The sequence below is a fragment of the Passer domesticus genome, chromosome Z (assembly GCF_036417665.1).
Source record: "Passer domesticus isolate bPasDom1 chromosome Z, bPasDom1.hap1, whole genome shotgun sequence".
NCBI lineage: Eukaryota > Metazoa > Chordata > Aves > Passeriformes > Passeridae > Passer > Passer domesticus.
In genome coordinates this window covers 41,709,088-41,781,176 of record NC_087512.1, presented here as the reverse complement: position 1 = coordinate 41,781,176, position 72,089 = coordinate 41,709,088, and the positions used below count along the sequence as shown (strand labels likewise).

Here is a 72,089-nt window from a genome sequence, read left to right as displayed (position 1 = left end):
TGTATACAGGTTCTTTAGAGACTTGAAAGGAGGGTAGGAAGGTAGGAAGTTGCCTTTGATGTGAGAGAAGTGGGAAAACATGAAGCTTTGCCTTGGAATTCATGATGAGTTAACTCGGAGTTTATCAGTCAGGATTAGCAGGCTGATCAACAGGAATAATTTTTGTGTGTCTGCTAAAGACTGCTCCTGATCAGGGAGAGCAAGTAGATAAGACCATTTTCAGACTACTAGAGTTAGCTTCACATTCATAGGACTTGCATCTTGTGGAAAACTTCAAGGACCACAATATCTGCTAGAAGCACAACACAGAAGGACAGATCACAAAGGGTTTTGGAATGCATTTAAAAAAAAGCTTCCAGACGTGGGACTGAGAATCTGATTAACAATGACTTTCTGCTGGACCTGTTTTTGACAAATAAAGAAAAATCTCTTTGCAGATTTTCAGGGGAAGCCTTAGCTGTAGTGACCATGAGATTCTGGTGTTCCAGAGAGCAATAAACAAAGCAGAATCATAACCCTGAACTTCAGGGGAGCAAACTTCAGCCTGAATATTTTTCAAATAAACTCAGGGAATGTATATATCTGGAGAGAAGAGAGCTCTAGAAGAATTTGTTGACTTTAAAGAATCACCTTTCAAACTCCAGAGGAGTTGAACCCAGTGAACACAAAATGAAGCAAAAAGATAAACAAGAAGACAGTGACAAAACTCAGATGCAAAAATTAAGTGTACAAGAGGTGGAAAAGGAGAAAAATGTTCAGGGAAGAACACAGACAGGCAGTTTGAACATACTGAGACATGGTTAGGAAAGCAAAACTCACCTGGAAATAAATCTGCCAAGAGATGTGAAGGGAAACAAGAAAAGTTTTCAAAAGTTTATCAGCAACAAAAAGAAGACTATGGAAAATGTTGGTCTGTTGCTGAATAGGGCAGGGGATCTCATGATAAATAACTCAGAAAAAACTGAAGAAATTAATGCCCACTTGCCCTCTCTTCTGTCAAGAGCAGCAATTAGGAATCCAAGACAGCCTTGGTACAGGTGGGATTATTTAAATAAACAAAATTTTAGGGAATATTTAAATAAACAAAATATGCATAAGACCATGGAACCTGACAGGGTGTGCTGATGAGAGTCACTCCTAACTTTAAGTGGGATCCAGGGAACTACAGACCAGTCAGACTCGCCTTGATCCCTTGGAGCGTAATGGTGGAAGCCCTCCTGGAAAGCATTTCAAAACACAAGAAAGACAAGAAATTGATCAGAAGTAGTCATCGTGGGTTTATGTTTAACCAAAATGATAACCTTCTATTTGAAGATAATTGACTTGATGGATGAGGGGAGCACAGTGGATGATGGTTATACTGAGTTCAACAAGGTTCTCAACACTGTCTGCCATACCTTCATTGACAGACTGAGAAGTACAGGCCATAACCGCATAGGGAGCTGAATTAAAAAACAGCTGAATTTCTGGGCTGAAAGAGTTGTGGTCAGTGGTATGAACTGAGAACTAGTTACTAGTGGTGTATTCCAGGGTTCAACATCAGGGCCAATGCAGTTTAAAATCTTAATTAATGACCTGGATTCTGGTACAGAGGGCATTCAGCAAGTTTAGAGATGATATGAAGCAGGGAAGAGTGTTTTTCGTGCCAGATGGGTGTGCTCCTAGTCAGAGGGACTTTGACAGTCTGGACAAATCAGTAGATAGGAATCTCATGAAATTCATGTAGGTAAAGAAAAGATCATGGGAATAAGAAGACCATGAAACAGTACATGCTGGGGGACAACAAGATGGAAAACAGGCTGCAGAAAACAGCATGGAAAACCTGCTGAACCAATTGGTGCTGAGGAATGTATCAGAAAGAGACTAAAAACTTCCTCAGATGAGTTAGGAAAAATATCACCAGCGGGTTGAAGAGTAGTGACACTTACTCTCAGCGCTTGTGAGAACACATCTGGCTGCTGCTTCCAGATTTGGGTCCTACAGTACAAGAGATTTGTGGCTTTGGTGGAGTGAGTCCAGTTAAGCTTGCAGGTACTGGAACACTGCTATAAAAAAGAACAATGAAAGAGCTGGGCTATTTAGCCTGAAGAAGAGAAGTGAGATCACTTACGGGTTATCTTATCAGTGTGTACAAATATCACATGGCAGAGGATATGAAAGAGAAAGCCATACTCTCAGGAGTTAGCCTGGGACAGGATAAAATGAAAAATTCCACAATAAGTCTGACTATGCAGTGGAACAGGTTTCCCAGTGATTTTGGATAGTTTGCTCTCAAAGAGGTTAAAAATCAACTGGAGAAAGTCCTGAATATCCTTTCACAACTGCAAAGTTAACCCCTGTTATGATGAGGTGTTGACCACTGACATGTCTCTCTCAGCTTCCATTAGACTGTAACTCTGTAGTCACTCAAATCAGCGGGGACTGTCTCAGTCTTCTCACATTAAAAAGTCAGTTCTCCATAAGAAGGGCTGAATGCTGGAAATAGCAAGACCAAACTAAAAGTACCAGAAATTCTTCATGCATTTGAAACCTGATTCCTCCTGGATACATCAGAAATGTGTTGAAATAGATAGACTGCTTATATGTTGATGTAAAGTGTATATGTAGGTGGATAAGTGGATATGTGAAAAAAAAAGGTAAAAATAATAAATTCTGAGCCCATCACTTTATCTGTATATTGTATTCCACTCTTTTTGTGTCTTTTCTTTGGACAAAATTTGTCTGTCTGTTTTTAAAGCCTGAATCCTGAATGGACCTTTTGTGATCCACTTGCCTGTGATTCACTCTTAGCAAAAAGTGAGACTGCATAAAGTGCCTTAACCAGCACAGTTCTTGAGTCTGTAAACCTTCAGAGCCTGAGCCTCTGAGGTACTCTTGGAGACACTGCCAAAACACATGCTATCCCTCATGTTTAGGAAAAAAAAAACTATGATAGGATTTAAGTAGTTACCACCTTTTAATTCCTCCTTAAATCACAATAAATCCAAAGTATATGAAAATAACCAGACTTTTGCTGACCCAAGACTTCTGTCTGCCATATATTTTAGTGTTGCCTTTTTTATTGTTTTAGTACAGTAGTAAGGACAGTACAGCCAGGTTAAAAAATTTTAACAGCGAACCTCAGAAAAACCCCAACTGCTTTAGCAAGAAAATTTGCTAGTATTTAGGTCATTTGTACAATGGGTGGTCGGTTTTATGTCTATGATTATGTTTTTATCTCAGATTTTAATCTGTTTTCCATGCACCCCTACTGAAAAACATGGCACCTGAAAGATGTGACAACTTGTGGTCACCTTAGCATCTCTGTCAGACTTTGAGAGACTTCAGTCATCCAGTACTTGTCGATTTCTGAGAAAGAAATATTATTTTCAGCCAGCTTTATAATTTTTTTGTATCTGCAAGGCAGTGCAGATAGGTTAAGGTCACAAGCATTCAGGCCCTGGTGTTGTCTTTCTTCATATTTCTGAAACTAGTGTGAGGTTGCTAACAGTGAGGAATGACATAAAAGGAGTCTCAAAGCTGCACAGAAAAGAAGCTGATTAGGGAAACGAAGGCAGCAATTAAGGCCAGGAGGAAATATAAGTGACAGACAGAAGACAGGGGGCAAAAAAGAGTGATCTTTAAAGAGAACTGAGAACAAAGACAGGTCAGAGAAAATAAGAAAAAAACTGGACAATTACTGAGGAACAGAATTACAGAAAAGAGCATTTTCAGGTAGGTTTAAAACCTAGGATTTGAAATGTATTTTTAGGAATATAAGAAAATAGATGTTTTAGAAGTTGTGACAGAAACCCGTCTCAAAGAGTCTGAATTCTTAGGAATTATTAATTAGAGAGGTTATTACTAAAAAGAAATTCTGGTTCCCACTATTACTATACTTATCAGAAGAGCCAGTGCAGTTTTAAATATATATCCACATTTGGTTGTATAGCAACTGTTGTACACAAAGTGTACAGCTGTATGTCACATGTGGGAGAGGATCTTTGTCAAACACCCAGGACTATGACAATGTGCCCATGGCTCATAGCAATTCCTTACAATTTTGCTAATTGTACTCTTCTTGTCTGTACTTTGAGGCTGAGATGCTCCACAAAATTAGTACTTTCTTGTTTCTTGTAACATATCATAAGGAATTTGACATTTGGTGTTGGGACAAAATTTTCATCTTTAAAATCCTTAAAATCACCTAAGCTTCTGAGACCTTTATAATCTGGTCAGTCTGAACTATGAAAGACAGTACTCACTTGGAGAAAATTAAGTTATCTCTTAATTACTCATGAGTCAAAAACTGCACACTCTAGTATATTTTTTCTTTTTTCAGAGGCATGGGGTGCTATGAAAAGAAGAGAAAATTTGGGAATTGGTTACCTAATGGAGGGGGAGCAGGAGCATGTTGAGTGTGGCAAAAACTCATAAGTTTAAGAGGCTGAGTGGTGCTGTATGGCAGATGATGCTGATCTGTCTAAGCTGCTTTGCTGAGAGCGTGTAGATAATTTTTCTTTTTCTGATATCACTGTGCAAGGATAATTAGACTTCATTGCTTCAGACTGTCATGGGTTTTCTGAATTTGAGAGGTTATAACCTGTGAGCATGTAAATCTGAAGTACTAGTGAGTTTCTGATGTATGTCTATGCATATGAAGTACAAGTGAGTTTCTGATGTATGTCTATGCATATGAAGAACAGGTAGTATTATACTTTGCTCGTTGTAGTATATGCATTAATTGAAAAAAAACAAGATTGAAATGTAAAGAGGAATGATGTACACTAAATCAAAGATGTGTTATATACAATAATCAGATTCATTTGCTGTATTTACCTTTTTTTTTTGTTTGTTTCCTAATGCTTCCTTTTACTCTTATATTTTTTATAATACCTTGATATCATACACATTCAAACCAAGCAGCATAATGATACTGGACAATTTTCTTTTTTATTCCTGCAATACTTCAAGCAGAGAAAAATAAAATCAATAAACCTTCACTTGGTTGTACTAGTCAAACAAGCACTGGTTCCTTGAAAATCAGTAAACTTGATGTATGGAAACATAGCTCTCCTGTGGAGAAGGGAAGACATTAGTTCTGCATGGTACTCTTCAGCAGGACCAATAGCAATGAAGTGTCTATGACATAATTCTGACATAGGCAGTAGACTCATAAAACTAAAGTATGATTACATCAAGCAGTGAAAGGAAGCTGCTGCAAGGACAGTTATGGAGAGAGACAGGCAGCTAAAGAGCAGTAACAAACCCCTACACTCAAGGGTTTCGCTGGCATCATTCTACCAGCTGAGTGTAAAACACCTGCATCCAGCTCTGCTGTTTGCTCATCCCTTCTTCCTTTTTTCCATCCTGCTGCTACATGCTTTTTTGACTGTTGTCTGCAAACTTTAGGCAAACAGCTGGTGTGCCTGATACTTCTCTTGCCAAGAAAGGTCTTGGATAACCTAAGATGAAATATTTGAGGTTTCTCATGGTACAATGTATGAATTCAGATATTAAGTGACATCATCCTTGAAGAAAAATACTGCAGCTGACTGCTCAGGGTTATTTGTAACATTTGGTTTAGATTAGTTTTACTGCTAAATTCCTTTTCCTTTTTATGTGTGTCTTTTTTTTTTTTTTTTTTTTTTTTTTTTTTTTTTTTTTTTGCTTTTGTTTTGTTTTCAAATTGACTGGCTAGGCACCAATTCAGAATGGTCTGAGTGTTAAGATAATTTCTGCTTGCTTAGAGAAGCCTTTAAAAGCTCTTCATGACAAGAGTGAAGTTTGTAATCCACCACTACATGTACTACTCTTTGTAACTGCACGTTGCATTTATACAGACTAGAAAACTTGTCACACTGCTTGATGCAATAAATCAGTAGCTATTGAAAAAAGCTGCCAAGTTCATGGCAGGAAGTGTAAATTATTCATGTCTCTTCAACAGCAGTTTAAAATGAGAATGTCCAGATAACCAAGAGATCAATCACCATGCTAAAAACTGCCTTGGTCTGCCAAAGGAAATTAGGTGAAAGAAAGTCCTATAGCTCTGTCAAAATCAGTTTGTCATAGGTAACACCAGAAAAGAGTGTATTCATGAAGATAACAACCCCAAACAACACATGCAGGGTGCCTTTTTAATGGAACCTATCACTTTATCACTTTGTCTTTCTATACGCAACATAGAAAATTAGGTCAAAGTAACATTAGTGTTTAGATGTTGGCTGCAATAATTTTTGTTCAATGCCAAGTGAATGTCAGGAGGTGCTATCATTCAGAAAGGTACTACCTGTGTCAGTTACAGCTTCAAAACATCTCGCACCAGTTCCATTTCTTGCAGTGTTCACGACATGGAAAATGTATTACTTTCAACTATAGGGAAAATACTGTGAAAGAGTCTTAAATTTTCTTCCCCTCAAGAAAAACATCTTTTAATTGGAGGGGTTTTATACTTTTAGAAAGAAAATAGGACAAACAAGAGAGGAAAAAAATGAATGACAAGCTCACTGAATCCTTCACATTTTCTTAATGAATTGAATATACTTGATACTCAGATATTCTTCCAACATTTCAACAGCAGATGATAGAATGCAAATGAGCCCCACTTGTTATAGCAGACTGTTATATCTAAGGCCTTGAAAAACATCAAAAAGAGCAGGATAAGATCAGTTAGAGTACAATCAGCTATAACCTTTCACTGAGACTTGAATTTCTTACAGAAGTTTTAAATGTCACTCAGAAATTAACTCCTCAGAAATTAATGGGCAAACATTTTGATCAATTACAAATTCCAGACTAGGACAGAAGTATCCAAGATAGCTTCTGCTCTGTCTTGTAAAGGAATATTTGACTAACTGATGAGAATACAAACACTTCCAGTAGGTATGGTCTATATGGTAGATTTTGTGCAACAATTTTCAATGACATTATAGTTCGTATTGAATGCTTTATGAATTTCCTTCACACAATAAAATCACCTGGGCAAAGCCTGGTCTTGGAAATATAATTTTTCTGTGGAGTAAAATTGGAAAGTGTACAGTGACTAATTAGCTTTTAAAATTTATTAGCAATATAACAGTCTTCTTTTCATATGTAAGTTAAGGGGCAAAGTTACAGAAAAGAGGAGAAATAGTATGATAACTTGAAGTTATATAGGTGTATATCTGAAGGTTCTGTTATATATTAATGAGAAAATTCCATGCACGTTGCATGTTATGATGTTTTATTCCATCACACCAAGAAAAGCCAGTGAGGAAAGATGGCTGTGTGAAACAGAGAACATAATTTGACAAGTAAAAATGCCATCATGTGGGGAAGAGATCATCCATTCAGTTATGTGTCAAACATCTTTGTACATTGATTTATATCAAAGATGCATAGTACTGAATGCAGCTGGTGTAAACTCACACGTCAAGAGTGCAAAGCAGTTGTGATGTGGAAAAGCAGTTAAGGATCATGTTACAAACTCTGAGAAAGGACAACCTGAGCAGGTGACACAGTCAGAGGCAAGTGCAAGATTGTTATGAATGATGCTTCTGAGGTCTGCCAAAATGCCAGATGTACTTTCTGAATCTTACAGATCTTGGCATCCACATGACTATCTGATCAACCATAGAAATGATGGAAGAGAAAGGGCCACAAATGTTTCCACAAGTGATGGAAGAGAAAGGGCCGTATGTTCAGTACAAACAGTATGTTATGTCTCCTTAAAGCTTTCCATCTGATCAAAGAAACCCGTTTTGAATTTATGAACCCTATGAATTAAGACTTGATGTGTTTTATGGAGCAGAAAGGGAAAAAATAGGAAGGCAAAGCAGAGGCAAAGTACAAGAGCTGACAAGCTGACATGGAGATAACTGAATGATTCTTGTATTGCTCAGCATCTCTATACAAGATTATTCTTCAGGATGACCAAATAAGAGAGTTACATTTCCAAATTCTAAGAATCAAACTTAATAATTTAGCCAAGGTCTTAAGCTGGGCTGTGTCATATGTATTAATTTAATGGTTGTTATGTATTTTGAAGCTATAGAGGAAAAAAAGTTGTTCATTTTCTTTATGACTAGGCATTTAGCATTACCTTATATTCAGTTTAAAGAGATGTACATTGGATTGTTTGCCTTAGGAAGGTGTTGTAACTATAATATTTGATTTAAAATAAAGTGATGAGCTCAAGAGAAAAAATAATTGCCATCCATTTCTTGTTAAACTTCCAATAATTAGACTTTTAGAAATGTAATGTCCAATCTAGGGCTTTAATTTTCTTAATGACTTTAATTTTGGGATGAAGATGTAGACTTGGAGATTATATCCAAGTTAATACACTTGTATTTGTCGTCTGGTTGCATTAGTAGTCCTTGAAGGCAAGGAAGCCAGATGCCCAAAGTTAATATTTTAGAGGTCCATTTATAAGTAAGGATTGAAAGTCAGTTGGGAAAAAATGATTACACACAGATTATACAAAATCCCTATTAATACTGAAAATGTATTTCTTCTAAAAAAGCCACAGGCTTGCAGCACAGAGTAAGGAAGACAGAGGAACATAGCAATTCTGAAAATTGTGAATTGAATATTAATAACTTAGCAAAGAACATGAACTTCCTAAAAATGTTACAGGCAAAATAAAACTCACCAGGTGTCTAATACTCTGTTAAGATTGATTTTACTTCCTTCAGTAATTTACATGCAGGCAGTGTAAAACATGTTATTAATCATATATCACATGCCCCTGAGTGAGCCACAAAGAATTTCAGCCGCCTGTCAAATCATTCTTATTTTCTGAGATATGCATAAGAAAAGTATAATTATGAACATAGATCAAAAAGTGTTGGAAATAAGAAGAGATGACTGTGAAGGGAAACAGTTCATTCATAGACAGGAAAAGCTTTAGAAAAAATTTAAGTACAGGAAAAGCTTTGAGTAACAGGAACACAACTCATTCTAATGTATCTGAAAGAAATATCATGTTTGCATGGAGTGTTTAGTAGAAGTCAGAGCTAAAGTAACAGACACGCATGAAAATAGCACAATATTATGTGTATCCAGGAGGAAATTTGCCATATCTTTTCTTGTAACTTCCTGTACAATATTTGTGACAGGTAAAAGGAAAACATTTGCAGATGCAAGTCCAGTGTCAAGGGTGGTAAGCCACAGGAGCAGCCAGATGTAAAGATCTCATGTGAACTTTATCTTCAGAAACATAGATCATCTAGATGGCCATCGGGAGAAGGGAAACTGTGTTCTAGACGTAGGTAACCATGGGGAGGCTCAGTGAAAGCTATAGTTAGCTAACCTTCCCGGGTGAGTTAGCTATAGTTGTCTATATATCTAACTATCTATATCTATAAGGGTATATCTATATATAATGCATATCTATGTATAGATATATAGATATATGTATCTATAAATACTAACTGCAACTGTAACTAGAAAATAGGAAAGAAACATCTAGGAAGGCAAAGGAGATTAATGACGCTTAGAAATGAGACAGGATGAGCTAGGATTTTTCAGATTTGTCCCTTCCTTATTCTCTGTTACAGAGAGAATAACAAAAATGCATCTCTGATCCAGGCTTGCATCAAGTAGGATGGCATCTCTTTTTTTGGGCTTGTTAGCACTGCTGTCCTCTTGGAATAATTTATTCCTAAGAAAGTTGTTTAAATGATATTTTCTTCTTTCATCCTATGTGTCTATGAGCTTTTGTTTATTGTTCTGTGCATGAACATGCATCCAGTCCTGATTAGAGTTCCAAGTTTTGACAGATGTCTTTATTACCCAGTGGCAGAGGACTTTTCCCTCAGGCGTTGCTTTCTGGATGACTTTATTTGACATAACTGGTGTGTATTGTTGAATTCCTTTTGAAAAGTTCTCTTGTGGGATTCCATGCTGTCATGCATCAAGAATTGTATAGTCCTTTTATTTAAAAATCAATAAAATAAAAGTTTAAACAAAGAGAAGCTACTGATAACAAACAGTTTAATCAAAAGAAATGTTAGGTTCATTTACCTTGCAACATACAGAAGTATTGTATGTAAGGAAGGGCCCTGAGGTTTTCATTAAAACAAAGTAAAGTTTTTGATTCCACATGTCAGGGTTCTTTATTAAGGACTTTTTTAAACATTGCAAATATTGCTCACAGGAAACTTTTAAAGAAAGATTGACAATTTAAAGGAAAATAGTTTTTTGGTGAAGCTTTTGTGATTCTTCTCGATATGGTCAAAACCAGTTTGGTTCCTCAAACATATTCTGTTTTGTTCTGGTAGATATTGTATTATTCACACTATCAAAAAATTATCCTCAAATCTATTGTTGATCAAAATCAGAGAGGATGTAACATGTTAGAATAGAAACTATTTTGAAGTAGAGACATTAGAGACTTAACAAGAAAAATCCATCGAAGAAATAAAAAAAATCCTCAGTTGTTGTAAGGCATCTGTAATATATATATATATATTTATATATATTTATATAAGTGTATAAGTGTCCTGAAGCATTTCTCAACCAATTGAAACAGAATTTAGAGAATATATCATAATTTACTTATGTATGGAAATCAAAGTTCCATATTTAGTGACACTGCATTATATTAATGAACTGTGGAAAAATGAAAACTTTGTACATTGGATGATGTTGATCTTTCTGGGAAGTCAAAGCTGGTAAGATGGATTCCCCTCAATAAATGAAGATCTATAAGATTTTAGGTGATGGCAACAATTTTTATTTCCCATCTAGGCATTCTGTAGAAGGTGATTACACGAAACTAGTCATCAGTCTGTAGCAGCTGGATCCTCCTTCCTGCAAATGGCCTAGATGGGGTGGATGTGAAGGCTTTGACTTGCATTTATGAATTCCTTTTGTGATGGTGATTTTCATGGTCAGTGGACTTCAAATTTGAAATAAGATATTCTGTGACATCTGAATCCATGTGGTATTTCTTCCTCTGAGACAATAAAGTACATCAGCATCACCCTTCAAGTAAAAATCCTTGAATGTAAAGTCCATGCTCATAACAATCAACGTAATTAATAGCTACTTTCCTACTGTGTTGTTGTTTAATACAGCATGGTGATTACCATGTGAAAACACACCAGGATTGGTCTTTCAATCCCTCAGCATGTTTTGATATGATTAAGCACTACTGTTCCTGATTTTGATTTCTGGTTCAAGCCTGGCATGTTCTGTAAGATGAATACGTGCTGAGGAAGAGTTAAGTCTAAAACAAGCTACTACCCCTGAGTCTCAGGTTTTCCATAAAAAACAACAAGAACAACAAAAAAACCCTCTTCAAACAACCCCCAACCTCTTTTTTCCCCACTGATGTTGTCTGATTTTTAATATTGGTATCTTTGTTTTTGAAAGCTGCTGTAAAGCATGGTTCAGTTGTACTTTATTAAGGTAGCTTTGCTCAATGCAGTCTCCCACTCAGATTACAGTTCTGCTAAATGTGTTCTCTCTTTTTTTGTCTTCCTCTCTGTTTTCTACTGGTTAAGAGAATATTCTCACTTTAGCGACTAATAAGCCTTGCATGAGGAGAGATGTAGAATTAAAAGAAAGGAAATGCTGGTGTGTTAGAAAAAATAGTGCTATAACAATAACAGATCAAGGATATGATTTTAGAAAAGGCTTTGGGTTAGGAATGGTACTAACCTTAAGCCTCTGGCCATTTTTAATTTTAGTTATATGGATACCCATTTATTGGTTACCATTTTTTCCTTTGATCTCCCACTTGAAATGAAGGATTATTACGTGGATAATGTATAGGCTAGACCTTCTTAATCTTCAGTTTAAACAAATAGACTTCCCAGTTGAACTTTAATAGGTACCATACTATGATATGAACACATTTTATTTATTTTATACCAGAAATTAGAGAAAGAAAATCAAATGAAGGTTAGAAAAAATGGATGATGGACACGTGTTTCTGTCTTGACCCACTGGTAGAGGACACTTTACTGAAAATCCATTCATTTAATACTTTGCTTAAACATCTGCATACCTTTTTTATGGTTAAGGTAAGAATACATTAGGTAAATATTAACTTTTTAAATAATGGAATGAAGATGTGCAGCATAGTTTATCAAAGTTCTATGTCTTTCAGTAGTACTATGTTCTTTCTATATTCCTATTACTTAAGGGTTCCCTTCCCTTCCCTTCCCTTCCCTTCCCTTCCCTTCCCTTCCCTTCCCTTCCCTTCCCTTCCCTTCCCTTCCCTTCCCTTCCCTTCCCTTCCCTTCCCTTCCCTTCCCTTCCCTTCCCTTCCCTTCCCTTCCCTTCCCTTCCCTTCCCTTCCCTTCCCTTCCCTTCCCTTCCCTTCCCTTCCCTTCCCTTCCCTTCCCTTCCCTTCCCTTCCCTTCCCTTCCCTTCCCTTCCCTTCCCTTCCCTTCCCTTCCCTTCCCTTCCCTTCCCTTCCCTTCCCTTCCCTTCCCTTCCCTTCCCTTCCCTTCCCTTCCCTTCCCTTCCCTTCCCTTCCCTTCCCTTCCCTTCCCTGTGATGCTAACAAAGCTAGTCCAACATTTTAATAGCATTCATTTTGACTAAAAATAGATTTTTTTTTTCTAACTGGCAGGGCTCTGAATGTAGATATGTGTATGCTTTGAATGAAGTTTTCTTCAAATTCCAAATGACTGTCATTACACATTATAGATATATCTCTGGATGCACATGGACATAATTTTTCCAAAGGAATGGTATTAATTTAATCATTTATTGAAGAGAGTCAATGACTTCTAGTCATTGATAAATATCAGGAGTGATATTTTGTGGAAAATTGAAGAGTTGTGGCTTTTAGACATGACATGAAAAAGTCACGTAAAGCAAGTATTTTTATTCACATGCATGATGGGGAAAGTAAAGCCAATTATCTATGACTTAAATCTTTGGAACTGTGAAGCAAGACTGACTTATTTTTCCTTCTTAACTGTATTACAGATGGTCATTTTTTGCTGACAAAACATTCTGTTTATCTCCAAAGAAAATGATATATTTGTATAATTTTGGTTTTTGATATGTAGATAAAATAGTATTTCTAGCTTCTTTTCCCAAAGCTGTATTGGAAAAAACATTGAAATGCAACCTTGGAAAACAAAGTGAAAATATTTTGTGAATTGGATTAGAACTCTTCTGGTCACAAAATATAAATGCAGTCTACTGCTGAAAATTTCAATGTAGTTTACTCAACATGCTGTACTTTGTCATGGTTTGCAGCTAGCTTGTAGCTGCCAAATGAATCAGACATTCAGCCTTGGCCAGCCTAGAGGTAGACAGGTCCTCAGATGAGGCAGGGATAGGTTGGGTTTAAATCTACATAGGGACCTTCACCCATCAGGTTCCATCCTGAGCTGCAGGCATCTCCCTGGCCAGGAGCTGGGCTGTGTGAGGATCAGGCCATTGAGCTGTAGAGACATGGCAGTTTTGAACTCCTTGTATAAGAAGGCTCTCAACAATAAGACAGGCTGTGTGTCCCATGGAGCTTTGGTGTGTGTGTGTGTGTCATCCCTGTCTCCAACCACTGCCCCCATGGAACATGGATTTTAATATTACAATACTTGATTTGAAACACAACACAACTGAAAGCAAAAACTGAAGAGATCAAAATAATCCTGAATAGCTAACAGCTCTTTTTCTCAGCTTGGTTTTGATAGTCAAAACAGAAATGTCAGAAGTTTTAAGAAGAAAATGCGTTGTTCCAAATAGTTCCAAGCTGCTTCAATAAATTTTTAAGTGTTGAAGTAAATAATTTTTTCATGGGTATCTACAAGCAAATTGGACAGTGTTTTCTTTTTGTTACTAGAAACTAAATATATGGGGGCTTGGTATAATTTCCATGACTGCTGATTTCTATGTGTATAGATGATAGCTTTCAGTTCAGAAATGTACTAATTGTTTGTAAATTTTCTTTGCCCTATTTTAATCCTGATTGAATGTGTGTCCTTTTGTGTAGATGATAGTGGCTCATACTTTAAAATGGCCTGTAAATGCTGTTCACAGGCTAGAAAAAATGGTTTTCAACTCCCCTTTGTTAGAAAGTTTCTTACCTCTAGACTGCAGGATTATAATTATATATATATATATAAGAAAATTATTGTAAATTTTTTGGTAGATTTATTTACGGTTCTGTGTGAAGTGCATTTCAAGTTCAAACTTTGGAATATATAAAAACCTTAACATAAAAGACCTAAAAGAGAGAAATAAAGGTATTACTTATCATGTATATTTACACATTTTAAAAACACCCAAAAAATTAAACAAACAAACAAAACACACTTCAATTTCTTCATGTCAATCTTCATTATTTTATGATCAATGGAACTTTCTGTATTTCAGGTTTTTTGTTTAAAAAAACCCTGTATGATCAGATATAACTTACTCTAAAAGAAATATTCTTTCAATGTCAAAAGCATTAAAAGTTTGGATAAAATTTTCCAAATGGCCATTGACCTCTGAACATTTATTGTACCTATTAACCTTTCAAAATTGTATCCATTCTGTCACATGGCACTTCAAGATACTCTGCTTGAAGCAGGTTTCTGCAATGCATTATAAGCATAGAGCTTTGAATTTTGATCCGGCGTGTTTTAAAATATCTTTACTACCTGTAGACTGAACACAATCCAAATGCTGTAATTGGTATTAGATGAAAAGGTGTGAGAAGAAGAGCTACCCTCCTCTGCCAATCCCATAAGGTAGAGGAGTGACTTTTGTGTTTAAAAGAAAAAAAGATATGGGTACTTACCAGCAGATACTATTAAGAGGCTTGCTAATGATGAACTTCTTGAAAATTTTTCCTTCAAACAAATAAGCAAAAAAGGTGTTTTAATTCTCAAACAGAATTTTTAAAAATGATGGTTGTTTTAAATGGTCCCTGCTTAATGTACTGACTACAGTGAGTAACCAGTTCAAGCTACAGTGTGGGCTGATAAATCTGCAGCTGCTGCATGTTGTATAGATGGTGTCAATAGTCAACCCCCAGTGGTTTTGCTCTGGCACCTTTGTGCCTAAGTCCCTTCCCCTATTAACACGTTTTTAGTAAGAAACAGAGAGTGGAATATAATTTAAATGTTTACTAGTGCAATACAGTAGACAGTGTAAATGTCTTGGGTTAATAGCAAAATTGATTTAGGAATAATGCAGCTGCTGAATTTCCCTGGAGTATATTGCCTCAATGCTGAGAAACCACCTGTGCCTTCTTTCCCTATAGCTGCAGCAAGGGCAGATATTTCCCTGTATGACCTACAGACAGGTTTTCTAGAAAAACATAACAAATAGGAATTTGGAGAGAAAAGAAAATGAGCCAATGAATAATAATAATTTAAAGACATCTAAATTTGCAGAAATAATAATTTATGTTAGAAAAGGCCTTTAATATCAATGAGCCAAATTATTAGAATGACATGCTGAAATTGAGCAGGATTTTTTTGGCCACTATAACACCTAAAAGTCCACTCCATTTGATCTCCCTTTAGATCCATCCATCAGCTTGCTCCGGATTTTTGTTTTATTGTTTGGGTTTTGGGGTTTTTTTAAGAAGTCTTGATGATTAATATGGCAGCCCTACGTTCTACTTAGAAGGTATTAACAAATGGCAGATTGTGTTTCAGAGTTAGTGTCTCTCAGCAAGAACCACCTTCAGAGCAAGAAGTTCAGGCAAAGTGTTAATAAGGTTTGATGGCCTTTTGCAGCAGCACTTTGCTCTTTATTATTCATCTAGCTTATCTGAAACCGTACTTCATCTCCTTGCCAAAGAAAGACAAAACTCTATTCTCCCTCACAGTTTGCTCTTGGATGCAAAAATGGCAGTAGAAAGGAGAAAGAAGGATCCGCTTTCACGTCCACCAAATTAACTACAGAAGTATATAGCAGCTCAAGCTGACTGTCTTATGGTAATTTCTTCACATGATGCTAGCTCAGATTTGCTGAGTGATAATTATGAAACAAAGTTTAGTAAAGAGATCTTCTTCTCTCAGAATTTTTCTCCTTGGGCTGTTCATTTGTACTTCACCTTCTGGGCAATGGCATTGCAACTGTCAGACAGCTGCCACTGTGTAGAGCACAAGCTGAGAAATTGTATCCCAATCACCTCTTCCAGTTTTGGATGCATAGGCCTTGATGTTCAGGAAAATTCTACTCAATTGTGAGTAGCCAGATCTAGTGTTCTGCAACAGAGACATCTGCCTACCTGCTTGATACCTGCAGATCCTGAAGCGAGAGGGCAGGGTCCTTAGGAAGAAAGACTTTGGCAAGCAGTGCCAGCCTTCTTGCAGCTTTGTAGCAAGTGCAACCTCTGTGACTGCTGGCACAGCAGGTAATAATATAATGCTTGCTTGAATAGAAATTCATCATATGCTGTGATGTAACAGTGACAGGGTATTTGAAGTACACAAACAAAGGCAGAGCTTGGCATTTGTACACAGCAGTGTTGCTGGTTGCTGTAGGGATCATCCAAGAAAATCACTAAACACTGTGTATTTTTTCACACTTCCTTTTCTGGTTTCCCAGGTAATCTCATTCTCTCTCTCTGTAGTAAACAGAGAGTCAGAATGTTGTTTTGTTGGATTCCTTTTCTTTTTATAGGATTTTTTTTGGGTGGAGTTTTGGGGCATACTGAAGTGTTTGACACAGTGATATAACAGAAGTGAGTGTATAATGTAAGGAAAGGATGTTTTACAGCATAGACGGTATTTACAGGATTATGTAAAGACACTTGCCCAGATACAACCCTTTCTACTAATATCTCTGCTCTCCATCAACGTTAAACAGCTGCTACACCTTTCCAAATCAATGAAAAGTGATGCAATGAAACCAGAGCTGAGCTGAAAATCAGAGTGATCTATCATCCTGTTTCAGACATAACGTGTTTGATTAATATATGTATGTCTTCTCTTTTTGTCTCAGAGTTTGTCTTTAACAACAGACATGTAGCCTGCACCCCTTCTGACCTACATATTGGTCTGTGCCTCAGACTGCATCATTTTGCCCAGAAAGTCCTTCCCCTAAGGTGTATTTCAAATATGAAATGAATTTCACTCTGCTCAACAAGTCAGCAGGAGCTGAATAGGGGTGAATGCTGGATCTTGGAACCCACCAGTGGGAGAGGTTTGGAAAGCTTACCTGCTCTTAGTGCTCACCTGTTTCAGAACAGTGCTCTACAGCTGGTTATCAATGGAAACATTATGGAGTTATTTTAATGATTTAAAAACTTATAATGAACATTACATAAATCTTAAGTTAATTGAGACTGTAAATGAAATGAAACTGTTTGTTTAACTTCTTTATTGGAATATGTCAAAGACTGTGAGTTCTGGCTAACTTTTGTGTCTCAAAACTGTAGGATATCAAATCCAGCCACAAATCAATTTATTTCCATTAAAGCTGCAGTTCAGTTCACCCTGTTTATAATTGTCATCATACGTACTTCTTAATGGTTCTTTTATTTTGTCAAAATATATTTACACATTATTAATGAATATTTCTCAGAGATACTATTCACAGATACAGACATGCAGTGCACTGATACTGATGAAAGTGCTAAGGTCAACTGTTAAATGGAGCCAGAACTATATGGGTGCTGAAGAATGTCTAAATTCCAGCTGACTTTCCAAGTCCTTGGTTCCATGTGGAACACATGACAAGGAAAATGAAAAAAAATCAAAACCTTTACCTTACCAAAAAAATAGAAATTAAAAAATAACATTACCTTGGTTACCTTTCCTTGGGTTTTCTTATCTACTTTCTCTGATATGATTTTAAGTCAAGGCTCTTGTCACAGAGCAGTTACTGGTTTATGCTGTAATAAAACATTGGTTACTCAAAATATTTAGACATACAGTGAATTATGAACTGTGATGAGACTGTCCACCTAGTTCTGCTTGCCAAATAAATGTGGTATTTCATTCAGATCTGCACTGCCGCGACCTAAGTGGGAATACACTTTAATTCATCAAAGCTTAATATAATGTGTAAATGAGGAAAAATACACTATTACATGGGGATTTTGTTATACAGTCTAGACTATATTATTTGTGTATTTCTTTTATTCCCATATTTTTTATTGTCTTTAAGTTGCTACTTTGGCAAATGAGAAATAATTTTAAAAAATGACTCTGGCAAAAAAAACCCCAAACTTCCAAAGACAGTATCTTTGGCAATTATAGAGACTTGTAGGTAAATAGCCTTAGGGTCTAGCAGAAGACTGTAGGACAAGAGATCTGGAGATAGTTTTAGGCTTTATTATTGGCACAATCATTGTCCTTGGCATTGTAATAAATTATTTGCTTTCCTCATTTATGAACTGCTAGAGATCTGATTTATTAGTCTAAGTATACCTATGATTTTTTTTTCCTCTTAAAAGCATCTCTAACGGTGGATATTTTTTTTCCTCAGAAAGTTGTAAACAAGCCTTATTATGTTCTTAGAAAGGTACAGGATAGTTCTTCATGTGACAATAAATTATTGATGATTTGCCTTTTCTGTGTATTCCTAATATAGATCTGTCTACCAGTCTTCTAGTTATGGGACTTCCTGAAGTTATTGTTTTCAAAGACCACACTGCCTATTGTAGTGAGGTTCAGTGAACATGTTCCCAAGCTGTTGTCATGCTTCTAACAGAGCAGTGTTCAAAGCACAGGGTCTCACTCCCCTACCTTAGTAATCTTGTGATTGCAGGACACACATGCTCTATCTTCATTTTTTTGTTCAATTTTTTTTTCTGCTTCAGAAAGGACAAGCAGGCTGAATTTGTCTCAGCTAGCAAGCCACACAGATTAGGCCAATATTCTTTAAATTATAGTCTGTGTGTGCTTTTTCATGGCTGGATGATCCAGGGTATTAAAAGGAATGTTGCTAAGACAAATGCTGCTGTCAGATTCATCAGCTCAATATGGCAATGTTCTTGTTGAACTGCATGTTACAGAGAGCATATCTTGCATGGTCCATTAACTGTTCACCTCCCTCTCCTCATCTTTTAAAATTTGTTGCAGTTTATGCTTCTGCGAAGAGATTTCTAGATACTTGTCTCATTTAAAATAACTTCCCTTGAAAGGTCTGTGAAAATGTTGCAGATGGAACAAAAATTGTGACCTCCTTCCCTGATCCAGCAACTTCTTTCTATTTAGTCAAGAGTTCTGCTGTGACCACTGTGGCAGCATTTCATTGTTCTCTTACATTCAGTTCAAACTCTTTTAAAAAATACAGAGTGACATGCTTCCCCCGGTTCATGTCTGCAGCTGACTCTAACTTGGAGATTTTACCCATGGGAAACTTTGATCCAGGATAGCACGGGCCCTAGGTGTAGGAAGAGCTCTGAACATATTTTCTGAAGAACTAATTCACTGAATTTTAGCAACCTCTTTGGGAAAATTCCATACTGGGAGAAGATGTCTTTCTCTTTTCTCTTTCTGCTATACTCTATATAACATTTTAAATTAGGTATTTGTTACAAAAGAGACAAATAATTCACTGAAAAAATAATATTCATGGGTTTTTTTAATAGGATAATTAAAAGTAAGGAGCTGATCACTACAAACCTAAGCTTGGTAAAATACCTGCTGAAATCAACCAGGCTATGCTTTCTTAAATGTCCTAAATTTGGCTTTTGCAGTGGAATTTTGGGTTTTCCAGATTTCAGGCATAGTAAAAAATTATCTGAGAGTGTCAGTCTGATCTCTCTCTTTGTTGTGTGGAAAATGTAGTACTTAACATTGATTAAGTGATAGTGTCCTTAAAACGAAGTGTGAATTTTCTGAGAAATTTGATTGGAATGGTAGTGCTGAGAGTGACTTTGAGAAAACTGAGAAATGAGACAGATAACAGCAGTTATTTCAACCATCTTAAACTGAATTTCAGGGGTGAAAAAGTTAAAGGAAGATGGAGTATTTTTTGTTAAAGACTTGAAATAAAAATGTCTGCTTGTAAAATATTGTATAGTGTAAGACAAACACACTATCTTTTTAAATAAGGAGGTGATACTGTGTGTGGAACTAACAGTGCAGTGTAATTCACCCAAACCTTTGGAAGAACAGCCTGTTTTGTGTTCCAAGTGGGAGTGCTTGGAAATATCCAAATAGGGTGATTTCATGCCTTTCTTTGACTTAATCTATATCCTTCAGCTAATGCATTTTGCAGTGAGATTTTGCTGACTTAATCTGGTCCTCCTGTACCACTGTAACACTGCACATTGCTGGTGGACTCCATTGCTTGGCAAAGGAAATAAGTGCTAAAGCTTTTGTACATCTGCTTGATTATGGGCTAGTTTTCATTCTCAATGTCTTCAACTTTTAAATTTTATAACTGTGTAATTCTTAATAAGTAACACATTTTGCAAAGCTATGCAAGGAAGAACAAATGTTTGTACTCCATTTCATATTTTGAATAGAATAACAATCCCCCAGCAATGCCTATGTATAAATCAGCCTATGCACAATAAATTCATGAAAGGTGGGAAGAAAAGATACATTAAAAAAATTGAAAATGTATCATCATAACTATTGGATACCAATCCCAGCATCTAATGCTGACAAAAAACTTATAGGAATTGCAAACTAGGATTCCTGAGGAGATGATTAAGGAATCCAGGTGTTTATTTTGATTTTCAGATGTAAGAATAATCAGTGCTACAAATTCTAAATAGTCAATTTTTTTGGCTCCATAAGCCTTGACTGCCTAAGCATGGAATCAGTCCAGGTAATCACCCTTGCGTTTGTGAGAGTGGCAATTCTAGTCACTTGTCTTGGATGTGCAAAGTCTCTTTTAAACAATACTGTTGTGATTACACTTCATTTTCTAATGAAGCATGGTCAAAACAAAAAAAAAAAAACAAACCCACAACCAAACAAACCCAAACATGCACAAACAGGGAGAGGTGACTGCAGCCTTCAAAATAAACTCCTGGCATTTCTGCTGAAGCAACTGTTCTGTCCTTTCATGCCACTAACAGCTCACTTACACTTCATGGAGATTGTAAGTGAAAGTGGTCCAGATTCACTAGACCAGTTGTACAAATACTTTACCAAACTTATAAAATAATTTATGTATCTGAAATATGCAGGGCTAGATTCCAAATATCGAAACAATCTCACGTTGTTTTCAGTGCTCTTCCAACAGTGCGGTCAATTTTTAAAAATGTGACCAATAAATTACTGACTACATAGACATATAGGTGAGTAAAGTTATACATGCAAATGCACAGGACATCAGAAAGGCATTGAAGCCTCAAGAGAGTCTTTTAGAAGAATGTATATGAATCCATATGACACAGGACTGTAATGGAATTTGAAATAAAATTGTACATCAAATGAAAGCAAAATTAGTTTTGTGGGCTTCTTTAGTGAATTAAATATTCACCACAGGCGGAATAGAAAACCCAACAGATTTGGTACACATGTATGTGCATATACTGCAAACCTGTTTTATAGCTAGATCTAAATCAGAGTGAAGATTAGAGAAGCTTCTTCACGGGGAGATGGTGGAAAGTAGATGAGGATAGAGGAGAAACAGGACAAGGCTGATGATAGGTTAAGGTGAGAATAAAGCAGAAGAAAGGAATACCATATTGTCTTGGTTTTAATTTTTTTTCCTTTGTGTAAAAATATCTGATCTTTTAGTTGTCATTCTTTGTTGATGTCAGTAGAAAGATGGCTGGAGGTAAAATCAGAGAAAACTGAGAAGTTCTATTCACATCCTTAACAATTACATTGTAAAATACAATTGCTACTCCCTGGATGGAATGTGGTTGGCCTGCCTGAAACCTGTTCCATGATGATTCCCTGCAACCACAATCTGCAAGCATAACACCTGCTAAAGGGGGCAGAGTGGTGTGGAGACACTGCAGGCAGACTCTGTTGTAATGCTTGCAGGGAGAGGAACTTGATGGCACTTTGTGGTTGGAATCTGCACAGCAAGTGGAGATAGGAGAAGATGTCCTGCTGCTGAACCAACACCATCAGAAAGGTACCTACGTCCAAGGTACAACCATCGCCCACCGGGCACGTGCTCTGGACTTCTTTTTGATTGTGTCATTAAAAATGAAGTGAGACAATTTTAAACCAATCTGTAGTAAAGGTATGCAAGACTAGAACCACTCAAGCTCCACCTAAACATAAAGGAACAGTATAAAAGGAAGTTGAGAATAGCGGGAAGTCAGAAAAGGGTCCATTATAACTAATAGAACCAGGCTGAACCTGTCTTCTCTCCCAAAGAGGTGCTTACAGGGTGAGAATCACTGTACGTGTGCTGAAGATTTTCACTGGGGATTAGAGCTTGTCTGCATCTTGCTTTGAATATATTTTTGCAGTCAGTCAATCCTTGTCCCAATATTCTGTTAATAAAGTGTGTTATTCCCTAAACTGTTGTTGTGAGTCACTCGCCATAGCATTCACTGGCTGCAGGTGACATCCCCAAATAAAGAGGAAGACCCACTGAGCGTTCATAAAGTGAGAAGACCCACTGAGGGGTCTCTCTTACACCTTGATGTGTGTCTCTAACTCAGCTGAATTACCCTCCAATCCAGCAGGACTGCCCGGTGAAGAGTTTCCCTTACACGATGCAGACAGACAGGTTGGGCACTGGGCACAAGGAGCTTGGCTTTCCTATATGGTGCTAACAGACAAATTAAATCCTAAGGGTAGAGGAAATCTGTCCTTTTCACATGACAACATCTCATTCCATTTTGCTGGCACTCTTCTTCCTCACAGAACTCAGAAATTGTGTAAAAATGTTGGTTTATCTAATAGGTGTTTGTTTATTTTTCTTACTTCCTACATGCAAAGTGAGACATGGCACTTTTTTGTGTTTAGCTACCAGCATTTGACAATATTTTGCCTATTTTTAAGTGTGAAGTCTTGGCTTGTCCAGCCTACTGCCTGAGTACCACTGTGCTTCCGGCTCAGTGACTGCAATTTTTCTACAAGACTCTGCTTCTGTGGGAATATTCCTCAGCATTTAAGTGATAAAAAGTCACTTAAATTTCTGTGTGTGTACAGAAGATACTAAATATTTTTGGATAATTTTTAGCTAAATTGGCAAGTTTATCTCTTGCTATCTCAAGCTAGGACCTTTATATTTTCAAGAAAGCTTATTATGAATAGTGAAAGTAATTTACATCAGCTAATGATCCATCTTATAGTTACCAAAAGCCAGGCACAAAATTGCAATTAGTTTCCTGCTAAAATTTTCAAGAGGGTTTTCTTTTTTTTCCTGCTCTGATGAAATATGAACTGTATGATTTTTATTGTAGTCCTTTTCAACAATAGGTGACTGAGCAAGAGGCTTCTGCCTCTTCCAGGGTTCATTACGCATAAAAGTGTTGTCCATGAGTTTAATATGGCACCCATGGAGAATTTGTTATTTCATGTATATATTGTACTAGAATTTCTCAGGCTGAGCAAAAACTATGCAATTTTTTCAAAAAGAGTAAGAAGTCAAGTATTTAGGAATTACTTTAATGGATGTACAAAAAGGAATGGAGAATTACTAAACTTGAGCACAAAGCATTTCTTTAGGAACTTCTTAACTTCTGTGTATATGTTCAGTGCTTTTCTTTGCAGCATTAAAGTAGTGGTAGAAAACTAATGACAGCATAGCTCTCAGTATCTGCATTATACGTGTTGGCAAGCAATGATTTATTTTACATCTTACAAGAATTGTATTATTTAGCTCACCCTTTCATGCAATGGCATGTAAAATTAATAGGTGAACAATATTCTTTGGAGATTAGAAAATCTTTGATTCCTGGAGTAGCAGGCTTTATATGCCTTGTAAGATCTAACTACCTAGTTCAACCATGCATCTTATGAAATTTGAGTTCTGCCTTTCCTATTATTTAAATCACCTTGAGAACAATTGCAGCTAAAATGTTGACCATTTAAAATTTTTATTTGAATGCAGAATGTTCACATTCCTCTTCCCAAGTATTATCATTTGAGCAGGAAGGCAAATGAGACATTCCAATATCAACCAAAAGAGTAATTTCTGAGTCAAAACTATTAAACTGTGGCATGAAAAGAGAAATAGATAGTAAGATATGTACATTTGGGCAAATTTTCATCAAAAGCATCTTGTGGACAATGGAATTTTACTTTTCTTATTTTTCAGTGTGTTCCACATAGAGCCAGGCAAGAAGGCAGGAAGAGATCTAAAGGAACCAATTCAAAGTGAAGAGAATCCCAGGAAGGCCTTGATGATCTCTGTGGGATTTGAAGCATGCTTTTGTACAGAAACTGTAGAGAATCTACATGTCTACTTTTTTTTTTTTAATCTTTTTTCCTCCAGAGACATTTCTGAACCAGCTTTTTGTAATTTCACAGAATAAACACAAATTCACCAGAATTTCACATAGAATTTGCTTGTACCAAGTATTTACATACTTTTGTTAGAATTAATTAATTAATGAAATTGACTAACTTCTCCTCGTGATCAAGCTTATCAAGTTATTGATGACAGATCTATTTGCTGAGCTTGTTTCTCAAATATATTTTTAACGTCTCTTTTACTTTTATAGTTTTATTGACTTAATTTAAGTTACATTTCTTTTTAATTCACAAACCGTAATACCTGGCATTGATCCACATTATCAAAACACCTTGGTGCATATTCCTCCAGCTTAATTACTACTGAAAAAATTTCCAGGCTGGTGTATACCTTCCTCACATTTCTTTATTTGCACGTCAGTTGACACCTTTTCTTGTTTAAAATGTTCTGAATTTTTCATGAAAAAGAACTGCTATAGGAAATGTGAAAAAAATGAAGGTTCCTTTTCAATACTCTTGTTGCTAATTGCACAGCATTTCAGTGGCACGAGTCATAGTCAAACTTTGAACTGCTGTGGAGCTTTAGATGGATTTATCCACACAAATCCATTAACTTTAGCTGTTAACAATATGTTTATCTCCTTTTTGTTTCTTGTCCTCTTCTGCGTAGATGACAAAGTCCAAGCATTACCAGGAACACTGCAGAGACAAAGACTGTAGCTGAGCATTGAAATGATCTTACCATGTCATACAGGCTCACTTCACTGATGGTTCTGATGTTGGAGGAGGTAGAAAAGCCTCTTGCCTGTGCATTAAACCAGATGCCTGAGCTTTTGCCTAGCATTGTACCAGCCTAAATTAATTTTCATTCAATTGCAGCAGGGTGCAATTCACCTGGGTAAATGTGAAAATAATCTAGTTCTATTCCAAAAACAAAGCATGAGAAAGAAAAATGAAATGAGGTCACTTATACAGTTCTCAGAATGCACCCTGTTCTTCTCAATTCATAGTATCCTACCTAACTTCAGCTGCATTAATTTTTCTTATTCTAAAGTGTAACATAAAATACAAGAGGGGAACTTTTAGGTTAATTTTTAATCCACTAAGGAATTCGTCCCCAATATGGGCAAAATATTAAACCACATCTTAATCCCCTCACAGTGCAGCTGTTCTTTGCTTTGCACAGGGCATGGCTCCAGAGAAATGCATTTAGAGATCTTAAACACATGTTGTACCATGCATAAGAAGGGTTCTGTCAGATGAGAAATATGTAGTGAAATGATAGCTTTCTCTCAGACATATTCTTCTGTTCTCTGTTGAATTAAAAAATGGAGTTTATTTTGCCCTGAATGAGCTTCTCCCCTCACCCTTTATTGACATATTTAATCAGATTTAACATCTTGTATACAATTTCTGTTTCTTGGGTACGTATTATTTCTAAACTAATATTCCAGGATTTTCTACCTATTCTGTCAACCAGTCACATTATCTTGCAATATCTTGATTTTCTTCTGCTTAAAATCTTGGTTTCAGATGCTTTCAGATTTGACCCCACTTTTGCCAATCCTCTTCTTTCATTTGCAGAGCTATTTATAATAGTTTTGAAAAAATTAATTTCTTCAAGTAAAAAAGCCAGTGCTAGCTGAGTTACCATGGTAACTGACTCCTTTTTCTTGGGAATTAATGAGATTCTTGGTCATTTGGCCCTGCAGGAACGCTGGTTTCAGTAAAAAAAATTGATACTATGTGACTTTATCTGTCTTCAAATACCAGTGGCCTGGTTCTCAACTTATATTTGTGCTCAGTGATTTAGCTTAGCCTGACTTCAGCTGACTAACCTCTGGCGTTACGCTGGTGAGAGAAAAGGAAAGTAACAATGTTAATCTATGCACACTTTGGTATAACTTAAGTGGTAGCTGTTGATGCAGAATTTGATAACGGTTTCAAATCACACGCAGAAGGCTTGGATGCCTAAAGAACAGAACTCTCATTTAGTTTAAAAGATTCAATCTTGTAACTCTTGGACAAATTACTTCCTCTAAAGACTTAGAATATTTTCCTTACTGCCATTTTTTAACTGATGTTTTGCATCATGAGCTGGAGAGGTTGAGAATAGGAAAAAAATGTAAGAAACACTTTGCTTGGATTTTATATCAACTCTAATTAATCAAGAGAGTGTCCTCAACTTGTGAGAGGTTCTGAGAAAAAAACCTAAGGACAGAATCCCTTTGAACTTTCAAATATTTTAATCAGGATCTCAGTTTCAGAACAGACAACTGCTGAATTAGTAGCAGGATAAACCAATGTTTCATACTCAAATGTTCTCAAATTTTTATAAATTCAGCACTTCATTTTTTATACAAACTCATATTTGTTAAAAAAGCATTAGTATTTAGTGCAATTTTAATACCAAGAAAAGTCATTCCAATGTCAGCTGTCTTTTCTATCCTGTGCAAACAAGTTTCCTCTTATGACTAAATTTGCTGTTTGAAAAATATATCTGAATTATTATAATGGTCACATTCATGTTTTTCAGAGAGTTAATTTCTTCAAAAATGTGAATAATATGTGAACTCTGGTTGTTTACGATTTGCTACCAAGGAAGTTTGAAGCTTGCCATGACTCTTTTATGTAACGTGTGTCATAGATTCACAGCATCAATTAGGTTGGAAAAAAGCTTTATGAGTTCAACCATTAACCCAACACTGCCAAGTTCATCCTTACCTGTGTCCCCAAGTGCAACATCTGCATGTCTTTTAATTGCCTGCAGGGATGGTAATTCCAAAGCTTTCCTGGCAGCGTGTTGCACTGCTTGATAACTATTTTGGTGAATAAATTTTTGCAAATATTAATCTAAACCTCCCCTGGTGCAACCTGAATCATTTCATCTCATCCCATCCCTTGTTACTCCGGAGGAGAGACTGGTCCCCACCCCACTGCAATGTCCTCTCAAGCAGTTGTAGATAGCAATAAGGATTCCCTTGAGTCTCCTTTTCTGCAGGTTAAACAACCCCAGCTCCTTCTGCCACTCTACGTAAGACTCATGCACCAAACTCCCCACCACCTTTGTTGCTGTTCTTCAGGCACACATATATGTTGCTGTCCTTTTCCTCATTTCCTACTTTCTTTGTCTGATTTATTTAACCAAGTCAGCAAGAATCCTTTTTTTTTCAATAGCAATTAATGGCACAACATTATTTTTTATGCTTGTCATATTCATAAGAATGCAGACTGCAAACGCATCCTGAGTTTTTAGACAAAGTACTTTTATCACCTAATTGTATGAATACTATGTTTCAAAATTGCACTGATTTTGATTAAAAGGAAATTATACCTTGAGAGATTTTTTCCCTTTCTCAGACTGACTTTTAAAATGTTAGCAAAAAAATCTGTCATGTTTCTTTTCAAACAGCTGGTGTACCAAGGAGTGTTGCCCCTTTTCTATTACTAGTAAAGAGAAAGGAAATTTGGGTTGCCATTGAGGCCCTCACAGTCAGTGACTCCTCTGTCCTAGTTTTAAGCCAAAAACCCATTCTGAAGTGCAAAATACTAGGCTTTCATGACCTTCAAACCTATTTGTGAGTTTCTGAATGAAATTCAAGGCACTGGCTTGACATTTACATTGTGCATGTCATGTAGAATGTATCTTAAAAATAACTCTCCAAGTATCTGCAAGTGGACTTGTTTAAACTGGAGGAAGGAAAAGGCTTTTTTGTAGCCCTCAGCTTTGAGATGTCTTTTTAAAAATTTTATTTGTAATTTAGAGTAATGATCTGTTAATGTCCTAGATACTTTGCAAGGCAGATTTTTGTATTTTTTGCAGTTTTCACTATACTTACATTTAAGAATTAAATGTCAGTCTCTTCTGTGGAGCAAGGGAGAATATTTACTGTTAGAAATTTTTTGACAATTTTTTTGTGCTAAAAAGCCCCATTTCAACACTTCTGTCTTGTTCTGCTGTGTTAATTAGATATACCATCTGCTAATGGTCTTCAGCTTGTATCAAGATAACACCGAATTTTGAATTTTCATGCATTGGCATGTGCATTCACACCCTGTCTGGTATGCCAGCAATGTCTGCTCTGATCCCTGTTGTGTGTCACTAAAAGTTTCCTTGGAGATCTTCCCTTAATTTCCCTCTTCCTTATTCATTACTTATTAACAAGGGGAAAAAAAAAATCGTATTTAATTTTTTTACAAATTCTGTCAACAAGCAAAGAAATGTCAAAGTACTCCCTGTTAACTCAATTAGCTACTGTGCTGTTCTTTTCAGGTCACGAGTGTTAATTTATTGTGGTCAATAGCAGTGTTATTTGGGGACTGCATAAAAGACCCTAATTTTGAACTTTGTTGCAGTGAATAGGATTGTGTATTGGGGGGTTGTTTTGTGATCTTTGAGAGTCCTTCCTACAGCACGAAACATGGCAAGCTCTTTTGATCAGAGTCCATCAGGCTTCAGTCACAGCACACATGATGCAAAGAAGACTCAATTCCTGTGACGTGTTCCATGTTCTGCATATAAATCTGGAGTGCAACTTATATTCTGAGGTGTAGAATCACAGGAAGAAGCTTATTTGTATGCTTGAATTTATGAAAGGAATAAAAATTTTTAGGAGGTGGCAGAGAAAAAATGTCTCTACCCAGAAGCTCTGTGAAATCTAATATATTTGACTTGGAGATGCAGGTTTGAAGTCTAAAAACACCTAAAGGACATTATATAAGAATCCAATGCAATTCCAATTTTCAGTCTAGGAAACAACATAATGGTCTCTTTGTCCTTCAGCGCTTTCATTGCTCCTGAAGCTCTTGTATAAATGAGGCTTAAGTTTATAAAAGCTTATTAAACTCCCTAAACCACTGGAAGCATTTTTATGGGGTTTTTTTGGTTTTGTTTTGTTGGTGTTTTCCCCACCCCCCCACCCACACTCCTGTAAAATATTTTTAATATTTTTCTTGTATGACCTCTAAGGTCTTTGGAAGAGAAATAAGAGGCTTCTTTAACAGAGGGCATATTAAAGCAAAGATAATTATATCTGTTCAGGTATCAGTTTTTCCAAAATACATTGTCTAAGGAATCAAAGAAAGTCAACAAGAAGTTCTTATTCAGTTTATCAGCTATAATAATCAGAATCAAATTACTGTCAGTACACTGCATACTTATTTTTCAAATGTAACTCATATTTTCCTGTTCATCCCTTTTTTACAGCTTGCTCTTTAACTTGTCGCAGACACTTTCCAGGAGAAATTGTAATTGTGGTGTTATTAATAAGTTCCTGTATTGTTTCTTGGCCATTGTATAAACTTAATTAGAATTTTCAGCAAATACTCACCTGATGCTTTTCATTAAGCAACCTGGGAAGCACATATTCACAAGAACATAATGTCTTGACAGAAAGGCTGACAGCATAGATCATTGTAGCTTTTTGTCTTGCATTTTAAATAATAAATTTTGTGTCTTCAGTGCTCATTCTTTTTTATAAATATCACCACCATCTTAAAAAAATTATCTTAATCTCCAAACAGTACCAGCATCTCTATCATTTTCTAACTTAAAAACAATTAAGTATGATTGTAATGACACCACCCAAATACATTCTTTTCTTCCAATATGCCTTAATTTTTGTTTAAAACTCTTATATAGAACATGAGGCATTGTACTGGTTTCGGTTGGGGTAGAGTTAATTTTCTTCACAGTGGCTTGTATGGGCAGTGTTTCATATTTGTGCTAACACAAGGAAGATAATATAGAGAGGATTTTGCTTCTTCTAATTAGGACTTACAAAGAGCCAAGGCTTTTTCTGTTTTTGCACAACACCAAGGAGGTCGGGGTACATGGCAGGATGGGAGGAGACAGAGACAGGACAAGCGACCCAAATTGAGCAAGGGGGTATTTCTGACCATCAAGTTCAGTATGTAAAACAGGGAGAAGAAGGAGGAAACCGGGGGGGAACATTTGGAGTGATGAAATTTGTCTTCCCAAGTCACTATTACTTGTGGTGGGGCCCTGCTGTCCTGGAGATGACTGAACACCTAACTGCCCATGGGAAGCAGAGAATGAATTCTTTGTTTTACTTTTTTTGTGTGTGCGGCCTTTGCCTTCCCTCTAAAACTGTCTTTCTCTCAACCCATGAGTTTTCTGGCTTTTACCCTTCCAGTTCCCTCCCCAGTCCTGCTGGCTGGGGAGTGAGTGAGCAACTGTGTGGGGCTTGGCTACTGGCTGGGCTTAAACCTTGACAGTATTTTTCAGCTTCTTTGTTGAAGGAAAATTAAGATGTCATAACATTAGCTGGCCAGCAAAGCTTGCTTTATTGGGTTTTCCTTCACTAAAACAAATGAAGAAAAGATTGTAAAGGCAACTTATATTTTATACAAGAAAGTTGCATTGAAAATAAGATATAAGCATCAGAAGGATTGGCATCTTTCTTGAAACTAAGGATGTTTTGCTTTAAAGTCTTTGTATTTTGGATTTAATATAGATGTTTTCTTACAAAGAAAGATGTATTTTGGGGCTGGCCTATCATCACATATTTCTGAAGTGTTAGTTCATGACTTTCCCATTTTTCATCCTGTAGAATGTAAATGAGTGTAGAATAGAAATCTGAAGCACTTATTCTCATCCCTTCACTATTTACTTACTCATGTGATACGTGAGACAGTCTTTAAGTTTTTAAAGTCACAAAGACAAAAGACAAAATAGATTAGCTTATGAATCTTAGGAACTCTGAAGAAGTAAAAACTATATCGGCTGCAGAGATGGACTGAGTTGTTTGAATTCATGATCAGTTAAATAAAATGTCAGTAAAGCACTTAGGTGGTGCTCAAGACTCACTCATAATTTGAGTTGCAGATTCCCAAAAGGGTCTATAAAACCTAAATAATTTAGGTTAAGATCAAGTCCACTATGGAAAGTAAAATTATATGCTTTTCTTGTATTTGGCTGGTTTAAATGACACATTTATTTTAATAAGCTTAAAATGTTTAACACCAAATTGTTTTTTGTATCTGACAAGCAATGCAAACCAGTATTTTCCTTTTGTTTTCACTCTTGGAATACACCAATTATGTCACGATTCTATGACAAAATATCTGTCATTGAAATGGAAAATGCAAAGCAGCAGCATAATTACTGACTTAATACTTTGTTTATATGGATGCTGTCAAAGGAGGAGTGTTATATGGCTTTGGTTATAGAGATCTGCAGCCTATTGTGAAAGTTATTGTTAGTTTATCAAACCAAATACACCACACTGACTTGGATGGATGATCCATCATAAGGACAGGGTCATGAGAAAATGGTTCAGATAAGTTAAGTAACAGCCTACAGGTTGTTATTCTAGAATTTTAACAATTAGTTTGGTGCTTCAATTTTTAACAATAAAATTGGTATTCCAGTCCATGTGTTCTGCTGTGTGCAAGATGAAAGTCAGTTTGATATTTAAAGAATATTAATTTAATCCAATAATTTTTCTTCATTGCATGTGATAGATTTGTCTTTCCACACAATTTCTATAAGTCAACAGAACTGATTTTCCACACAAAAAAAAGTGTAAAAAAATTACTGTATATAATAACTTTGTTCTTTTAAGGTATAGGAGTGCATAGGCAGATGACAAATATTTGACAATGTTTTCAAAAGTCAATCTTGAGAAAGCTAACGAGAACAGGTCTAAAAGTTAAGTGTCAGCAGCTCTCTCTTGAATCATACTCTGTGAACTACTTTTTACAAGCTCAGCTTCCGGAAGAAGCTGGCTGAGCAGATCACTAGTTAAGGTGGCAAACTGCTCCATTTTAGGCTAATTTGAGCTACAGACAACAATCAGCAGAGATTGGAAGAGAACACAGTGGAAGAGAATGCATTCATGCATTACAGAAAATCCTTACATTAAATGTTTTTTGAAGAACTTTGCAAAACTGCTGATTTGCTAGCTGCTGTACAAACTCTTCTGACAAGTGCCACTGCAGAGGTCCCCCTGCAGCATTAAGCACTAATGTCCTTATTTATACGAAAAACAGTGTTGTGCAAGACTGTTCATCAGAAAAGAGTAGGAGTCCTTTCCTTGTTTGTTTGGATAACTGTTGAAATAATTCCTTCAGATCTAGAGTGTTTCATTGTGTGGCATTTCTAAACATACCTACATAGTTCTGTTTTTGGATTGATGGTATGGAGTATATGGACAAACCCTGAATGTATGTAGAGACAAGTATGTTTGCAGTATGCTGAAAAAAAGGGCTCTTGGCTTTATCTTTTTCCTTCAGCATTTTCTTAAACATGGGAAAGAATACGAAAAGTCTGAAAAAAGAAAATGTTCTAACCCACGAGCTAATCCAAGTGTGTTATATTCTGTCTTTCTAGCATTTTGCAGTGAGTGTGTGGGCTCAGAATGAAAGTTTGCAAATTATGTATATTTTTTGACCTTGAAACTCCAAAGGTGTCAAAATGTTGAGATGGGTGGACTGATCATTTGGCAAATAATGGGCCAGTTCTATAGACTTGTGGACATAAAGCAAATGGTAGCATCTGCCAAGATGAAAAAATCACATGGAAAGTACTGTTACAAAATTTTTGGTGCTGTTAGGAAATAAATGTTCTCAGTCCACCACACAAAAAACAGATATTCAGTGAGTAACTCTGAATTTTTAGTCCTTCCAAGTGAGAGAGACATAAGAAGAAACTGTTAATTTCTTGTAAAAAAATTATTATATCTGCTGTTAAGGCCCAGTGGATTTCTGTGTCTTCAAAGGAAATGTAACGTAAAGGAGTAGAAAAATTTAGAAATGTAATGGAATATACAGAAAAATATTTTTTGGCTCATGGACTTGACTGAGATTCTAGGTAAAAACCAGAACAAAACAAACAAACAAACAAACAAACAAACAAAACTAACCACAAACCAACCAAACAAACAAAAATAGAGCAAAAAGTCAAAAGAGCATTCTACCATGGCAATTTTTTCAGGAATGTGCAAGGAGCTAGTTGACATTTGCATTGTATTCTACAGTAGAGGAAATAAAACTGAGATCCCCTGTCCTATCAAGAGTGGTTGACATCTGATGCATCAGTACTAAACTTTCTGGGAAGTTTCTTTGTTCTTCTGGATTTCTTTGGAGAGTCAAAGATCGCGACAACGTCCTTTTCCCAACTCATGAACCTTGTTGGGTATTATAAGAGAAGGAGATTGAGATTCTCTCAGCAGACAGCAGCAACAGCTTGATGTGTCCCATTTATTTCTAAATGCAGATCTCCAAGCTTTGATGTCATCTCTGTGGGAATGGCTAGAAGGCCACAGATGGAGATGTGGGACTGAAACACTCACTGTGCAATGGGTGAGCAGGAGATAACAGGATTAGATTTGTACCAGCAGAAGTTAAAGGTTGATATCTTAGTTTTGTTGTACTGCAGTAAAAAATTGAATTTTCTTGGAAAGAGTGAAAAATGCAGATTCTGGTTAGCTAGTATACTTTGCAACTGCAATTCACATTCATCAGACAGTCTCATCTGAGTACACACCCTTTCCCCAAATTCTGATCTCTTAGAAAAAATTCTAAGAAAGTTTTATTTAGAAATTTTCAACTTAAATACTTGCATCTTTCTTACAAAAAATAAGTTATTCTTGAGAAATTTACCTTGCTTTTATTTTAAAATAATAGATACCTCTTAGCCATTCAGGTGAAATTAAATGTTTTGATTTGACTTAAACATGTTTCCTTCAGTTTTAAGACAATGTTTTCATCTGCCATGAAAGAATACATAATTTTGCAATTGCACCCTAATATATATTGTATTTTTTTAAAAATAGGGTTTTTTGGGCTGCATATATTTTAAGACAGTAGGTAATCTCGCACTTTGTGTGGAATAAGTAAATTCTGCTCCTTTTTACTGAAACAAATACCAAGAACATTTGTAGTGGAGAAACTACACTGAAAGGAGCAGTGTAGTTGGTCAAATGTGGAATCCACAGGGTGTGTTGATTAATTAATATATGCTCATATATTACCACTGTGCAAGCAGAAACTTGTAAGTTTGTGGGGCTTGAACTGAGATTTACGATATGGCTTACTAAGACCACAGATAAATACACATAGTTTAAACATCTAGCATTTTAAAAAAGGATTTCTTTATGTCTTTTGAGACAATATTTTTTTTTTCAGGAATACTGATCCTCTTCAAGGTGACTGCTTTAAACAAGGCCTTTCCCTTTTTAAGAGTACTGCCTTTCAGAATGGTGCTCTTGTACTCTCATAATGACACAAGGCACCAGATTTCCTTTTAGTGCTCACATCTCATTGGGCTTGCTTTTGCCAGCATAAGCAAAAGAATTAGGGAATGATTTTAGAATTCATATGTAAAGATTTTTAAAAGATCTCCTGGAAGCTTAAGTGAAGTTCTCTTTTTATAGAAATTAGCATACTGGATTTCATATATTTAATATATTTTAAGTTTTTAAGCATTTTAATGTGTGTTATACAGACTTAAATTTCAAAGCCTAGTAAGTTACCTTAATTTGCCTGCATATTGTTTATGAAGATTTTTTGGTTTACATATTTCATGCAGACTTCTGTGTGTTACACAGCAGTGTCCTGTGTAAGCATTTTTTTTGGTCTCAGTGTGAAACTAACTGTTCCTAGTTCCTTTAGCAAAAAAAAAATCTAGTGAGTTTCTTGCATGCTGCATGAATGTCTGAAGGACTAAAGACAATAATACGCTTTTACTTATTTGGAAATTTTATTCAGCTTTTGGAAATTCAGTTTGGAGTTGCTGTAAAGGTCTAAAACCATTTGTTCTAGAACCCGGGCATTTGTCATTGTACTAAGGTACCTAAAAGCAGTCTTGCAAAGGCTTATTAATCAGCATTTCTCTATAACCTAGTGCTGAATGCTGACCCTGAGCTGTCACCAGGAGTTAGGATATACTGTAGTATGAGATGTCCTTCATTTAAGGATATTTATTTTGTTTCTGCCTGGATAAAAGCACATTAAAATGGGTGAAATATGGATTCTAAGACAGAAAGGCTGGAAAATTAGAGGCTGATGCATACTTGTCTATTTTGAAAAGGTGGTGGGTTTTTACTTGATTATGCTGGAGTCAAAAAGTCTACAAACAAAGCACTACAAATGCTACATAACACCCATGCAAACCAGTCCGACAGTGACACAGCATTTAGTATCCAGAGCAAGGCACTGCATGGTTAGGAAGAATCTGTTGATTTTGCCCCCTGCCTACTTAAAATACACTGTTATGGTATAATCACAGCCAACAACTAAGAACTGCACAGATGCTCCCTTACTGCCCCCAACTACACAGGGGAATGGGAAGGAGAAACAGGAAAAAAATCCAAACCCATGGACAAAGATTAAATGAAATTAAAATAAAATTTAATAATAATTGTGACAACAATAATATTGGGTTGAAAAGAAAGTCAATAGAGATAAAAAAAACCCAGGAAAGACAAATGATGCACAATACAATTGTTAACCACCTACTCATTGAGGGTCAGACCAGCAGCAATCAGCAGCTCTCAGCCAGCTGCCCCCTGTTTATAAACTGGGCATGATATTCCATCGTAGGAAATATCCCATTGGCCAGTTTGGGTCAGCTGTCCTGGCTGTGATCCCTCTCAGCTTCTTGTGCACCTGCAAAGCGTTTGGCTTAGGGTAAGCACTACTTAGCAACAACCAAAACATCAGTCTGTTGTCATCATTATTCTCATGCTGAATCCAAACAACAGCACTGCAACAGCTACTAGGAAGAAAAATAACTTTGTTCCAGCCAAAACCAGGACATGCACCTTTGAGCCATGCCAGTTATGCAAGTGATAGAGCTGTTTTACATGCATTACATTTCACAGTTATGCAAAGGATGTGTGCAAAATTTTAAATTCTGACATTATGCTTACAATGTTTCTGAAAAGAATGAATAAAAATACTAGGGACCAGACTGCACTGATGCAACCATGAGTCTTGCATACCTGTTTCAGGTATAATTATCTTTAAATGACACAAACTATGTTTTAAAAACCTTATGCTTAAAAGATAACATTGTATTCAATCTTTACTTGTTGAGGTTGTCAGTCTAAAAAAAAAAATCTCTAAAAAACAGTAAGGTATTTTTTGAAAAATTATGTAGTCTTTTAGAAAATGCTGATTATAGTTTCACATCTGTCTTTACCTGCTGTTTAGCTTTTCAGGTTAATCTTTCAGGTTTGGTAACAACAGATGCCATGTTGCAGAATTTTTCCTGCACTAGTTTCCTATGAATTAATACAGCAGTGTCACCTGTACAGCAGCATTTAAACATTCAAATTCTGTGTATTAATTCTAGGAAATATTTTTTTAATTGTCTGGGTCAGACTAGTCTTGTGAAGATATCAGAATCACTAATTTTTTTAGTTGGAATGCTGACTAATATATGCAAAAATATACAGTAAGTTATTATGTTATGAAATTTCACAGAGACTTTGGTCATAAAATTGTTTATAATTGAAGACAGACGCAAACAGATCACATAGAAGTGTAATGGATTCATAAAAGTAGAGAGAAAATAATTTGGGAAGGAGAGGTTTTGGAGTCGATGGAGAATAGAAATTATTCATAAAATGATGTAGGGCACACTAAGGAGGTGTGTTGTAGTTTGTGATTATGACAGATCTGACTGAACTGCAGAACGTGACAGTCATTAAGAAATATTGAAAATAAAGATTTCAAGAGGCACTTATTGTTGTAAATACATTATTTCTGGATATTGATTAAAGGTAAGAAAACAAAAATATACAGGCATGTAATTGCAGTATTCGCCACTTTGTATATGCTTTCAAAAAATGAATCTTAACTTACTTACCTTTGTAGTAGCCTAGATTTTACTATTTTTTCTTTTAAACCTGTGACAGGTTGCCTATTCTAAAATTCTGTAATTGTTATGTAGTGAATTTATCCCACTGCCAGAATAATTTACTTATTTATTGTTTTAAATCCTCCTTGTTGAAGCCTTCCTTCAAAAATCCTAGCTTCAGATACTGACATTGAAAGAAGTGAGGAACAAACTCACTTTATCACTTCATATACCATTCTGGGCTAACCTTCATTCTAGGCAGAGAGCATGAGAAGATCTAGAAACCAGGACCTTTATCTGCATAAATGAATATATTTGATCTGGGGTAGATTATGTAAGAAAAAGAAAGAATCTTATCAAAACTATTTGAAGAGAGAATTTCCTGAATAGCCTGAAAACTGCTTCAACTTAAAGGAGGGAATGGAGTCTGAAAGCAATATTTGTAGAAGACAGAAACAGGGGGAATTTTCAGCCATCTGAGTATAGGATGCAAGAGGAAAAAAGGCAAATATTAAAAAAAAGTACTGCCTTCTAAAACTAAGACAGTGGCAGTTCCTCCTACTTTGGTGCTCAAAAGCTCCTTGTAAGGTGCTTAAATTGATATGGAATCACTCCTTGGTTTGGACTCAGTTGAATAAAAAGTCTTGTAACTTTGAATAGAAAATATTCATCACTTTGTTTTACATCAGTTTTAGAATTACATATATGGGCCAAAATATTTTTCGTTGAAAATTTCTGGAGAGGCTGAGGCTTGTTTGGACTGATGTAAAGGCTCTGAAGTTATGACCTCCAATTTGTTTGTGTACATGGAGAGGGTTTGCCTCATACAGGTTTTTGCCTCCTTTTTGTGATGTCAAGTCTGTGAGATTCCATGAGCAGTACACGTCCATGAGTAATGAATATGGCCTTGAGCTACATCCAGGGTGTACAAAACTGTCAGGACTGCTACATTTTTTTAAGCATGTCATGAACCATAAGAAGTCTAAGAGGAAACAGTGTCTGGTGTGACATCCCTAGTGGGGATAATGCTTAGAGGTGTTGTCTTTGTTGGGTATCTTTTTCCAGATAAATTGATTTTGGTTCAAGAATTTTACTTCACCTATTCCAGATACTGAATTTGGCAGTATTTAACTTTGATTTATTCACTATTTAGCATCACTTTACTAGGTGTCTTTCAAAAAAGTATTACAAATCAAATGCCATTATTGATACTTTTCAAGTCAGAAAGGAGGCGTCCTAAGTCAATTGTACACATCACCTGACATTAAATACTGTATTAAAATAGAATTTCCTTACCAGTAAGTAAGACTTGAATGATGCTGGAGTCACAATATTAGTGTGATACTTTTCATTCAGGTAACTACTTTAACATTATAGTAATAATGCTTCTTTTTGCACTTAGCAGTGAAGATGATAAACATAAAAAAGGCAAAAGCAAATGTTTGTTTCCTTGGCAAATTCATACCACATCCTGTCATAGCTAAACATTCTTCACCAGTATGTTACCCATATCTCTGAAGTTCTCTGTAACTGAAATTCAAGAGTAACTTGAACAGTGTATGCCCATGCCATATGTATAAAACCTCATGCAAGAAAAGAATTTTTTTTCCTGTAAAATTGTGGCACTTCTAATTTAAAAGGTAACTGTTTTTTAACATTAGGTTGCAACAGGGCATGGAGAATTTGATAGGCAACTGGAAGAAAGGCTAGGAATGTAAAACATCTGAGAGGTAGGATAGGGACCTGTTTATCTGTAGGAGGTACTTAGTGTTGGATTTACTTTGAGCCATACTACGATTTCAGTTTGTGGATTAGTTGCATTGCTAGGATCCTAAATAAGTGCTTACCTCATAGCTCTCTGCATGATTTTAAGCTGTGGGCCTGGGTTCTGCTAGGATAAATACGTGTATTTTTTAAAAATCAAATAATAAAATATGACACTTACGCATTAGATAATTTAAATAAAACCCAGCCTTTTTTCCCCCATTGGCAACTGTATACATAGAAAGTCATCTAACTCTGTGCAAGGAGTCAGGTCTTTTGTTTTTGTTTTTGAGTCATGAACAAACTGAACAGCCTCAATTTAAAACACCATTTAATCTTTCAAAGAAGTATGGATGTTCACAAAGACAAGACCCCGTGTATGAGAAAATTATGTTGTTTTAAATCTCAAAGCATCTCTAGGATAATTCCACCCAAATTTCCTTAAAGATTACCTTTAATATAATTGTCATGGTGCAGCGAAGCAGCATACATTTTAATACCTGTGAACTTTTCTGTTTAGGTCTGGTTTTTGATCTTTTACCTTGGTTATAAACTTTGAAAACTCTTGGTAGAGGGTATATTAAAGGCTTTTGGAGACAGTAAAAGCACAGTCCTATCGTCACAGAACAATAATTGATTCTAAAAGTCATGTTTCAATTCTGGCCTAATTCTGGTCTAAAACTCTGCAGCTCCTTAACTTTCTCAGATTAAAAAAGAAATTGAAAAGTATCTTTTCTCTGTTCTGTTGTTGTTTGTAGTATTTCATACCCTTATTTTTTTTTTCATTTAACTGCTAGGTTCATTGAAAAATTATTGGTAAGTTGGAAGAAAATGCAGTGTTCGTCATCATAATACATTCAAGGAAAAGTGTGCATCTTCCATAGTTTACGAAAAATGTTTCTAGTATGACATACCAGAGTCATAAATATGCATTAAACTCCAATCTAAACTGGATGTAAATTAGGCCTGTTTGACAGAAAATTAGGACTTAGTCAATTTGTCCCTTGTACAGCTTCACTAACTAGGTGATTCTGGTCTGGTCTTCTCTTTGCTGGATTCCAATTAAAATGTTGTTATGTCAAAAGGGCACTATTAAAAGACAATTCTAGTCTCATTAATTACGGATGCTGTGTTAGGACTCAAGTTATGCACCTGCTACAGCTTAAAGAAAAGTGGAGCATAAACAGTTCCGTTTGTTTTGTTTGATTTTTGTGCAAATAATAGAATTTATTCCCCAAACTCCTACTTTAGCACATACAGTGTTGACAGATTCATTTGGAATCCCTCAGGTTATACAATTTAAATGAGGGACAAGGTTAAACATGGTGGACTTTAAAATTCAGACTACTTGTTTTGTATGAGTACTAGAGAGCCACACAGACTATTTTAATAAACAAAGAGAAAGTTGGTTCTAACATACTCTTACACATTCTTAGTGAGCTGTAATTTTGGGATTTTTTTTTTTTTTCCTGAACATCTTCTATAAAAAACATTCTGGAGAGCACCAGACTTGCTATGATGTTTGGGATGGTAAAGTGACACTGCCTCTGGATCCTGGTGCCTGTGTGCAATATAGAACTATACTTTTGATTTCCCAGCAGGAAGTTGCATTATTTCATGGAAACGTCAGCAGCTATTCAAGATGTGAGAGCTAGTTGTATTTGACACTAGATGCTTTTTCTTTCTTTTTTAATGTGTTCCAGTCCTAGAGGAATCACTGTGGTGACAGTTGGTGCAACTTACATTAGAGGGGCACGCCTGCAGGTGGAAGTGCTTTCAGAGATGTTTTTTAACTGTTGAGTTAGAACAGGATGACAAATGAAAATTTCTTGAAAGGTGAGGCTATGCTACAAAACAAAAACAGATAAAAAGTACTGTTTGGATGATAGAGTGATAATTTCAAAGGAATTTTTCTGTATCTTTGAACATTAGGCCCCAAAGTCTGTCTTTTTAACTTACATGCTGACTTACAATGACGGCAATGAAAGACTTCATTTTGTCAGAGAAAGATGATAATTTCTCAGACCTCATTATGCCTGTGGGAGAATAATAACAACATATAGCATTTGCAAGCACATTCAAAGTGCAGGCTAACTTTGCAACTCCCCAAGAATATACCACTTCTCTGTCAATATTGTTGTCCCATATGTGGATGATGACTCAGGTACATTTATGTTGCAGTGACTGCAGGTTTGCCCTGGAGAACTCCGAACTAGTTTGGTTATTGCTAAATACAGTGTTTCCCTCTAGCTCTGGGAGACCTCATATCCTGGATTTTTACCCATGTTTTCAAGCAGAATTTTTTGTGTTCTCTGCTGAACAGTGTACATCACAGCTAGTACATATGCATGAACTGAAGGCATTAGACTGGAGACATGCTCTAAAACATGATGGTTTGGCCAAGTGAAACCAAAAGTTTCAGGCTGTGTCAGATCTTGGATACAGGAACAGAATATATCATCTTCCAGGTCCAGAAAACAATTGATAAGTAAATACTGATATCTGCTCTTTAAACTGAGATAACTACCCTCAGATGAGAATTTATCCCTTTCTAATTTAGGATAATTTTATTCTAGAAGCAGTAATCAGTTCATCTCGTCTTGAGTTCCCATTGCAGTATTTGTTATTTCCATATCAGTGCCCTCCAGGGTAGCCTGCTTTATCTTTTGTTCCTAGTAATTTATCTTAGTCAGTGTGGAAAATGTAAGGAAGATGAAGGCGTGTACTTCTGCCTTCTCCTTATCTGCTGTTCAACTTCTTTACCTCTCAGAAGTGTGAACTGTTCATATGGTCCTTTTGTTAGAGGTTGATAGGGTATGTTTCTGTTCAGTAAGAGATAGACTCTGAGAGGGAACCTTGTGCCTTCCTTTTTCTTTAGCTTTACCACATATATTAATTTTCAGTCTGCAAGCATAATCCAGTCACAAATGGTTATGGCTCTCCTCTTGGCTGTGCATATCAGTGCAGTCCCAGAAAACTCAAATACAGAAATAAACTAACTTGCTGTTTTCATTTTCAGTAAGAACCTGGTAGATCATTTATTCCCACATGTATATCCCTTTCCAGTTTTAGAAGTATTTTTATTTTGTTTAAAAGCCATTACAATGTTTTTCCACTGAGACCATGTCACAAACATAATTACATTGCAAACATTGTTAACTGTTCAGGTGCTTTCTGGAAACAGCTAAAAAGTTTACATTCTCAATGAACATTGGTGAAGAAAAGGGAACCATGCATAACAGATTTGATACCACAGTGCTGAAAATGTTTTATAAATATTACTTGGACAAGTATACCACAAAGAATATGTTGCAAGACTGTTGCTGAATTTTTTATGATGTCTAAGTACTAAAAGTTGTTTAACCCATTACAAGACTAAAAGGTTTGGACTGTACTATGGACTATTTGCTGAAATTTCTCCCCTAACATGATGAAACTCAGTATTTCCTCTCTTGTTGATTGCACACTCCATTTACCTTTGTTCTGCTGATGGATAGTATGAGACGTCTTGAGTAGTGAAGATTATCAGCTGTAACAGCTTGTCATTTTAGCTGTATAGCTTCTCAGTTAAATTCGCAGTGAATTATCCTAGATGGTGGTAACTGTGGTTCTATTCAAAATGACACACGTGCAAAACCTTAATTTCCTGGAAATGTAAAGCTGACTTAAAGTTTGGGATACCTATAATTCTGTGCATCTTTACATGTTCTTCAGCTTATGCTGATAAATTAGACAATGAGAACACTGGAGCACTGTTGCAGCAAATGTGGCTGGGTGGAAAGGCAGAGAAGAAATTTAGTATTGGGATTGTGAAATCAAAAGAATTATGTAACATAAGACAGATAAGAAGAATTTTCTGTATTAGGATCTAAATAATAGTGTCTTGATAACTAGCTGTGAAATCAAGTAAAAGGCCATTTTCCTAACTCCAGCATGACTGTGGTATGTTCTTAGAGCTGGTGTAAAGCCGATGTGCTGATAAAACATTATATGTTCACAGATGTATTTTGCTTCAAGATACAGATGTTGACAAATACTACCATCACAGAAAGTATGACACACAAACCAAGCCAGAGTTTTGCCCTAGATAGTGTATACATATATTACAAACATAAACATATTACACAATATTTTAAATGTAAATGATATCTTACTGCTTGGTGTTTATAAAACATTTTAATTTAATGTAATACTCTGATTTGCTTTGTTTAGTTTTCACTGAATGTTATTGAGTAGAGTATGGATATTAATCCATTTATTAACATGTATGTAGACCATTTTGTTACTGAGATACAAGAATTAGCATTGGATGAGCAGTAGACCAGCAATAATTTAGGTATCAACACGAGGATCCAAAGAATATATTCAAATTCATTTCTTCACTTAGATGACCAGGGTATGTCTGTAAAGCTAATTAACCCTTACCTAGGAATAATTTTCACACAAAAACCAGCACACCAGTTTTTAGATATAGCTGAGAAATTTTCCTTCCATTAGACATCTCTTTAAAGCAAAATTGGGGTCAATTCACAACTCAGAACTGGGATATGATGCACCGCCTCTGTTTTTTTTTTCTGACAGCAAGTAGACATTAAGCACAAAAGGAGGTACTTATTTCAAAAACAGTTATAAATCTCTGCAAAAAGTAGGAAAAAGTTAAAGCATATAACTTTCCATCTACAAATGGGAAAAAATATTGCCATACAGAAAGCAGTATAAAAGAATGAAATTTGCAAAAATATAGGTAAAATCAAAATAGATTTGAACTAAAATTATGTGAAACTTTACCTTTCTCCATAATATTTAGAACTGTATTTTGGGAGGGAAAAATTTCATGCAGAGTATTTAGAGCAAAAACTTACAATGAAGAAAAAAAAAAAAATCACTATTTTCCTTTCTGGTAGTTAAAATTTTAGTTGTCTAGATAGAGGGAAAAAACTCAAAGTTTATTGTTTCAAAACAAAGAGCTTGCAATATTTACTTTTCTTAAGTATTTGAAATTAAATTTGGTTTGGTATGTAAGAGTTTTAAGGAGTCCTGGAGTTGAAAAAAAAACCAAACAAAAACTCTAGTTACTGAAAAACAACAGCTACAGTTTACACAGCAGCTGTCACTTCATATGGTACACAGACCCTACTTCTACAGCATAACAACATATGATAACAACCATGTAAACTACAAAATCTTAAAAGGTTTTTGACCTAACCTTCCCAGACTGCTGTTTTCTGAAGAGGAGGAAAAAGTTCCACTTGACCTTTCAATGACTTATACAATATTACACTAGAATCTTTCCAGGGTCTGCATTCCTTCATTATATGATTTAGCAAATATGAAAGAAAAAAAAGTTTAAACATATATGTATGTTAAGATAAAGAGACCTTATTCAGTTGTATATCTCAAGATTTGCTTTTCTATCACCCTTGATTGAAAACTGAACAACTAGCAGACTGAAATGTATTATGTTACTAGATTGGTTACCTATAGAGAGACATGAACAAGACTAGTTGCTTGTAAGACAGAGACTATTAAAAAGATGCTTCTAATTTTTAATTAAATAATAAAAGAAAATTCTGTTCCTTACATAGGTATTTGTAGTGTTTAGTACAGTTCTTCAAATGCAGGGTTGTGTGTTACCAAGATGGAACACGGAGATAGTTCAGAGCTTTAATCAAAATAAAAGAAAATGAGAAAGAAATCTGGCACAATTACATCATGAAAGTTACTTAACCTTTGGACAGGTACAAGGGTAGACATGTATGATTTGTCATCACTTAATTACATCTGAGAGCTATAAATTGTATATCAAAAAATGGTGATATCTTACAGCCCTTTTATACCTATAATTGATAAAAAAAATGTTGGGCTCCAGGAACACAGATTGTGTTCTTGCAGTATTCAACATGGAATGGTGGTAGATTTCATCACCAAGAAAAACAAACAAATAAAAATAATATGTGAAAGAGACACAAAGCCTTTTCAGTGTAGTTAGTCTTGACCATCTCAGGGGCTATAAAATGCTTTGCAAGATATAACTGCACCATATAAAAGTAAAGGAATAGATCTTTAAAAAATAAATAAAAAAAAGACCATACAAAAACACACAGAGAGGTGACTTGTGCAGATTCTGATGCTGGGATGCAACCAAAAACCAGTGCAAATTGAGTGGAACCTGCCAGTTAAAAAAAAGGATGATATAAAATAAAACATAAATTAATTTTTGGGAAAATTATCTCAAAGCTAAGAGTAAAAAGAGAGAAATTAGGGGAGAAAAGATATAAGCAAGGGAACAAAAATCAGAATAAAACAAGTTACCTTTCTTTTTACAAGGCTTCTCTTTCTATGTCACCTTTAGCTTTTATCTTTTTATAAAAAGTTTTTGCTTTATTATCAGCTTGAATAAATAACTTTACCAAGTTTCCACCCCTCCATCAATGTTTCAAATCAGTGGGTATTATATTTTGTTCAAATATAAATCAGAACAGAATCCTTCTACCTCTGTTGAAGGAAAGATGAGCAAAGAACAAAGATCTACTATTTCATCCTTCTTCGTAGGCCCTGCTTAGTCATCCAAAACATAAGGCTGACCTCACAGAATCATACATAAATTTTAGAGGCTGCCCCCACCCTTTAGAGGTTGGTTCCAATGATTAGGGACAACTTCAGCTAGATCTGGTTGCTCAGAGCCTTATCCAACCTAAACTCGAATGTTTACAGTGATGGGCCATCTACTACCTGCCTCGGTAACCTGTTCCAGTGCTTCACCACTGTCGCTGTGGTTCTGTCCTCTCTATCACTCTTAAACGCCCTGAGGTTTGTACCTTCCAGGACAAATGTGCAAGAATCGCCCTGCTAAAACTACCTCCAAAAAGAGATGAGAGTTATGAGTGTTGCAATTTGATGTTTAAATTGTATCTCATGTCCAAACCAAAGAATGTTGAAATCTTCGTTCAGCTGCTGAATTAGAAGGACATTAAATTCATACCTAAAGTTAGCTGGAGTAGATTTCTGCATCTTAATGTGTCTGGAATAGCTTCATATGAGCCCAACCTGGTCGTGGTAGTCTGGTGGGTTGGCTCCCAACAGCATCCATCCAGCCTCTTCCTCACTCCCTTTTCCTAGAAGATGGAGAGAAAAATAGGACAACGGTGAAAAATCTCAAGAACCAAGAAGCGACAGATAAATAAGCAAAGTAAATGCTGCATGTGCAACCAAACCAAAAAGAGAAATTAATCCACTACTTCCGTCATATCCAGCCATGCCTTGGAAAGCAGGGTCTCAACACATGCAACTATTACTTGGGAAGATGACGCCATAACTCTGAATGTTTTGCCTTTCTCCTCCTTTTTGTCAGCTTTTACTGTCAAATGTCAAACGGTGTGGAATATTTTCTTAGGCACTTGGGGTTAGCTGTGTTCCCTCACAGCCTCTTGTCCACCCCCAGCCTGTTAACTATTGTGGCAAGGAAGGAGAGATAGATTTGGCAATTTGCGAGCTCTTTACAGGGACAGGCAAAACACTGCTGTGTAACCGACATTGTTTAAGCCACAAATACAAACACACAATTATATGGACTGTTCTAAATAAAACTGCTGTCATAATTTTATTCCAGCCAGACCCAATCAGAAGGGTTTGAAGCTGTGACCCACAGTAACTCAGTCCACACACAAACCACACACAAAGTTCTACTTTGTCTTGCAATGTTTTAGGCATGGCTAGTAATGATGATGAGGTGCAGCATTTAACACATCAGCTTAGTCATGAGGAAGAATCTAATGTTTTAAAAGTGTGAAATAAAATATGGTATCTTCAAATTCATGCACTAATTACCAGTGCAACTGGAATGGTGTAGGGCTATTTCTTAAATATGCTCTATGCTTTGGTCCAATTGTTTTGACTGCCAAGCTCCTTCTCCGTCCTGTGCACAGTAACCTACAGCCTGACACTTTTATGAGGATGTATGACCTTTATTAAGCAGCAGAGAAAGGAACTGAATCTGTGTCTCCTGCTTTGTGTGTATACTAGAAGGTACTGTTCTGGCTTGTTTATGAAACATGCATTAAATTGACAATGGACAGTAAAAATCAAATTCCAGGACATTAATTTTTAACCAGGGGAAAAAACCTAAAATGGTGAATAGAGATATGTAATATGGGGAAGCTCTATTCTTCATTTTAGTTTTTGTCTCTTTAGTTTTACACAGCATATTTTGTTGGGGTTCAGATGAAAGGAGAATGGAGGGTTTCTTTGAAAGATATTTAGTAATTTGTATTTTCACTCTTTCCATCATCCTCAAGTGAAAAAAACCAACCAACCCAAAAAACAACAGCCTCCAATTTATTTTATAGGATTACAGATATAAAATCACCATTTTTCAAAGGCTTTTTATTCAGGTGTTTTGGTTATTTTTTAAGCCAAATTGACTGCTTCATTCAGATTTGAAAAAAGAATGATGAGAATGATTTGAAATAATGTCAAAAGATTAGAAGCTAAAGGAACATTATTCACATAATACTGCATGAAAGTGGGAAGGAAAGCTCTTTATATTCAGCTGTCTCCTATTCTTAGCATCTATATCTATCCTAACTTAGTCATTAAAACACATTAAATTACATTAAAATATGAAAGATGGAAAGTGGAAACTAGATGTGAGGATTGTAATTGGTACAGTTGAGTTTATTTTATAAAAACAGAAATTAAAATTGTAGAAACTTTTGAATTCATTAATAAGACAACAAAGTTCTGAAAAGGAAAAATGGACAAAGTGAGCTTTTAAACTCATTTGACAGCTTATACTAATGTATATGAACCTCAGTATTGGCAAAACATTTTGATTCACATAAAGCAATGATTTCCTTAATAACTTCTCTGTGTTTTGAAATCTGTAAGAATCATCATGGGTTATGGAAATTATTTCCTGACTGGTCCTAGTAAGTTTACAATGTATAATCCAATTTTCAGAGAAGGAAACTTCAGAATTACATATGCACACAACATATACAGAAAGCTGAATACATTGAATAAGCAACCTGTTTTGAACAAAGACGGTGTTTTCATCCTGAGAGATGGGAATACAAGAAAAGCAATTTGACAATGAAAAAAAAAAAACAACCAAAGAAGAGAATTTCATATCTATTTAATGTTGTGCTTCTTGCAACAATAATGTTTGCTACAAAAATATTCATATAATTATGACATTCTCCTTGCCAGAATTACATAAATGTATAGTTATACAGCAATTTGTATGCCTATTTACTATCCTTGTACACCTTCCTTGAAGATTTTGCATACAAATTAGACATGCAGGTATATCTACCATTCTGAAAATCTATTCTTAGCTGTCATTGTATAAAATTAGATTGTCAGATTGCAAAAAATACCACTATGCATTGCCTGCAATGATAAAATTAGAAACATCTGATTGTGGCAGCTGCTAGTCAGTATATTTAAATGCTGAGGTTAATTCCTTTTTTTTCTTGAGGCAACATGCATTGCAGGCTGCTTGAAAAAAAATTAAATATTATATTTATTTGCTGTTTGCCAAAACAGCAACACTTAGGCTACATTTTCCTTTAAATGTGAATTTCAGTATCTTGGAAATGGTAAATCTGACTAGCACTTGAAGAAGTATGGTAGTACTGAAAACAATCAACTCTCTCTCGTCTGACCTCCCTCTTGGTAAACTCTATCAGCATCTACCAGTTGTGGTGGAATTAGTTGTGCCTGAAGCCTGTAGATGACTTTGGAGGGAATCACAGGGTATTGTGATCTGAGTCACTGTTTTCTTAAAACCTGAGCTTCTGGTAAAGTGCCACCTCCCATGCAGTAGTACTGGCTAGATTGTACAGCTGGGCAGGATGCAGCCTACTACAGCACTTACGTTAGGAACACCTTGACTCCTTCAACGCCCTGCTCAGACCACTGTCTGGTAACACAGGTAACCTCTGCTAACCTCTGAGTTCACCAGATTGGTTTAAATATGTTTCTCTTACTGCTGGCTTAATTTCCATGGATAAAGAGCTGTAGTTCAGCAGCTCAGACCTGAGGCAGAAGCAAATCTTGTCACTGGCATTTTGGCAGGGTAGGATGAGAATAAAAACTGCTATAGTCATAGCAGCATTTCAGGTGAAATAGGATCTGGATAAAATCAAACCTTCTGCCTTCTGTAAAGCAGATATTTTGGTGTATGAATGTATGAAATGGACAGAAAGCTAAAGCAAAAAAACCTAAAAAATCCACTATATTTTTGTTTGCAATTCCATTTGTGGTAACTTAATATAATGAATAGAATAATGACATGGCCAAATGTAATGGCATCTTACTAAGGGCTAGCACAATCCATCTTAACAGTTTGGAGAAATTTTTGTAATGTCTCATGCCGAAAAAGCACTGAAGTGTATCAGTGAGCAGCTAATCCTGGCTCAGCCTGACAAACTTCAGAATATTATGGCAGGAAATATGAAGAAGATGCCTAGTGGTTCCCAGAGTTTAACAAGCAGTATGCTTTTTTTCTTTCTATATTTAATTCTTAATAAGAAAAGAAAAGATATAATGGTAGGAAGGGCAGAGCAAATTAGAAAAGAGTAGTTGTTATTGGTTCTACAACACTGGAGAACTGAGAATCTATACAAATTGTTTTGCATGAGATGCTAAAGGGTTTTCTTTAAAAAAGATCAATGTGATATAATACGTACACTACTTTTTCTGTCTTTATATGCAGTTGCCATATGTTGTCTCTCATTTGCATTTGCTACCTTGTGCTATAAGAAAGGAAAAAAAAGGGATGGATAAAGTTACTATTTTTATGTAAAACATCTGAATGTATCTAAGCACTGGAACAGGCTGCTCAGGGAAGTGCTTCTGTCACCACTCCTAGAGGAATTTAAAAGGTGTGTAGGATGTAGCATCTAGGGACATGGTTTAATGGGGGACTTGGTAGAGCTGGGCTAATAATTGGACTCGATGAGCTTAAAGGTCTTCTCCAACCTAAACAAATCTATGATTCTTTTCCTGATTCTTCCAGCTTCCTATTCTCTGAAGTTTGTGTTACCTTTTTGGCAGACACTTGATTCTATATAAAGATTTTTCTGCTTTGACTCAGCCATAACATATACTAAGATCTTAATGATACAGCCCTGCCAACATAATGGACTTTTGGGTCTGGAAATATGACCTAGAGCTTATCCAGTTTCATTCTTTGTAGGGAAGCAAGTAATTATACCAATATCTGCATTTACCATGTCAGGAGGATTCTAACCTTTGTTTTTCTGTATACTTTTATATCTATCTGATTTAATAAAATCACAGTAAGTGGCCAGATGGCAACAATAAGTAAGACTGTACAGCACTGGAAATGGCATAGTCTCTCCATGTAGACATGGGGAAGGACCCAAACAAAAGACAAACCGGGGGAGTTGCTGCCCCTCCACATCTTTTTGGGAGGCAACAAGAGAATTAGCTGTTTAGTTGAAGATAACTTTAAGCTTTTATAGCAGGATACTGAATTGCCCTAGAAGGGAAAAATAGTCCTCTTACATCATCTTATAGGAACCCACAGTTTGGCTTCTATGCAAAATTATGCAAAAATTTCAAACAAACTCTACTAATTGGTAGCAAGTGTTACTCTATCCTGGGGCAAGTTCTCATATTTGCTGGTCTTTGTTCTCAGACGAATCTTTGATGATATTATAACCTCAGGGGTTTGAAGCCATCATATTTCATGCAGTTTTAGGCTTCAGAGCTTGAACTATTTTGATTTTTAGACAATAAAGAATAATATGCCAAATCGTCAATAATAGCAAGTCTCTGAAAGGGAAGACAAAAGGCAGATAGATGGCACAAACACTGAAAGCAGAACTGTTACAGTCAAATTTTTCTAAAAAATAATTCTTTGCAGAAGGATTTCTGGTTTTTTGGAGTTTGGGATTATTATTTTGCTTGTTTTTTTTTTTTTTTTCTTTTTTTTTTTTCCTAATAAACATGCCCCTATGTCTAAGTTTCTTGCCCACCATTTTCTGCAAAAAAGTGGGATTATAACTCAGATAAATATTATAGTATACTCAGTGTACTAAGTATCTTAGTATACAGATTCACTAAGAAAACTGCAGGGTGAAGTTTTTACACCATAAAGAATTTTTGTCTCCTTTACAGTATTCTGCAGACATAATTTCATTTGAGTTGCTGTCTTTGGTCTTTGTCTAGCATTATGTCCCCCATGTTTTGGCAGGTTGAAATGTTTGGTTATAAATGGTGTTGGTGTACTTCATGATAAGAAAAGTTCCCCATTTCAGTCCAACTGACCCTTAGATTATTAGAATTTTTGCAGAGGTAAATGGGACAGGCCTATTTACTCATCAGAATTGAAGGGGACCACATGAACTGTGATTTACACTGCCTATGTTGCATGCTGGGGCTGTTTTGAATTTGGCAAGAATCCCAACTCCGAAATTTCTGCAACTGACATATAGCACACCTGGAAAAGATAAACATAAATTTGATTTCTAATGAAGAATAACAGGATCTTAATGCAACTACAAAGTCTGTACTAACACTGCCTTTTAATTATCACAATGTAAGCATAGTAAATAGTACTTTAAAACTGTTTTAGAGTGATGAAACCACTACCTCCTTAAAATAAAGATGAACTGTAAGAAAGATAAGAAATACAGGCCATCGAAAAGGAACACTTCCGTGCTCCTTTTGTTTTAAAGAGCTGGTCTTTAAAATAAACCACCTGTCTTTGGTCCCTTCAAAAATTAACTTCAGGGCAGGCTCTCACAGCACCTCATCTAATCTGAACAAGGTGCTCTCCATAAATCCAAGGCCATAATTTTTCTGCATGTCCTCTTCATAACTCTTGGTCAATGCACCCAAGGCTTCTGTCAGTATTTGTGTCATGTTTATGAATACAGGTCACAGTTTGTTAAAATTTCCCTAGAAGAACTAAGATCAACAGAGGAGCTGTTTCAGGATACATGTAAAGTTTTTGTTCAATTAACTGTATTACAATCAAACAATAAAACAAAAAAACTATAAAAATAAAAACACCAAAGCTATTATAAATCTCCCTTTGTATCATTCAGTGATGAAGCATTGCTAATGAAATCACTGTCAACAACAAAAATATATCCTGAAGATGGGGCAGTTTAAGTTGGACAGGTATTAAAATGCATATGTGTGTGTGCGTATGTGTATGTGCTTGTGTGTGTATATATACATATATATTTGGCCAAATGAGTAACCTGTGTTTTGTGGAAGACCCAAAACATACTGAGCAATGATCTGGACAGTGCTGAATGACTCAATGACCTCCATGGAACTGCAAATTAGCTCTGAAAATAGCCTCTCTTCTGTTAAAAGGATGTCTGTAGCTAGTGATTTCCAATTCAGAGGTGCTACAGGTAAAGGATCACTGACTTCAAACTTCAATGCTACAACTCAGAACCTATTTTGAATTCAAGTTTTTTCTACTCTTTGCATGTGAAGCTTTTACTTTTTTCAATTTTTTACATCTTTGCATGTGAAGTGACTTCTAGGAAAGATTTTACCGAAAAAAAGTGTAGATATCCACACATCTAATACATCAGGAAAGTTTAAAAGGCTAAAACATCACTCTTGCAGACTTCTTTCCAGCAGATAAACTCATTGCTGCTTACATTCTTCCTCCTGCAGAGTTTGTGAACTACTCCCGGTACCTGCTGAGAATATTTTCCTTAACTTCAGGAGCTTTTGAAATCTAGAAAGCAAGGACATTGATGGATGAGGGTCTTTTAGAGGCTTGACATTCAGTTTGTGAGAAGTGGATTATGCAAGCTGGAAGGAAGGGCATAGGAAGAACCTATGTTCCTAGTTACAGTGCCAAGAGATGTTTCAGAGACAGAATGTTCATTCCAGAGTCCTAATCAGGGATGAGAGTAGAAAATAATTGAAATGTGACATTACCAATTTTACCTGATACATCTTTCTGGTCAAAAGATGTAAAGTAGTTTTTTGTAAGTTAATTTCTTTGGCTTTCTTTGACAATTGTTATACAGATGTGCAGTTTTAGAGCAAAATTGAGGTCATAATTAGAGCTTGATTTACATAATTTGTTTTATTCTAATGTTGTGTTTTTTCAGACAACAAGGATCTTGTTAAACTTTCATATTTAGAAGCAAAATATTTCCAGAAAGGTTAAGGGAAATGTTTTTTGTTTCAATTCGTATTTGGAGACTAAAATGGGCTAAAGGTGACCTTTCTGACTTTGTAATCAGAATTTTTACCAAGAACTTGCTTGCTCTTGTGACAAAAAAATTTTATCATTTATATGTTACCCCACTGGGGTAACATATACCATAGCTTTATGTGTAGAAATTAGCCAGTTTCAGAGAGATGTTGTGATGTGAGGAACACTTGCGTGAGTTCTGCCCAAAGTGAATGCTTAAAACTATTTTTGAATAGAAAGTGGCGGTAATTTCCAGATGCAAAGAAAGCACAGGATAATACAGTTAATATCAGAAACTAAATTTTTCAGATACTGTCATAGAATGACAGAATGCTAGAATAGTTTGGGTTGGAAGGGACCTTTAAAGGTCATGTGGTCCAACCTCCTTTACCATGAGCAGGGAAGTTTTCAACCAGAGCAAGTTGCTACGAGCCCTGTCCAATTTGACCTTGAACCTTTCCAAGGATAGAAATCTACAGTCTCTCTGGGCAGCCTGTTCCAGTGTTTCACAGCATGCATAATAAAAAATTTCTTCCTTATATCTAGGCTGAATCCACTGATCTAACACTGTGAAACTACCACCCTTTGTTGTATTGCTACAGGCACCACTGCAACGTTTGGCCCAATTTTTCTAATAGGAGTCCTTTAGGTACAAGAAGGCTGCTGTAAGACTGCCCCAGAGAATTCTGCTCCCCAGGCTCCTCCTGGAATCCTCTCCATGGCCTCCTCTGGACCCACTCCAAGAGGTTCATGTCCTTCCTTATTTTGAGGGCACCAGAGCTGGATGCAACACTCCAGCTGAGATCTCCCCAGAGTGGAGCAGAGGAGGAGAATCATGTCTCTTGTGACACTGCTTGGGATGCAGCCCAGGACACGTTTGGCTGTCTGGGCTGGGAGTGCACATTGAGGGTCATGTCCAGCCTCATCCGCCAGAACCCCCAAGTCTTTCTCCCTGGAGTTGCCTTGATCTGTTCATCCGCAGCCTGTGCTGTCACCAATGGTTGCCCCAGGCCAGGTAGAGCACCTTGCACTTGGTCTTGTAAAGTCTCATGAGATTCCCACGGACCTAAGTCTCAAGCTTTTACAGGTCCCTCTGGAAGACATCTGACCCCTAAGACATGACAACCATGGCATTCAGCTTGGTGTCTTCTGCAAACTTCCTGAGTGTGCACTCAATTCTGCTGTCTAGCTCATCAACCAAGATTTTACATATGGGACCCCATTTGTACCCCTGAGAGACTCACTGATCTCCATCTGGCTTTCATCCACTAACCACTGCCCTCCTTTCTGCTTCACTGCCATTTGCACCCATAAGAAAGCCTGTGGGGCTAGATGTATAAGTCAGATGTTGGATATAATTTATACCATTTGCACGTTTTCTCTACTCAAATACTGTATGTCAACAAAAGAGAATGAGTTTAGATTTGACTTAGTGGGAACAAAAAACCCCAAACCCAGCAAGAAAAACAACAACAACAAAAGAATAGTTTACATAGTACTTTTAAAGGTAGGCTGCAGGGAATAAAATATTAGGTGCTAATAAGCAGGGTAGTTGCCTTGTGAAAAAGGAACATATAAAATTTATCTTGATCTTGGCAAGAACATAATACGACATGGATATCAACAATTCCACATGATTTGCTGCTTACATGTTAAGTTACTATACTTCAGATTAGATATGAATTGGTTTTTCTTACTTCAATATGTTAAGTAGTTTCAGAATTTTTGATCATTTGTTTAGAAGCCATAAGCTAAAAAATGCTCTTTTAAAATTTCTTTTTGAAAGCCATGTTCAGTAGTTGTAAAGTGTATAGTAAATAGGGAATAATTATTATTCTTTAAAGAATGGGGCTGCTAAGTAATAAGATAGGGAGCTTGTATCACCTTGACAAGTCATCCTTAACAATGTTAATTAATGGGTAGAATGCTGTGCCCATACAGATGAGAGACTGTGATATCCTAGTGCTAAGAAGAAAGCATCATCTTAAGAAGTGAACTTTTTATCTCTGTATATGTATGCGGAGTCCTAAGTGATATAAGAGCAAGATCCTGATGGTTATTAATCTTTGATCCAGGTAGAACCACAACATAAAACTATGAATTTAAAAACAGATTTAACCAAAGAACAACTATGCACATAGAATAATAAAAAACTTAAATGCTTTTTCTCAAAAAAATGCTTCTTAAAAGCATTTTTTCTTTTTCCTGAAAGATTGATATTATCTTTATCTATCTACTTGCTTCCTACTTGTTTGTAAATTCCAAACAGCAGCAAATATGGTTCTTTGCTTTGGCCACTTATCTAATGAAGAGTTCTGCAGCACAGAGAAATATACTCAAGACTGTTTTCACTTTAAATAATGTTCTCTAGTAGACTGAACTTCTTTGGATATCTTTTCAAAGAACACTCTTCCAGAGATCCTATCCGCAGGATGGAACTTCAAGTATGACCAAGAAAACCTATGAAGGCTGGGCTGTCACATCTTTCTATCAACCCACAGGACAACCAGTGAAATCCAAAGATCAGAGATAGTCGTGAGAACAGCTGCAAAACTTTTACTGCATGGCAAGGAGAAAAATGGAAGAAATAATCAACACGAATCAGATCTCTGATATCTTCTGGCAGAATGGACATGGATCCTTCTGCAGCCCATAATTTGTTCCCAACCCTGTGCCTCAAACATGGGCCTTTCATGCAGGCACAAATGCCCATGTGCAACCCTCCCTGCCCCCCAAAATTCAGTGATTCTCACTCTATGCATGTATTTATATAGATATATACATCCTGGACAGAAACATACATGAACACAGGTTTATCACTTGTTTTAAAGGAAAAACAACACTCCGGTAAATGGGCCTAAAAGTAAATTTTACATGTAGGTTTCAAAGTTCAGATTTAAATTTAGAGTCAAGGGGGCTATTAGATTCACTTTCCTCTCTTGTAACACTTCAGAGATTAATTACCTTAAAAGAAAAGACACTATCTTACTGTTAAGTAACTGTAGATCCATATACTGGAAAATTAGTGATGTATTGAGAAATAGGAACTTGTTTTGTGTCCCCAAAATAGCAGTGAATTTCCAACTGCTTTCAGGTTCCCATCTCATTCAGCAAATATTCTTTTTGTTTCTCTGTGAATTAAATGGTGAAGTACAGCAGTAGAATGTTTTATAAACACTTGATCTCAGCTTGCATCAGAAAATGAGTGGTGAAATTAAAATTTGCTGCCATTGTCAGAGGAACAGGTGGTTTGCATTCTTCCTGCCAGAAAGACATACTGTTGAGGTAGGGAGCTGCAAAACACACTGGTGTGCCTGTATGGGTGTTGGGATGACCTGTGAGTCAGAAAATTTGTGGGATGACTGAGGCAGGTAAACTTTTACTCACTTTGGTTCCAGCTTACCTGGAAACTTGGTGGCAGGCCTACCACTCACTGATAAACTCTGCAATCCTGGAGTGCATGGCACCTCCTTGCAGCCTCCCAGACTTGGAGGAGGTGTTTCTTTGTGTACTGCTGGCTTCCTTGCCCATTTCCTGTACAAAACTGATGTGCCCTCCTGAACAGATACCATGTATTTGTCTCTTCAACTTGGCTGTGAAGAGGAACGAGCAGTGATGTGCTTCAGCTGGTGTATTTTGTTGCCTAGGGGTGCAAGGTGTGCTCTTCTAGTGGTCTGGCAGTAAATGCTGGGCAACCAAAAAGACTTTTGTCCTCCTGAACCTCCCCTCTGACTCACTTTAGCTGTTGAGCTCTGCATCTGTCAGAACAAGCGCTGAAGCAAGATCAACAGTAAGGATGCAGCCATGCAGGTTTTAATACAGTGCTTGTGCCTGAGTTATGTTGTTTAGCTATTTGAAGAAATGCTCTGGGTTGCACAACAGAATTGTGGCCTGACTGTTGCTGTGTTAATGTATCTCTGCTACGAGATTGACAGATGCCTCCTTGGTAGGACAGAATTGGCTTTACAGATTGTTGATTGTGCTTCCTGGGCTACAGTGCAGGATGCATTGTTCTATCTCCCAACCAGTAGTTATTACTATAACTATAATTATTACTATAATTATTGTTTTTTCTCTTGTGCCTATACAGCTCCAGCTGACATATGGGGGCTCTACATGCTAAATCCTGGCCCCTGGTATCAGTTTATGAAACTAGACATATTTTTATTTACTTATCATTGAAAAGAATCATTGCAGTGTTTTAAGACTTTTGTTCTGTATGCTGTTATTTCTAGGTATGTGAGTGATAGCTACATGGAAAATATAACTGGTTTTTGCCTGTGCTCAAAGCAAATAATGACTGATGTAGATTAGTTCTATCTTTATATTTTTCAATCTGTATCATTACATGGGTAGAACTGGCTTATATTTAAAGGACTGGTTTGAGAATCAGAGTTTAAATATCAAATTCCACCTCATATTTACTATGTAATCTTAAGCAATTTGCACAGTAAGTTGCAGAAACAGCAGATGTAGAAGAGCTGAACTTTGAATTAGCTTGTTCCCATCATGAAGGTCTGGAGTGAAGTGCTAAAACTCTCTGTAGAATAATGTCAAGTACATTAGCCAAACTCTAACAAATTTTAAAATAACCTGCTCAGCAAATCCAGTGCTCTTGGCATTTTTCTGACTGGAGACAGCCAACACGAAAAGCGTGGAGCAAGGGAGTGTTATAGATCTTTGTCTATTCTGCATCAAGGACCTGAAATCCTTTCCATGTTGAAACTTGCTTTCAAAAACCCACAGGTCTGAAAAAAGGGGATATGTTCTTTTCTGTTATGTAATAGGCTTGCATTACATAGCTCAGGACATATATTCCAGATATGGGACACAAAGCCTCTCTAGAGAGAGTGCCATAGGCCAGGATGCTGTCCACATCACTTGCTGAAGTGATGCAACTGTGCTCAAAGTGCAAAAGGGGGAATGTTTTGTTAAAGAGGGACCTGGCTTTCAGTGAAAAATGAGATTTATGTGTTTGTACCCTGTTCCTGTTTTGCAATTGATTTTATATTGCCTTTATATGCTGTGCTTTTCAGTATTAGAAATTGAGCATCATCAACGCTTTCTATTGCTACCCTTTCACTAACCTGTTTCTGAAGCAAGACATATCTGGATGTTACAGGATTGGGTGCAGCAAATACAGATTTGAGCATCACAGCTCATTTATTAATAAGGATGATTCTTGACTGTGAAAGAAATTCAGAACTGTCCTCACCTGTGAGACATGTTTCTAGGCAGTCTTGCCGACTGGATAAATATGCTGTGGAGATTTCAACGTTGAAAAGAAAAACATTGCTCAAATTAAAAGCTGAAACAACTTTGAGGATTATCTGGCTTCTAGGCATTTAATTGCTGCCAAAATTGTTCTTTCAAATTCTCAGCTACCTAATGGATATTGTCCTTTAGATTATGTATAATAAAAAAGCATAGAATATGAACATAACTACATCTATGATTAAAATGTATATTTTAAAACTTGTACTTCACATGTATATGTACTTAACAAGAAATTAGAATTGGCAGAAAAATTTGTGTTCAAGATCACTTTTTGGCTTTAGACAATGATTTATTTATTGTAGTGACAGTAGAAAAAATACAACCTCACTGGGTAAAGGTGTCATCATGTTAATGTCATCACTGTCATCATTAATAATAACAACAATAAAGTGTTACTAAATTAGCAGAAGTCTATATTTTACTTACATTAAAATACCTAATAAAATTCAAGATCCCTGATTTTCTTACAGTCTGCCTTGCTAATGCTTCTACACTATGTATACAAAGTAGGTATTGTACTATTTGTTACTTATTAGATCCTAAGAGGAATTTGCATTTTTCAAGAGCAAACCTCAAAGCACCGTATATAATTAGCTCACTGTAATTGATTTTGAAATATATTGAAAACATAAACCCTTCACCTTGTGTTCAGTTGATAGTCTTTTGCCCTGAATGATTTTTTCTGGTACTGGCAGCTGCCCAAGTACATTTGCATTTACGGTGACATCAGTTAATGCGGTATCCTTTATAATATTAATCTCTTTTGCATTATATGCGACAATAAAAATGGAATCACAAGAATGTTGTTATACATAACTGTATCACTAACCAGGCTGAGCAATAATATAACCAAGATGGGTATTTTATTTGTTCAGTTTGAATTTTATGGGTTTGAAGTACCCCCTCAGTCAGTTTGCAGCTGATCTTATGGAGGGCAGGAGTGTTGATGTGCTGGAGGGTAGGAAGGCTCTGCAGAGGGATCTGGACAGGCTGGATTGATGGGCTGAGACCAATTAGGTGACGTTCAACAAAGCCAGTGCCAGGTCCTGCCTCTAGGTCACAACAACACCAGGCAGCTCTACAGGTTGGGAGCAAAGTGGCAGGAAAGTTGCTTTGGAGAAAAAGATCAGGGGGTTCTGGTCAACAGCAGCTGAGCACAAGCCAGCTGTGCCCAGGTGGCCAGGAAGGTCACCCGGAAGCATCCCGGGCTGTACCAGCAATGTGTGGGCAGCAGGACCAGGGCAGTGATTGTCTCCCTGTACTTGGCACTGGTGAGGCCACACCTGGAGTGCTGTGTCCAGTTCTGGGCCCCTAATTCAGGAGGAAGGGAGCTGGAAAAGAGTCTAGAGAGTAAGTCTTATGAGGAGCAGCTGAGGAAGGTGGGGGTGTTTGGCCTGGAGAAAAGAAGGCTCTGGGGAGACTTTACCATTATACAGTCAACTGAAAGGACCCAGGTGGGGTCAGTCTCTTGTCATAAGCAACTAGTGACAGTCTAAAAAAGGATACAGTCTAAAACTGGGCCGGGGGGGTTCAGGTTGGACTTCAGGAATATTTTTTCATAGAAAGAGTGATTGGGCATTGGAATGGGCTGCCCAGGGAGGTGGTTGAGTTGCTGTTTGTGAAGGTGTTTAAGGAAACACTGGCTGTGACACTTAGTACCATGGTCTAGTTGACAAGATGGTGTTTGGTCAAAGGTTACACCTGATGATCTCAGAGGTCTTTTCTCGTTTAATTGATTCTGTTATCTCTAACAATGGGCTCAGCTGTAATAAACTTCAAAATTAAATTCCTTTTGGGTCATTTAGACCTTCACTATTGTTTTCTCATACTCTTTTGCTGAAGTGCTGGTGTAGCTGACAGCAAATGGAATGACCTTTGAAGCAGCACAGCCACAGTGTTAGTGATATTACAGCAATCTTCTGTTTCATTTGAAGATCAGTAAGTTGCTGACTTCAACAGCAATTACTCTCTTCTAAAAAAGAGAAAACTTTAAATTTGCCTTCTTTAACATTTTGGCCTTTAATATATACTTAAAATGCAATGGTTTATAAGAAAGTCTTAGGGAGCTCAAGGGTATCTCAAAAACCCATCAGAAATATAGAAGTTCTAAGTAATAAAACCAAAACAGAATTCACTTTTTTTCTCAGGTACACTGAGAAATTCAAATTCTGTTTACACTATTTGAGTTAACAAGGTTTTGATGAAAATGAATCAACACAAATAAATAAAACACACTGATACATGAAACCACAAAATCATATACCCATCAAGGTGCTTGGGTTTCCTTTTTTTTCAGTTTCATTTGTTAGTTACAGTGTATCAACTGCCATGTGAACAAAAACATTTTTGAAATACATAGATATATGAAAACATAATTTTGTTGCTATCTTAGAGCTGTTGAAAGTCAGTCAGAACCTAAACTGCCAACATCCACAGGGGGAAGTTAGGATGCTCCTGAGTTGTTAAGAATTAGTGGGTTGAGGCACCCACATAAAGGTTGCTCTCTGCTGACAAACACTGTACTGCCTTTCTTCATATTTTGAAGTAATATTTTTAGACCAATGGCTTATTTATTTCTTCCTTCCCCAAAGCGAAGATAAATATGGAATGGCAAAGGCAAGAGGGAAAGCTAGGATTACTTCAATTTTCCTGGAAATGCTTGAAACAATCTATAGGAGAGAACAGACTAAGCTTTCAAGATTTTTTTGTTCTTCAATTGCATGAATAAACCCAAGTGCTAGCTGAAAAACCTTTTATTCTGACAAACTGAAAAAGTCATGAACTGATTACAGTGAATACTTTCACCCTGAAATAGCAACACTATCTTCTAAAGTAAGTTTTTCCTACTTGTCACATAATGACTTGTCGTTTTAAGACCCATAGGCTTAATTCATGGATCAGACCTACTTTGGAAGTGAATAGCCGATACTTAACAAAAGTCTTGGTTATTATTGGAGACAAGCTGTCTAGTGGTCTTTTAGAGTTTGTTTGGAGTGCAAATAGGTATTGCTACTTATGCAGACTATTATCCTGTCATCTTTTCTCCATGGATAATAAACTGTATCTTAAAGGAAGAGTCTAGATTAAAGAATGATATTCTCTCCTGGGCAGCAGAATCAGCATTGTTCTGTTTTATGCAGTCTTAAAAAATTTATAATTTTCATAAAAACCAAAATTTCTGAGGTACTCAAGAAAGGAAAATTAGGTATTTAATCATGTTTTCTGGGCACTGTTAGGAGTTCAACTGGATTTAAGTTTGGCTGGCATGGAGTAAAATCTGCGTACCAGATCTGTAAATTACCTAATTATATACATTCAGTTCTCAGTAATATTGCAAGTGTGACTTTTTTTTCCGCTCATACTGAAATGCCTGCTACTGAAGAAACTAAGAGGGTCGTTGCTCCAAAGGTCAAGTCAGTCAACATGTAATATTTAGTTCTCTGCAAAACTTGGAGTAGGAGAAGTAGAGAAAATGAATAGCAAAAGGTCTTGTGCTTGTCTTTGCAATGTTTAAAAAAGTCTGTGCTTCATCTCTCCATGGTTTGGAATAGTCCACCTACTGGTTCATTATTAAAAAAATCTGTGGATCATTAGTAGTCAAGGGACAGAATTACTACACCAGTGTGGAAGATAAAATATGTTTAAGGAAACAATTTCCTTCTTCCTATACCCCCAGCATATTGGTCTTTTTTCAGATTAAGCAGTTACAGAATTCAATTAGAATATTTATGGGCCTCCAGAGTTAGTAGTTCAATTTCTTTTCGTTTAAAAAAGGATTTGTAAAAATACTTTTCCTGATTAAAAGGGAAATGTTGAAATATTATAGGAAAGATGGGCTTTGATTTTTTTTTCAAATACATTGAAAATGTAGTTTTTGAACATGGGATTTTTGGAGGGGGTATTTTTTTTCCTTTATTTGTTTTTCTCTTAATTAGTTCTCCCTGATTTTGAAATTCAGTAGATATTTGCAAGATACTCATATAACATTTAGTCTCCTCAGTGGCTGGTTGACAGTGGATGTCCATGCTGTATGTAAGTTACTTAGCACTTCTGAATGTCAGCCCCTCTGACATCAGTTTAGTTTTTCTGTCTAAAATGAGAGATATACCTTGGTTTTGCACAACAAGAATTGCCTCTTTCCTTGAGTATGATCTAATGTGTGAGTATATGCCCCTCTAGTTATTTAAAGTTGAGATGGCACAGGACTCTCTAACTATCCAGACACATTAAAAAAAAAAAAAAGAATGTAATTAAAAGAATTTAAAAAAAGAATTAAAAAAAAGAATTAAAAAATTTTAAAAAAATTAAAAAAAAGACTTGGTATTTCTTAGCGCAGAGTTTCAATAAGAAAAGGAGCTGATTTTTGTGCCTTTTCTTATATTACCTTTTGTACAAGTTGAGAAAGTTTTCAAAACTTAGAAGCAAATTCTTCAGTATGTAATACCATATGACTCAGAAAACCTCCTGTGTGTTTGCAAAAACAAAAATCCAAGATTACACATTTGTTTCTGTGCCATCAGAAGCTGTATTCTGACCTTTCAGAAGACAGGAATGCTTAATATGTCTTTAGGCGAAGAGAGCTTTTTTACAGAGGTTGGTCTAGGGACTAGATAGGGAGAATTACAGAGTCATGGAATTGTTTGAGTTTCAAAGGACTTTGAAGATTACTTAAATCCAATCCCACTGTCATGGACAGGGACATCTTTCACTAGATGTTGTGATGTTTCTCAGAGCCTCCAAGCCTGATCTGGAACATTTCTAGGGACAGAGTATTCACAACTTTTCCAGGCAACCACTTCCACTGCCTCATAACTCTCACAGTAAAGAATTACTTTGTAATATCTAATCTAAACTGTGGTATTCACGCGCCCTCTGAACAGAGAGAAGCAGAGAAAAGAATGATCAAAACAATTCTCATCTCATTTGCTTCTCCTGTGTTTTTAAACATGTGGAATGTGTTGGAAGATTATTTACCTGAAGGTGATTGCTTGATTGGATTCTGGTGGACATTGTTCATGTAAATTAGCCTATCAGGTCCAAGCTGTGTCGACTGTCTGGTCAGCAGACAGTCACAAGTTCTTCAATTTAGTATAGTTCTTGTTAGTGTCATACAGTGTAAAATAGTTATAGTATAATATAGCATAATAAAGTAATTAATGAACCTTCTGATATCATGGAGTCAGATGCACATCATTCTTCCTGGTCGGGGTCACCTTGTAAATCTGATACTAAACCTACTCTTTTTCTGTTTGAATCCATTCTTCCTTGTCCTGTCACTACCTGCTCTTGTAAGAAGAGTCTTTGCATCTTTCTTGTAGGGTTTCTTCAGGTACTGCAAGCTCACAATTAGGTTACCCCAAAATCTTCTCTTAAAGGCTGAACAATCCCCATTCTCTCAGACTTTCCTCATAAGAGATATGCTCCATCCCTCTTATCATTTTAGTGGCCTCTTCTAGACTCACTCCAACATGTCCATGTGCTGGGACCCCAGAGCTGGGTGCAGGGTTCCAGGTGGGCTCTCAGCAGAGCAGAGCAGAGGGGCAGAATCCCCTCCCTCCCCTGCTGCCCACGCTGCTTTGGATGCAGCCCAGGACACATTTGGCTTTCTGGGCTGGCAGTGCCCATGGCTGGGTCATGTCCAGCCTCTCAGCCACCAGCACCCCCAAGTCCTTCTCCCCAGGGCTGCTCTCCATCTGCTCATCCTCCAGATGGTGTTGGTACTGGGATTTGCCCCAGCTCAGGTGCAGCACCTTGCACTTGGCCCTGTTACACCTCTTGAAATTCCCATGGACCCACTTGTTGAAATTTTCCAGGTCCCTCTGGATGACATCCTGTTCCTCAGGTGTGTCAACTACACCACTCAGCTCAGTGTCATCTAAAAATTTGCTCAGGGTGGACTTGATCCCAATGTCTGATATTAAGTAACTGGTCCCAGTACAGGCCCCTGAGGGACACCACCTGTCACTGATGTCCATTGGGACCCTTAGCCATTAACCCCTACCCTCTAGACATAGCTGTCCAACCTTTTCCATCAGTCTACCCATCAAATCTATCTCTCCACAGTTTATATGGGAAATTGTATCAAAGGTTTTACAGAAGTCCACACAAATGTTGTCTGTAGCCCCTTCCTTGTGACAGATGTACTCACCACATCAGTATAGGTAGTATACGAATTTTTCTTGTTTGACACCGTAAGTAAGCAAGGCCAGAACACGGCTACAAAAAAACTATTAACATGGCTGTACATAATCTTGACAGCAATATTTAGACAACTACAACAGGGAACATGGTAAAATAGCCTAGAAAATGAAATGTCAGCAATTTGATTATTCTTTAATTCTAGGCTGAGTAAAGTTTAGGATGATAAGCATATTTAGTATGGAAAAATCACTCAGTTGAAAAGAATTTATTTTAAAGGAAGATTTCAGCCTAAATTTTTGAAAATATTAGTATAGAGATTACTTGAAAATATGTATTTTAAAATGGAGACATTAAAATTATGTAGAGTAACTGACTGATTAACTGAAAACTTTGGATTTTTACTGGGTTGCTGGCCACAAGGTTGATCTAACAGAACATGTACAATGAAAGAATGTAGCAAAGAATCACAAGAATGTGTGTGTTTCAGACAAGAAAATGGAAATCAGTGTTTGTACATTTATACTGCAGGTATTTTGACTTGTTTGTCTGCTTTATTATTAACTGTGATGGACAGCAGGATAGAAGAGCCCTTATGCTGAAACCTGACCTTTAACAAAGTGGTAGAAACATGAATTTGGTAAAAATACCTAAACAAATAAATAGAGATATGTACAGACCTTTGTGCCCAATGCTCTCAATACCGTGGAATGCAATTACAGACACATGTAGTCTGAGACAAGAAGCATCTCTCCATAACAACAAAAAAGAGCACTTGTAGGAGAAACTGTAGGCCGCTTGATATACAAAATTAAAAAAAAAAAAAAGAGACCACATAGTTATTATAGGTCTGCTGAACCTACAGGTACTTAACACTTTCAACAATATATTTGGGCTATGAGTCTGCACAACATCTTTTAGCTCCTGGTGTATCATCTGGTAGCATCTGCTGGGCATACATGCACCAAGTGGCCCCAAAGCTGTCACCAAATTGCTCCTTATAGCTGTTTTCATTTTCTAGACAATCTTTTTATCAACAAAAACCAAGCATACAAATGAGAAATTAATCTCAAGTACTCAAGGACACTAGTGTCTACATAATATGTCCATTTTTTCAACTTTAAATTTTTTCAACTTGTTTTTCTAGAACCTAAAGTAGCTGTATGTTTTATAATGCTATGTACATAGAGAGAACATTTTAACAGTCTTCAGCTAGTTAAAAATGGCATTATAGAATGGGTCTTCTCAGAACTCATACATTTCCCACATGTACTGAGGTACTAATAAAATGACTGTGTTTAAAATAAATTCTGACATTTATTTTAAGACTCAAAAAATCTCTCAAAGTAATGTGTTTTTTCAAAACCAGTAATTTTGCAGACTTTGTAAAGGTTTGTTTTCAATTTTATGAATAGCAAAGATTTCCAGCTTGAGGAAAGCAGCTTGAAATACCAGAATAATCCCTCACCAGATTTCTGAAATGAGTCCCAGCCCTTCTGAGGTGTTTGATATGTTCTGGTTCTGAAGGTACATATTCTCACAATCTGGGGACTAAAGGGATTTATCACTTCCATGAAAATATCTCAGAACAAAGTTTTGAGATGTTCTCTGTGACAGAAGTCACTCATTTACACTTCAGTGTTTTAATGGTATCCACAAAAAAAAGTGTCCTGCTTCAAAAGAAAGAGTGCTGGCTAACAAGATTCTGTACCATTTTAAGTGGATGGGAAGTAAGAAACAGTATCTCTAATACCAGTGACACAGCAGGGAAGAAAGCAAAAAAATAGTTTAATATTTGACATATAACAGCACTTTGTTCTTTCTTTAGCCAAGCATTTTTCTGCAAATTCAGTTCTTGAAACACTGTCAAGCCAGGACTTCATTTTTTAAAACCACAGTATGATGTAGTAGTAGTGGAGAGAGTATTTTATAACATAATGACATGAAAATACACTAAAATAAGATTAAATTTATGATATTATGTCTATAAGAAATTTTAAATGTGTAGTTAATTTCTTCAATGTACTATTTATTTTTGTCAATTTTTTTGTCAGCAAATGATTCTTTGATTCCTCTATAATTCTCCTTTCAGACTACAACAGAAGTGGTGCATTGGATGGAGCTAAAATGGAATGCCTGGGCAAAGTCAGTTTATTGCAAGATACTTTATAACACCAGGGTTAATCGTCACATTCACATTCCTAGTCAGTCATCAGAATTAAACAGAATATTTCTAATTCCCTATGTTTGTACACTAGTATTGACATAAGATTTCATGAGAAACTCTGAATATTACATTTTGTATTTGATTTCCCGGGCAGAGCTGCAGCCTGAAATTTTGGTTCTGTTCAGATTCATCAGTGTAGGTCAGTGATACCCGTTGTTCCGTACATTTAAATTTAGTTTAGTTTCAGGGAATCTGTTTCCTCCTTACATCATTAATTATACAGTCCTAGTGTAGAAAGGGTTGTTTCTTGAATTGCTGAAGCACATCTCTATTTGTTTACAATTTACTTCAGGTGAACCTTGAACTTAACCTGCAAGCTGTAAGGATTTCTGTCACTATGCTTTGACAGGCTGAGGACTGAGAATCAACATTTTTTATTTTTTTTTAATCTGGAAAGTATTAAAATAAAAAAAATTAAAAATCCAAACCAAGTTCCAAACCCACAATCCAGCACAATGATGCATCAAACTATTTATTAATTAATTTACATATTTTAAATCAAGGGCTAAGTCTACATATGCATGAAGAGGTGCATGTTGAATCTGACACATCAAGAGATCATTCCTCATGTTGGTACCATCTGTGCATGACAAATGATATACCAGTTGGCTTTTTCATGGAAGACATGTGGCTTCATTAAAGGAGCTAGTGTACATTTATCTGGAACAAAACAGCCAGGTGGCTTTCAGCTCTGGGTGTCACCATGCTGGTGTTCGCATGTACCTGTGTGATCCTAAACAAAACACAACATATGAAGAAAACCTCCAGTCCTGTTCTTGAGAGACACTTAATGAATATCCCCCTCAGATTTACATGAGCCCTAAGGCAAGGGACATGACTCTCTCTGAGGAATCTTTCAGTCTGGCTCAAGCCAATTATTTTTTCAAATTGCTTTCAATAACTTTTTATGATGTCTCCATTTTCCATGATTCAGAAATTTTCCATGCTCACAATATAAAGAATACACATTGCTTTCCTTCATGAAAGAAAAAAACTATAGGACTGAAAACAAATTATTTGTAAAATGAATTTTAAAACCCCCAAAATTAAGTGTCTGGAATCAGACCTACTTACCTTCCCAGAAAAAATTTTTTTTATAATAGACTCCTAGGCTTAACTTCCAGGAGGATTAAAATGTTTTAATACAAAAAACATTAAAAGATTCCTATGCAGCAGAACAAGATACTTTGGGACTTCTCCTTAATGAGATTTCATCATATAGTTTGTTATGTATCAAGTGAGGTAGTAATTTTTTAGTAGAAATCTTGAAAATATGTATGACTTAATTAATAAACTTTGTCCTTTCAATAAAACATTTTCCCTGCTGCATTTTTAACTAAACCCCTCCCTCTGTATGTATATACATGTGGGGTTTTTATGACAGTATTTTTTATTAAGACCTTGTATGTAGCATTGCTTTAATTATATAAAATAAAAATGTCTAAAGAACATATTTATCTCTGTGCAGTTTCTAAAATAAGTCTCTAAGATTAGCTGGTTTTCCCACCTGCTGTTCAAGTGACTGCAAAAGATCAAGAGCTGTGTAATCTGGAGAGTTCATGGAAATGAAGGAAAAAATTCTGAAAAGGGCAAACACAATCTGCTTAAAAGCACACTTCACTTTCTGTGTCTAAAATTAGATGGATGCAGTAAAAGAAAAAAAGGGGAACAAATTGGCAAAGGATCTGGCCAAAAGTGAATGAAAAGAAAAAACAGTAAGAGAAATCTCCGTACTGTCATACCTGTTGCTTTAATAATTTCATTATAGAGTTAGTTGAGCCCCATTCCAAAATATTGAAGGTAACTTTGACGTTTCAAAGCCACAGGCATATGGCACTATGTTCTGAATTGTAGTGGTATAAATTTAGCAAAATTTTGTTGGTTGTAAAGACTGTTCTGGAAGAAATATCTACAATACATCTTAAAATGTAACATTATAAAACATTAGGGAATCCATTACTTGTCCCTAAATGATGAGCTTTCACTGGAGAAAGACTATAATGTCATGTTGTTAAACTGAATCGGGATTGAAGTGGTTTATTGATTTATTAATGGCATGTAATTAACTGGCAATCAATGAGCTACACAGAGATTAGTGTCAGTGATGTAACTCATAAACCACACACTGCAATCCCTTCAGAAAACGCTGATAAACATCCCCAACCTCTGAGCATCCCTGTGCTACTAATCCCAGGCAGTGCAATCCCCGCAGCTCCTCTGGAGAAGCCCCAGGCCATGGAGGCTCGCCCTCCTGCGCTCCCTGGCTGCGAACTCCGGGCTGGAGCTGCCGGGAGAGCCCCGCGACCCCGGCCCGGCCCCGCCGCTGCCCCGGCCCGGCCCCGCCCCGGCCCGGCCTCGCCCCCGGCCCCGCGACCCCGGCCCGGCCCCGCCGCTGCCCCGGCCCGGCCTCGCCCCGGCCCGGCCTCGCCCCGGCCCGGCCTCTCCCCGGCCCCGCCGCGCCCCGGCCCGGCCTCGCCCCGGCCCCGCCGCTGCCCCGGCCCGGCCTCGCCCCGGCCCGGCGGGCGGGAGCGGAGGAGAGGCTGCTCACAGCAGCCCGGGAGAGGCCGGGACAGCCCGGGTGACTTGTGTGGTGTCACACTGAGCTCTGATGGCATCTGCTCCGGCAGCACCGTCCCTCCTGCCACTGCAGCCCTCCTGCTCCTCCTAGGCCTCTCTTTAGGCTGACTTTTTTACTGCAAAAGCCTCTTTTTAGTTTTTCCATGGGTGCTTAATATGATTGCCGAATTTTGGTCACATCAGTTGCCATGTTTTGGGCAAACACCCTCTCGAATAGTTTCAAGTGTATTATTAACATGCACTGGTATGTGTGGATTCCAATTTGACCTCATGTTGTTATGCAGCTTATTTTGCCAGAGGAGGGCTGAGCAGCACCCTCACAACAGCTAGTTCTGTCTGAGGCAACTGAGGAGAAGTATGTGCAATAACTAATTATCTACACCTCAGATTTGAAACTTGTGAAGTGTGATTACTATGGTAAAACCTAAGATTTCAGAAAAATTAAAAACAGATAAGAAAAGAAAAACAACCTGACTATTCTTTCAACTGCTCATTTTTATTTCCCAAGATTAGTACCTATTGTATTTCCTAGATTAATGCTTACCCTTCAGAATGAGTTAATTGCTTTCTGATGCTGTGAAACAGGTCACACAGTGAAGAGTTCTCTTCCTAAAGGCATTATGTTTGAACTTACCTCTGAACAGACATAAAGAGATTTTGTCAGTCAGCCATGTTAGGAACTCTTGCTGTTTTGGTTCCTCTTTAATATGAAGGATCTTCTCCATGGCTCATGTCAGTGCAAATCCTTCTATTGACTTTATTACTCAACAATCTTCTTCTAAACATCCAGTCAGGGAAAAAATTTTGTGATCTGTTTTTTTTTTTCTTTTGTCATGAAACATATAAAGGAACTTGTTTTCCAGCTTAAGGTATAAGGAATTTGTTCAGTCACATCCTCCTTTGGTTTTTTTGTGCAGAAGGGAGCAAAGTAATTAACGTGTTTTATTATATTATCATTATATTTGCATTATCCTTCCTAGGGTAACAGTCTATATAAATTAATACTGATATTTATTATTCCAATTCAAAGGTTATGGTGTTCTTCTTCTCAGAAAATGATAATGTTAAATTCTCTCATTCTCTGCTTTACTAGCATAAGGATATATCAGTGATCAAAGTGACTTTGGGAACAAAGTTAATCTGAGTTTTAAAAAATAATAAAAACTCCTGTGTAGTTTATTATGGGACTCAGGTTTGCACAAGAAATATAGCTAAAGAAACCCTGATACTGTGAGAAAATAAAATCTTGTAGGTAGCAAGTGTTTCTATATGGCTTATTTTATAAGATTTGCCTGCCTGTATTCCAAAAGGATGCCATCAAAGTGGAAATTAAAATCACTGAACACTGAGTCACTGAATTTCCGTCAATGTGTCACAATTACAAAACCAGCTTCTGCTATATGAGTCTGATCTACTGTGAAAATGTACAAATTATTCAGTTGCTCTAGAAATGCCTCATTTATTATCCATATTGAGAAATTCAAAAGGGTGAATCATGAGTTTGACTTCACCACTTTCCCCTGAATCTGATTACAAGTCCCTCTGTGTCATGTTTTCGTGTAGCTTAAAAAGGTATAAGACACATTTCATTTTGAAGTAATTCTAATTCTGCCTGGGTTACATCAGTTATGCTAGAAAGGGATTCAGGAGGCTCAGAGTATTTTTGGCATACATGGAAGGAAATCTGATCAGCTGAGAGTCTGCTGTAATCAGTAGCTCACCACACTGGGGGAGGCAGACAGGAAGCACACCCAGACAGCTGTGCTGAGGTGTACAGAGTGAGACTGTAAAGTTGGCATGATTGATTTATTTTAAAATTTAAAGGTATTAGTTAGGGTCAAGGAACTATGATGTCGAGTGAAAGTTTTTCTTCTCCTTAATTCTACATGTGGCAGCTAGTCAGACTTTATTGTGATAACCAGCACTTATTTGTGTTATTATTGGTACTTTGAGAAAGAAAAATACAATAAAGTCAAAGATGAGATCTTGCTTAGTAAGATGTAACATTAAAAAGATCAGTGTATGTAGCTAAAATAAATGTACTGAAGATTTTCATTTTTAGAAGCTTGATGATGTGTGGTTTTGAACATTTTAATCTTGGTGTTCTAGTTGACAAAGAAAGTTGAAAAATCTTGTAGAAATGGAAATGCAGAACTTTAAGCAGCACTTATCATCATAGTATTAATATATGCAAATGGATTAATGTGATATAATTACAATAAAATATGAAATCAAAAGCAAAGCTTGCTTGCTGTCATGGTTTATTTGAATGACTATTGCCTGAAGAGTACCTACAAGTATGAAAAAGGTTGTTCTGGAGGGGGGAAAACAAATTAAGTTAAACTGTAAAGATAAACCTCTCTTTGGATCAGGCATACAAGCATTTGCAAAAGCGACTTCCATACAGTTGTCAGCCTACCCAGGATTTTATGTCTTTACTGGAGTAGTCAAAAGGAAAATTGAGGGAAAAGCCACTATACTTTTGTTAGCAGAAAAGTGATTCTTGAGAAAATCTGGTGTTTTGGAGCACGGAGGAAGAAGGAACCAGCAGCTGGTTAGATCTAGAGATGATTAATTAAAGAATTTGAGAAAAAAGGCAATGCTTCTTTTTATTATTTTTCTTTTCAGTATAGATTAGACCACAAATTAGGTTATTAAACACTTCTGTAGAAGATGAGATATGGGAAATATATTTCTTTATTTCAGTTGAAAATTGACCTGTGACTGTCTGAGCCTGTTTAAACACTCCATGAGGATTTTATGATGTAAATTTTAGCAAAGACAAGGAAAAGGTGAGGCCAAGAATCTGCTTGTTTTCTCTTATACCTGAGGAGTGAATCCTGTGCAGGAGCACAAAGACAA

General features: G+C 36.5%; 2 long non-coding RNA genes across 2 annotated transcripts; both read right to left on the bottom strand.

Moving 5' to 3' along the window:
* Window positions 1-13,129: 13,129 nt before the first annotated feature.
* LOC135289432 (uncharacterized) lies at window positions 13,130-16,270 on the bottom strand. The gene is made up of 3 exons (XR_010352182.1): window positions 16,154-16,270; window positions 14,711-14,762; window positions 13,130-13,370 (listed from the first exon to the last, which is right to left on the bottom strand). It is a non-coding gene; the product is annotated as an uncharacterized LOC135289432 (long non-coding RNA).
* Window positions 16,271-29,393: 13,123 nt separating this feature from the next.
* On the bottom strand, window positions 29,394-69,921 carry LOC135290446 (uncharacterized). Its single transcript, XR_010353214.1, has 6 exons — window positions 69,862-69,921; window positions 65,104-65,220; window positions 45,791-45,923; window positions 40,768-40,844; window positions 40,552-40,655; window positions 29,394-29,449 (listed from the first exon to the last, which is right to left on the bottom strand). It is a non-coding gene; the product is annotated as an uncharacterized LOC135290446 (long non-coding RNA).
* Between the last annotated feature and the right edge of the window lie 2,168 nt (window positions 69,922-72,089).